Consider the following 72,089-nt stretch of genomic DNA (forward strand, 5'->3'; position numbering starts at 1 on the left):
TGTACACGCGACTTGGGCTTAACGAAACGGCGTGTATGAGCTTCCTTGGTATGCTGTACTGAGATCTGTCTTCTGATTAAGTTGCCATCACCTGTACCAACTTCTGAGCACCTGTACCATCCTCTGAGTGAGTTGCCATCAAGGACAACACTTGAATCATAATGCCAACACATAGGATCCTGAATCACATGATTATTGAATGTTGTATTATCCCAAAATTTGATATATCTAACGAAGAACTTGTTTCAGATTGTACACAAGGAAGACACCCCTTCCTAGAATGCCATTAGTTCACAATGGCGATCTCATGTAAAAAGGCTGCAATGTTCATAACATTAAGCTGTGTATCATAGCCTTGACACTCGATTCTAATGGAAATAAGCATATTTCCATGTTGTTCCATGATAGGGGGATTTTAGAAAATGGGTGTTTTGATTTGTAGCTTTGATATAATTCAATTTTTAATTCGATGAACTGCATGCTTATTTTGTTAAAATAGAAATGATGTGTTTCAAAGTTTCGTGTATGCCACACTAGAGAAGTTGAAACAACAACTCTCTCCCTTTTTTCATTCAAATAAATTATATATAAAGAAAGCTTTATTTTTTTATGGTTTATGGTGAAGGGCAGATGATATTTAACGCTCAGCATATCAAACAGTATTGAATGTTAAAGACCCTGTAGTGAAAGGCAAAGCACAAAGAAGGGCAGATGATATTTAATGCTTAGCGTATCAAACAGTAATGAATGTTAAAGACCCTGTAGTGAAAGGCAAAGCACAAAAAATAATTGAGGACTCAATTGTCCATAATACCCGAGTGCAATTTACCCATGTAGCAGGCCCCACATAGTTGGACATCATATAATAACTAAAAAAAAATAATAACCTGAATGACTTGAATACAAACATCCCATGTAAGACTAGTGATAGAACAACCCAAAGTGCACCATGACATTTTCAATTTATTTGGAGACTGATTTCTGCAGTCTCATGAAAGAAAAAAAGTTTTGCAGTTGGCCCCCATTTCTAACATTCAATATAACTGGAGATGAATAGCCAAAAGAGAGCAGCTCAATGCACCCTTTAAAAATTTCACTTTGTTTTCCATTTTTATCCATTATATCATATAGACATGTTATGCTCAATTGAAAAAATGATTCATCACCATTTCCACAACAAAATCTCACTGTTTCAATCCACTCCAAATGTATTTCATCAACTACATAGGTTTACACACACATGCATCTTATGATAGAAGAGAAAAATGCTCTGCTAGGTACTGGAAACTTTAGATTCAATATCAGAGAGAAAAAGAAGAAGGAAAAAATAAAATCCAGAGTTGCAACATCGCTATATAAGTGGGGAAAGGGAAAATAAAAGTGATACAATGAATATGGTTCTTCCTCAATTGAATGAAACTATGAAATTACAAATATGTAATGTAGGAATACTCTGATTGTCATACAGAATCCAACTTAAACTCTATCCACTAATTCCTCCAAGAAAGCTTTCCAACAACTAAGAAAAATACGAATGTAAGAATAAGCCAATTGTCAACAACCATATAGGTAAGGCATGTCTACCCTTCCCCGAGGGTAGGTGGCGAATAGAATTGCAAGCTTTTTCCATTAAGTCCAACAACCTTTTTAGATCCTTTGGGGGCAGTGACTAGGTCGAGAGTACCCCAGGTGACCAGGCCACTATCGCCTTATCATAAACTTGCAGACTGTAATTAAGACCAAAAGGGATTTAGGAGTGCGGCATACTACATTGAGAGAGCCTTAGGTCACCAGGTCATTATGAACCTAATCGTAAATAGGCAGGCTGTAACTGATCAAGAATTGTCACATAAAAAATTACATTTGTTGAACCCCGAGCTTTACCAACTCATGCCCAAACAATAAATGGATATGGCAAAAGAACTCAAATAACTAATTTGAGGATGTTCTAGTTTCAATTTTTCCTTGAAATAATTTGCCCGACACTATTGGAAAAACAATATATGTAAACTAATCAAAATGTCCATATCCAAAAGACTGAAAGAATATGAAGATGAAGAGTGGGTTTACTAAAAAAACCGCTCTTTTCCTCAAACCCACTCTCAAGGGTTGTAACAAATCATTCTCAAGCAGCCCACAGACAAGCAAAAGTTCAATCAATCCACAGATGCACCAATAAATCAAAAACATAATACATAGAAAAAGGAATGGGCAAAATGTCTTAAAAAAAGATAAGAAAATAATCAATTTAAAAATAAATAAATAAAATAAAATAACCCCAAAAAGGAGTTTTCAGAGTGCATGAGAACTTACCCTCTCAAGCTCATCCTGGATTTCCTGCAGCTTTTCAATGGAGTGAACAAGCTCACCATCTATGTGCTCTTCCTCTTCTCCTTTTGATCTCTTCAACTTGTCCATCTTGGCTAGTCCTTTTGACCCAAAAGTCCTAAAAATCTAATAGAGTCGAAGGTGTAGGCAGAGTGGTGAAGAGGGAATGGTCCTAGAATTCATTATGACCTCCAGAAACATTGCACGCTCCATCTTGCCATCCTCAATGAAAAAAACTTCCAAAGCTTAAAACTTAGATCCTATCATTCATTATTACGTCCAAAAATGTTGCACGCTCCATCCTGCCATCCTCAGTGAAGAAAACTTCAAATGAAATATTATCATTAAAATACCAAACAAGTTGTTGATTATTTTTTACTTCCACCTACAATAGAGCATTTGCCAGTCTAGGAGATATGTTTCGAAATAGTACCATTGGTAGCAGTGTGTGTGCTAAGCTACCAGGTTGCAATGGTGGCACCTAATTTACCAGGAACGAAACTTAGGAAAATGACTCAAAATATATGTGCATCTACATCCGATTAAACTAGCAATATTTACAGTAAATAGAACTAATATATCAACTATTTTCACATTTTATGAACTGTACCTATAGAGGTCCAGCAGTTGCAAGACCAAAAGAGTTATTCTAAAGCTTCAAGCTGTAAAAAATTTGACCATGGCGCCATATAAGTTTCCCATTGATATGAAGGCCTTGACATACTGATGATGCAAGTAAAACAGACAATGGATCCCTGCACAAAGCATTAACCAAATATCACAAGTTGCTTTAATCTGGTTGACGCTTATCATAGTAAATACAATTCACATATCTAACAACAATAAAGCCAATTTTTTCCATTTTTTATTTACAAAATGAAATGGAATTGACTATCTAATACCCACCTAGAGCCTACTGCTTACTAATCTCTAGGGACAAGTGCATTGCCTAAACCTATCAAATAACCAAGAAGATCTAGGACACGAGGTGGAGTTGCTGCTGTGGGTACTAATTTTGATTGAACATTGGGACCTTTGGCAGGTGAAACATTTATTTCTATCTCAGTGGTTGATAATTCTTCATATGGAAGGTAACAATTTACTTGCAAGTTTGGAGATAACAAGGCACATTGGGAGGTAACAAGGTACAAGGTACATATGGAAAGACATATGGGAGGTAACATGTACAAGCATAAAAAGTGCTTAGAAGAATATATGTGTGCTCTGACTTCTCAGCAACATCAAGGAAAGACTTAATTTCAAAAATACATTCTTTAATGATCTATGTACCTATTACTTACCACTTCAGATAGAAGTGTTGAGCATGGAAACTTCCAAAAGCACATATTATTATTAGACATATTGGAAGAAAACTCCTTGAACTAAGCATAAAATATAATACTTATACTAGAAAAACCTATACAAATGCAAACATCTCAAATAATGCCAGATGAACTTAAGCCTTTTCATTGAAATAACTTACCACTTCTCTAGTATCCATTTTAGAATCAAAACTAAATCCCAAAACTTAGAAGACTAGCCATTCTTGAACTTCTTTCCTTCTCATTCTCCAAGTCAAAATGGTGAGCCCCATGCTTGTGATCATAGGGCATAATAGAAATTGCATCCAACAATGTAGATGATGCCATCAACTCCAAATCCTTCTATGCTAAGTATTTATTGTAGCTTTTCTGGAGGATATAGAGTTTGTACCATGCATAAGCATGATACAAATGACTTTCCAATATCTAAAATATATTTTTTAGCTTTGAATAGTAGATTTTCGTCATTTGAGGTTTAGGAATATTCTTGACCATACACAAGGCCATGAATATCTTCTATAGAGTGAAAAGCTTCCTACATATCATATGCCATCTGTCATAAGAAATAGTATAAGGCAAAAATATATTAAAAATAAAAATAAGTTAGCTCACAGATTCTATAATAGGTTCATGAAATTTCATTCAACCCAAAGCTTCCTCTACAATAGGGTATTTGCCAATAGTTAATTCCTACAAGCTTAGACTATATCAACCTTCCCATCTAGACAAATATAATCCTATATCTAGTTCAATGGATAACATTTTAGATTTATAGCCCCCATTTGATAATGATACCTTCTTAAAGGTGTGCCAAAAATCTACTCAACATGACATTATAACTATTTACATCATGGGCAATATGGATAAACTCCCAACCAGAGATAAATGTGTTGTGCCTTTTTCCCATAAGCATTTATTAGCATACCCTTTTTAGTTGAGACAAGATCTTTTGGATGGGATAAAATCTTTAGTTCTTGTGAGGGCATCCAAAAATCACCCTTGGACAATTGACTGCTAGCATCTTTACAACAGTTTTTGTTCACTGACTTGACACTTGTCTCAGGGGAGTTTTCCTTAAGGGTCTTTTGCCCAACACTTTGGCTTAAGGTAAAAGTGTGTATACATTGTTGTATGTAATCTTGATCTTCCATATTATCAATACAAGAAGATACAGATCCACCATTTGAATATGCAATAAGTGTGAAATCAGACAACACAAATTGTTCACACTTCGTGTTTTCATCGAAGTTGGCTGATGTTGCATGTTCTTCATCAGAATTTGTCCATATTTGTCCATACTATTGTATTTTATTTTTCTACAGTACAACTTTCATCCACGCTGCCCCTTGAATGCAATTTCTCCTCATTCATTTCTTCAACCTTATCCTCATTATACATCATACTAGGCAATCATCATTCTAGTACAGAACAACCTCTCGATATTATTGGTGAATAATTATAGTTAATGGGTTCTCATGTAACGATTCCCAATACCAATGGAACAACATATAATTTGAATCACTCAGTCATGAATCTCAATTTAACAACATTATAATATAATTACATTCTACCATAAATACACATCAAGAATTCTTTGCCTTGTAGATTTCAGCACCAATGTATTCGATGGATTTATGGGAATGAAGGGATATTGGAAAGCCAATGATCTCCTACAGTTATGTATGGACTTGTCTAGTAACTATGGCCTCTTAGAGAACCACGATTGAGCTCAAACTCACCCCAACAAATGAAAATAATGCTCATGGGAGAGGGAAACGACTCTAATAAGTAGAAATCCACCCAAGAACGCTTAAGAACACTCCAAGTAAGGACAAAGAAATTCTTAACAGTCGTACAGAAACCAAATTAGCAACTCCTTGAGGAAATGCAACAGCTCCAGAACCGTGGCAGTTGATTTCTAACTCAACAAGAAAGTGGATTATGAGTAACTCAGAGCTGATGCATTTCATAGAGCATCAATCAATCAAGAGTTTTTGAATGATGCTAATAGAAATTCGATGGAGAGTTATTTATTTCAGCCATGAGCACAAAGAGAGGGAGCACACATAATATAACTAATTAGTAGCAATGATGATAACTAATACACCATAAGTTTATTATATCTTAGCAACATATATTAGATGAGAGCCTAGTACATTCCCTTCATTGTCAAAAGAGAGATGTCCATGAGCAAATTAACCCTCGCTCGATGTGAGACTATTGCAGCATAGCTACTATGCGAAAATGAAGGAATTGGTCATGGTCGTTAAACACTAAATTGAGCTAGTTTCATTGTTGTCCAATTAGGGCTATTGCATCTTGTCACAAGCAAAGATTGCAGGACATTTCAACATTATAAAGGCAACAATCCAGGCATAGTCACTCTTTGTTTAGTTAAGTAAAAGCTCATGGAGAATGATATCCAGGCATTTTAACCTGTATTCGACTTCTTTTGGGTCGCAACCAAGAAAGTGAAAAAGCTCCAAGTCTGTAATCCAATGGGAGAAAAAAAACTGAGGATAAAAAGAAGTCTAAAACACTTGAAGAAACGGAAGTCTGTGACTAAGCCGAATCTCAATCTAAAGCTATCTATTTGTAGCAGGATCTGAATATCTGTGGGAAAGAGTCAATGGTTTGTTGTAGTAGTCAAAGATCAGTAATAGAAGGAAAAGAGTTTGTAATTGGAAGTCAGCGTATTATGATAAGAGACTAAACCTGCAATAAGGACAGAAATTCAGAAGTTGCTTCTAACTTTGACTAGGCAGAGACTCAACTATTGACCTTGACTTAAAGAGGAGGGCTGACTTGGAGGGACTCTTTGGTCTTCTGTTGGATATCTCATTTTGAATAAATTCAATAAGAGGAGGATTATTGGATTTTCCCCTATTGAGAGGTTTTGCCTTGGCTTGAAAGCCTAAATCTCTGTGTCTCGTACTTCTTTGTGCTCTTGGAAGAACAATTTGTTTAATTACTTGATGAAAGAGAAATATTAATTAACAAAGAAAATAATACTTATATAGGAGTTTACTTCCAACTATGAAGGAATACAATGAGGACATAAAATTTGTAAATCTTAAACTTGGCTAGGCCACTGCACCTCCAAAAACTTGACTCATTAAGCCATAAACTAGAAACCTATTGTGGAAATCCAAAAACAAATGAATTAGAATGAATTATCAACCAGAATCAAGGGCCTTCAGACTTTACATTTGAAAATCTATTGTAGTATGAACATTGAGGTCACAACTATTCATTTATATTGCACTATTGTAAGAAAGGATGATCATATTTTATATATTTTGTCTAGTAAGGCCCGGACTTCATCATTGCCAACTCTAACCAAGGTTTCATGTTCCCATTGTAATAAACAATAGCTGCATTATCAATCTCTGAACAATCCATGCTAGGATTATATCTTAAACCAAAAACATGCTAAGACTTGTCCAAAGGATGGGTCAAGCCATAAAACATTCAATCCAGGGGGTAGTGTTCCAAGCTTCCACAACACTCTATCTTAATTCTGACATACAATAAAAGAAAAACATAGAAATCAAACATAGAAAACCCATTAAGTTTTCTAGCTAATTACTTCAAATTTACTTCAAATACTTTAAAGTAAGCATCACAGGAATTAGCATAAATAAACCACACTACACACTTACTGTGTTCTGCGACTTGTGATATATTCCAGTTATATCTTGTTTCTCCCATTATTTGAGATTAAATACATTCATCCCATATGCCCAACCATAAGCATTAGGATCAAAGTGCGCCTGGCTATGTGCGGATTAGAAAAATTAATGTATTTGTCAAACTCGCGAAAGCTTTTTCCACAAGTTTCCACTGAACCATTAACCTTTCCATGAAGATCTACTAACCACAAGGGCATCAAATCTTTCTACACCACAATATCATCATCCAAGAAAAGGATCTTGTCCATTTTGGGATAAACTTGTGGAAGATAGAAACGAAGATGATTTAGCATCGATAAATATTTTGGATTTATATATTTCAAATTGGAGGAACGTGCTGAGAGTGTAGTCAAATGATATGCCTTTAAATAATACTCTTTCATAGCTGCGGATTCAAGTTGGTGAAGCACAAGGAAATAGGAGGAATTGAGCCATTTAAAATCATCAACATTTTCTACATGTATCACAGCTTTCCCGGGGTATTAAGTAAAAACCACATTTTCATGGCCCCAAAATTTAACTTGTGTGTGATGAGATGAAATACATGTTTCTCAGATTCCTGCAAACACATGTAAATCACCTACAATGAGATCCAAATATTAAATGTAAAATGCAGCAAGACTGTTGGACTTCCAAAATTTAGAGTAATTTAAATTAATAACACTTCACCTTAGCATTCATGACAGTTGAATTCACAACCACAGATGCAACCAATACATTTTCAGAAAATAATTCATAGTGATAAAGAGTCGGATCCTCCAACTTGTAATTTTTAGGAAATTATCACTTTTAAAGAGGAAGAAAGTAATAATCTATGGTCAATCGCATGGACAGGCAGTGCAGGCCCTTGGGAATAGACTTTGTTTCCAGCTGACTTAAAGATTTACTCTTCTTTTCCAAGGTCCTTACTTTCTCGTCTACAGACTGAAGCATGGCTTGCAACTTCTTTTCTACTGTCGCATAGCCATAAAATTGTTCTCTAGCCTTGGATAGGACATGACCCATAGCCTTGATCTTCTCAGGTGCACTAAAACATTCATATCAATTATCGGTCATGAAAAAGAGAATGAAAAGCAGAAAGAATGACACACAGACTGCAACTTTAAAAGAAACAAAGGATATGAACACCAAATGCAAATGGAAGCACTTACTGCTTTTGATTTAGAAGCAGCCAATGCGAAAATCCAGGGGTAGTGTTCCAAGCTTCCACAACACTTTATCCTCATTCTGACATACAATAAAAGAAAAACTTAGAAATCGAACAAAGAAAAACCCATTAAGTTTTCTAGCTAATTACTTCAAATTTACTTCAAATACTTTAAAGTAATCATCACAGGTATTAACATAAATAAACCACAATACACACTTAGCATGTTCTGCCACTTGTGATATATTCCAGTTATATCTTGTTTCTTCCATTCTTTGAGATCAAATACATTCATCCCATATGTCCAACCACAAACATTAGGATCAAAGTGCCTGGTTATGTGCGGATTGGAAAAATTAAGGTATTTGTCAAACTGGGGAAAGCTTTCTCCACAAGTTTCCACTAAACCATTAACCTTTCCATGAATATCTACTGACCACAAGGCTGTCAAATCTTTCTGCACCATAATATCACCATCCCAGAAAAGGATCTTGTCTAGTTTGGGATAAACTTGTGGAAGATAGAAACGAAGATGATTTAGCATGGATAAATATTTTGGATTTATAAATTTCAAATTGGAGGAATGTGCTGAGAGTGTAGTCAAGTGATCTGCCTTGAAATAATACTCTTTCATAGTTGCAAATTCAAGTTGGTGAAGCACAAGGCAATAGGAGGAATTGAGCCATTTAAAATCATCAACATTTTCTACATGTATTACAACTTTCCTTGGGGGATTAAGTAAAAACCACATTTTTGTGGCCCCAAAATTTAACTCGTCTATGACGAGATGAAATACATGTTTATGAGATTCCTGCAAACACAAGTAAATCACCTACAATGAGATCCAAATATTAAATGTAAAATGCAACAAAATTGTTGGACTTCCAAACTTTAGAGTATTTTAAATTAATAACACTTCACCTTAGCATTCATGACAGTTGAATTCATAACCATAGATGCAGCCAATACATTGTCAGAAAATAATGCATAGTGATAAAGAGTTGGATCCTCCAACTTATCCTTTTTATGAAATTTCACTTTTCAAGGGAAAGTAAGTAATAATCCATGGTCAATCGTATGGATAGATAGTGCAGGCCCTTGGGAACAGCCTTTGCTGCCAGCTGACTTAAAAATGTACTTTGATTTTTCAAGGTCCTTACTTACTCGTTTGCAGACTAAAGCATGGCTCGCAACTTCTTTGTTACTGTCCCACAGTCATAAAATTGTTCTCTAGCCTTGGATAGGACATGACCCATAGCCTTGACCTTCTTAGGTGCACTAAAACATTCATATCAATTATCTACCATGAAAAAGAGAATGAAAAGAAGAAAGATTGACACATAGATTGCAACTTTAAAAGAAATGAAGGATATGAACACCAAATGCAAATGGAAGCACTTACTACTCTTGATTTAGAAGCAGCCAATGCGAAAACTATTACCTTTGAGGTAGATCAGAATCTGCATTAGCCTCACCCAATGTACGCTGACATTCTTTAATACGAAGCATCAATTCATGGTATAAATCAAGATTATTGCTAGCCTCGGAAATCCTTGAATACACCCTAGCCATGATCAGTTGGTCTCGCATCAATCTAATAGTGGAGTCAGAATTCTTGTTCTCATTCTCTCGTGTCCAAATGCTGTATTTTCCCAAGACAGCAGAATCTACCTCCTTGGAATGTTTAATTGCTGCATTTTCAAGCTCAACTTGTTTTTCTTCATCATGTTGAATCATATCTGTTGACCTTTTCTCCCTCCTCTTTTGTCTCAATTGTTGTAAGCATTAAACTACTATAGATTAAAGCATACTATGCTAAAATCTAAGAAATATAAAATTTTTCTATTGGAGAAGTAACATTCAAAAAGGATTTTGGAAAATAATATAACAATTCCCTTTTCCATGAGAACAAAAAGTAGCGATCTAGTGCAGCAAAGAATTTTACCCTCAGCAAAAGTTTTGTTGGACTTTCTTCAAGCTGCAAATGGTCTACATTACAACAACCATTGTCTTGAGAGTTTGAGTAGACATTACCTTACAGTAGGCTACCAACATCATAGATCAATTAACCAGGGAAAATAAAAACTTACCATCAAGAGAATTCTCTTTGACGTCTCGATGTTCACTTCCTGTGTCATCCTCTTGAAACCCCGTAAGAAGTTCTTCGTCATTGGAAGTTTTTTTCTGCACCTCGTCATTCATTTTACCCCCCTCAGGATTTTCCTTTCCTTTTTCACTGAAGATCACACCATATTGTTGCGAATGTAACTTTTCTGAGCTGTCTCCAGAAGTCGTTTACCTCTACTTGATGAACACAATTAGAAATAGAGAAGTACCCCTGCCAATGTCAGTTTTCACTTCCTGCTTAATACAACCCTACTCAACTACATAGATCATCATCACATAGGTTTCCTTACATGTTCAATAGAGAAAATAACCAAAATACTCACCAATCGTACCTTAGATTTAGTAATATCACTTTGGTTTACTTCGGAGGGCTCTTCTAATACCCATGAGGAAGATAAATCATTTTGTCCAACAATATTTAGGTTTAAAGTTCTCGAGTCCTCCGTGTTAGCTATTATGACATCAATCACATGCCCAGTAAATAAAATTCATTTTCAATTCTTTGCTCAATAGGGGAGAAATCAAATTTAAGATATCCAAATGCAACAGGCTTCTTATACTTGCCTCCTTTGGGAGGAGAGAGTCAATGCTCTCTGTTAAACTCTACTTTCTCCAGTGATCTGCCTATTCCTGTGAACCCCACAGATAAATAGATAAGAGTGATTTTAAACATATGACAGAGCTCTAGTATCCTCAATAATTCCTCTCTATTTCGATCCACTCAGGTTGATTAAATTTCAGTTTAGGGACACTATTTATTTTCTGGGATTAGACTAACGTAAGTGAAAGTGCATTGTCCAGATCCTGAAAAAGAACAAACTGGCCATAGAAAAATAGAATTGGTTTTCAAGATGTGGAAAGAGAATACCATTGTAATAGATCCATCTCCTGAGAAGTTGTGCCCTGCTGTTTTAAATGGCAAAAAATGCATAAAAGGTCAGGTGGAAAGACTTGAAGGAGAAGAATATCTATAAAAATATTGAAACGCTAAAAAGGGGGTTTCTTTGCTGTCATGCATATGGTAAGATCGATATTTCATTACAAATCAATAATAAAATGGTGTGTATAATATCTATCTATTTTTTTGGCCAATGTGCTCTAAACACTATGGGAATAGTGTGAAAATGATATGTATAGCAGAAAGTAGCTAGTGAACAAGATTGTCATAGTGAATTGGGTCTAGGCTGGGTGGATCAGAACTAGTTTTAGCTTGACTGATGAGAAGTGGATTTAGCTTTATGGATGGAAAGCGGGTCTGGCTTGGATAATGAGTGGACGAGAAGAATGATTGTTACCCTTCCCACCCAGATTCAATTCCCATGAGTAAGATTTTGAACTGAACTCTTAACAAATATATTTTTATAATACCCATCCAGCTTATGCAGAATCCAACGCACACTTAGTACCATCCTCCCCAGAATGAGGAGTGCCCAGAGAATTCACCGAGCAGTTGCCCAGCAAATTTACCAGTCATATGCATTTCCCTTTGTTAAAAAATGGAAATAGCATTGTTATTTCTTGCTATCAAGATGAATGGTTTCATTATCTTTGGCAAGGGAAATTACCCTAGGAGCAGTTGGTAAAACCTTTTCTCTTGCATGAGAGAGGTACAAACTTCGAATATTTCTCCTAGCAGGTATTGTACCGTGTTAATGCAGAGATAGAGTACACAGCTTCACACAGATCAAATGAAAGGAAACCTATAAAGAAAACTGACAAAATGTCTGGAAAAATGCTAGAGGTGCTAAACTTTTGACAATAAGCGAGGAAAGTAAGTTTGATAACATCTACACCTTCAGATCCTGCGAAAAAGCCAAAAGGAAAATCAAATTCCAAAGTAGGTCCATGGGGTTTTGGTTTAATGGTTAACCGGGGGTGTTGAAGGCAAATCAAATTTCGAAGCAGGTCCAGGGGTCTTGGTTCACTATAAAGAAAAACCTCATATGGGTTCTTGAAAGAAATACTATAGGATATCTTTCAAGAACAACTTTCAAAAAAACATTAGAGGACGTCTAAAAGGTTAAGTACTTATGTGAACAATTTTAGTACAACTCCGAGTTCCGACATGATTGGAAAGCAAGATATAGGACAATTTAAGGGAAAAAGGCAAAAGTATTGAGGAAATCAGTGAGGGAGAAGGAATGTGGAGCTATTATTACTACTATAGATCAACCCTTTAAATTTACAAGAAAGGAAAATGAGGGGTTTAATAGAGGATCCATATAATGTTGGACATGTTGAGAAAACCATCCGTGAAAAGATTGTCCTAAATAACAATAGAATGACTAAAAGTTGTATAATGTGCAAGAAGTTGAGGCAGGAGCATCTAGACGTAGCCAACAATCTGATTGTCTATTCACATGTTGTGGCTAACATGAGATGAACTTCATTGACCTGAGTGGTCGAAATTAGTTTTAGTAGAGAGGGTTGGATCTCTCGAAATTATCTTTGCTTTAATTATTGTAATAATTAGATCACTGTATTATTTTTAGATTAAGAGATAAGTTGTTAGTATCGGTGTGTATCAGAGCTTGGCAATAGTGATTTAATTGTTACACTGATAAAAATAGAGATTGAGTTGTCAATGCAGTTAGGATAGGATTTGATTCATAAAAGGAAAAAGAATGTAATGACACAGAGATGAGATGATCAAGAATAGAGTGAGTAAGCTAGAGGTGTGACAAAGATAGGGGTTGAGATTGAAACAGAGGCGAGACAAACTATTTTAATTGAGCCAAGAGGGCCAAGACTCTGTAATTTCCATTTTTTTGAATAATTGATTGAATTATGGTGTGACGCACTGTTCTGGTGTAGAAATTCTCTTATGGCTGTGTATCAACATTTTGGAACCTAACCGTGTATTTTTCTATGTTCATACATTTTATTGAATATCATGCCGATTAATATTAATGATTAATATTTAGCTTAAGCGTTAAACTTTCCTTAAGTGTCTTTATTAAAATTATGAACTAAGCAGGTGGTAGTATTCGATAAGTGGTAAGTAGTATCTCGTGTGCCCTAAAGGCTGGAAATGGTATTTAAAAAAATCACGCGATTAGCCTCAGTAGGCGACACGTAGCACAAGAAAACCACTTTTCTTGCACGCTCTTGACCTAATATCAGTCATGCAATATTTCACGCAAGATTGCACGACAGTTGTTCAATTGGACGGGTCACATCGATGGAGGAGATTGTCCAGATTAGTTGGTGAGCGGATGACGCGATATCCACTGGATCTGGAGAAGTGAGATCAATGGCACAGATTGAAGCACCTGATAAAAGGAGAAGTCAATGAGGGACCAACAGTGATTGGTCAGTTAAGTGGGACTCTCATGGGGAAAATCCACGTACAGAATCTATTTGTGAGCAGTTGATTGATTACAAAGTTAACCAGTAGTCTAATCCCATACTACCACCCCATTTTCGTCAACCTCCTGTATCATTTTTTGTATCAGAGAATAGAGATTAAGTTTTTCTACAATAAAGATGCCATCGAGGAGAGAAGCAGGCATAGGTCGGGAGAGACCTATAGCAAATGCAGTTCTGCTAAATGAGATCCGAAATCTTTGTACAAGGATGGAGACAATGGAGACTGCTCAAAGGAGAGCACCTGATGAACGAGATGCCAATGCTGCAGAAGAATATTTTGAGGAAGAAGAAGAGGATGAAAGTGAAGCTACCAAATTTATCGAGATATTGGCCAAAGCAAGTGGAAGACCAAAGGTGGAAATACCTTTGTATGATGGGAATCTCAATATAGAAGAGTTGATGGACTGGATCAGTTCATTGGATAAGTATTTTGACTATGAGGAGGTTGATGATAAAAAGAAGGTGAAATTTGCAGTTATTAGATTGAAGGGTCATGTAACTTTTTGGTAGGATGAACTACAAACATCCAGAGAAAGAAAAGGAAAGCCCAAGATGAAACAATGGGATAAAATGGTGAGTAGATTGAAAGCCAAATTTATGCCAAAATACTGTTAGTTAAATCTTTTCAGACAGTTACAGAATTTGAGGCAAAAATGAATTCCTGTAAAAGAATGTACATACGAGTTTTATAAGATGAGTATTAGAGTAGGACATGCAGAGGATGACATAGATAAGGTAGCCAGATATATCAATGGGTTGAGGTATGACATATAGGATGAAATCGGCTTGCTGAGTCTGAAGACAATTGAAGATGCATATCAAGCAACTTTGAAGGAAGAAGAGAAGATGTTGAGGAAGAAAAATCAAAGGAATAGATGGAAATGTTTAGCAAGAGGTAGAGGAACTACTAGATCAAGATTTTAGCACCATCACAGTGAAGCAGGAAGTTCTAGTATACCACCACAGAGATGAGACTTCAGTAGAGGAAGGTTCGCAACTAGATGAAGAGGTCGAGGAAGAGAAATTCGGTGTTATACATGTGGAGAATGGGGACATGGATCATGGGACTATCCTCATAATAAAGAAACAAATCAGAGAAATGTGAATGTGGTTGAGGAAAAGGAAGGAAAACCTCAAATTTCAAACAAGGAAGAATCACAGGAGGCAGGAGAATCCTTGTTGTTCAAAAAGGTATTGTTTAAGGCAGAGAAAGAGACAGGAGAACCAGCTCAGAGAAATAATTTTTTTAGAACTACATGTAAATCCAAAGGAAAATCTTGTAAAATGATAATTGATAGTGGAAGCACTGATAACCTTGTTTCTACAGAAATGGTGGACAAGCTAGGATTAGTGAAAACAATACATCCTACTCCTTACAAAGTGTCATGGCTGCAAAAAGGGCATCAACTTATTGTGACACAACATTGCAAGGTAGAGATACATATTGGTACTTATAAGGATGTGATATTGTGTGATGTAATGCCAATGGATGTATGCCATGTATTTTTGGGAAGACCTTGGGAGTTTGATCAGAAAGCTATTCATGATGGGAGGAGGAATACTTACATTTTAGAGAGGGATGGAAATAAACATATACAGCTACCATTGAAGGATGACGCAGGCAAAGAAGCATCTAGAAATAGTGTTATGCTGATGAGTGGAAAAGAATTGCTACAAGATGTCAAGAAGGATGAACATATACATTTTGCTGTCATAAGGAGACCTAAGGTAATTTTGACTTCTATAAACATAGATGATTTACCTGAAGTAATCAAAACTCTGTTAAATGATTTTGCTGATATTATTGTGGATGAGTTTCCAAATGCATTGCCACCAATTAGGAGTATTAGTCATCATATTGATCTGATACCTGTAACAAGTTTGCCAAACAAAGCAACATAAAAATTAACTCCTCAAGGGAATGCAGAATTTGGAAGACAAGTGCAAGAACTGATGGATAAGGGATTAATCAGAGAGAGTCTTAGCCCATGTGTTATGCCAACAGTACTCAGTCCAAAGAAATGGGGTGAATGACATATTTGTACTGATTCTAGGGCCATAAACAATATTACTATCAGGTATAGATTTCCTTTACCACACATGGATGATTTGATGGATTGTTTAAGTGGGTCAAAGTATTTTTCTAAAATATATTTGAAGATTGGATATCATCAAATAAGTATTAGAAAAGGAGATGAATGTAAGACTTCATTTAAAACAAATAGTGGGTTGTATGAGTGGTTAGTGATGCCTTTTTTACTCACTAATTCACCCAACACATTCATGAGATTGATGAATGAAGTCTTGAAGGAATATGCAGGCAAGTTTGTCATTTTTTATCTTGATGATATTCTAGTTTTTAGTAGAAGCAAAGAAGAACATTTGGAGCATGTTAAGCTGGTTTTAAGAATTCTACAGAAAGAAAAACTACTAATAAATATGAAGAAATGTAGTTTCACGAAGGAAGAATTATTCTATTTGGGATATGTATTTTCGAAAGAAGGTTTGAAAATGGATCCAGAGAAAGTCCAAGCAATTTGGAATTGGCCTATTCCAAGAAACATATTTGAGGTAAGAAGCTTTCATGGTCTTGCAAGTTTTTATAGAAAATTTATCAGGAATTTTAGTCAGATTTGTGCACCAATTATTGAAACAACCAAAGAGACTAATTAGCCATTTCAATGTACAAAAGTAGCAGACTGAAATTTTAAGTTGCTGAAGAAGAAAATTATAGAGAAACCAGTTTTAGCTTTACCTAATTTTGGAAAAGTATTTCAAATTGAAATTGAAGCTAGTGGAGCTGCAATTAGAGCAATTTTGAGTCAGGAACAAAGACCAATAACATACTTCAGTGAGAAAATAAATGAAACTAAGAAGAAATATACTTCTTATGATAAAGAATTTTATGCTATTGTGCAAGATTTAAAAAAATGGAGACAATACTTGCTACCAAAAGGGTTTGTATTGTATTCTCACAATCATGCATTACAATTCATAAACAACCAACCAAAATTGAACCAGAAACATGCCAAGTGGGTAGATTTTTTTACTGAGTTTCAATTTTGTGATAAACCATACAAGTGGTAGGTTGAACAAAGTTGTTGATGCTTTAAGTAGAGTAAATTTTGTTGTGCAAGAAATAAGAGTTGGTGTTGCAGGATTTGAAGAAATGGTTGATATGTATAAAGATGATGTAGAATTTAAAGATATTTATGTAGTTGTACAAAATCGAGTAGTTCATAACAGAAGCCAATGGTTGGATTATCTTATCCAGGGGGTTTACTGTTTAAAGGTAACAAATTGTGGATTCCCAAATGTTCTATGAGGGAAAACATAATCAAGGAGAAACATAATGGAGGATTATCTGGTCACATTGGACAAGACAAAACCTTTGCTCAGCTAAATGCCTTTACTATTGGCCAAAGATGCAAAATGATGTTAAGAAATTAGTTGAGAAGTGGAGGATATGTCAACATGCCAAAGGGAGAAGCCAAAATATAAGATTGTACTAGCAATTGCCAATACCAAACCAACCATGGGATGAAATTAGTATTGATGGGATTACCTAAAAATCAAAGAGGGAATGATTCCATTTATGTTGTGATAGATAGATTTTCTAAAATGGAAAATTTCATTGCACGTAAAACGACTAGTGATTCAACACATATTGCTAATCTGTTTTTTTCAAAACTTGTAAGGTTACATGGATTGCCTGTAAGTATTGTGTCTGATAGGGATATAAAGTTAGTTGGGCATTCCTGGAGAACTCTTTGGAAGAAACTAGGTGCTAACCTTAGTTTCAGTTCAACATACCATCCTCAAACAGATGGACAGACCGAAGTGGTAAAGAAAAAATTGGGGAACATATTAAGATTTTTAGTGTATAATAATCCTAAGCAATGGGATTTAGCACTTGATCAAGCTGAGTTTGCTTATAATGACACTCCAAACTGAAGTACTGGAATGAGTCCATTTTAGATTCTTTTTAGAATGAATCCAAGAGGTGTGTATGAGCTCATAAATTTGGGTAAACAGGAGACAAGAAGTGCAAAAGCTAAAGAGTTTGCAGAGCAGATGTAGAGATTACAGGAAGATGTCAAAGGCAGATTGTAGGAAAGTAGTGGTAAATACAAACAGAGAGCCGATATGAAAAGAAGGGAAAAACAATTCCAAGTGGAGAATCTAGTGATGGTACACTTGAGGAAAGAAAGATTTCCCGTTAGCACTTACAATAAACTAAAGATGAAAAAGATAGGGCCATGCAAAATTGTGAGGAAGTTTTCAACTAATGCTTATGAAATTGAATTTCCATAAGGAATTGGAATATCACCTATCTTCAATGTTGAAGATTTGTATCCATAAAAAGAGACAGAGATAGGGCTACAGAAGGAACCTAGAGCAGATGAAGTTCAAACTTTGAACTAGGAAGAACAAATGCCAAAGACAGTTAAGAAATAGGTGGAAGCTATTTTTGAGAAAAGAGTATCCAAAAGAACCAGAGGACATGTTTATTTTTAGTATCTAGTCAAATTGAAAGCACAGCTAGTGGAGGATGCTAGTTGGATAACAACAACATAATTACAGAAGTATGCAGTAAATCGTGAAAGTTTGATGAAGAATTCTTTTCTTCCCTAGGAGTCTGATGCAGGAGAATCCGTACATAGCCAGCAATGTGATTTTCTGTTCACATGTTGTGGCTAATATGAGATGAATTTCATTGACCCGAGTGGTCAAAATCAGTTTTAGTAGAGAGGGTTGGATCTTTCGAATTTATCTTTGCTTTAAATATTGTAATAATTAGATCACTGTATTATTTTTAGACTAAGAGATAAGTTGTTAGTATGGGTGTGTATCATAGATTGAGGATAGGGATTTAATTGTTAGACTGATAAAAATAGAGATTGAGTTCTCAATGCTGTTAGGATAAGATTTGATTCATAAAAGAAAAAATAATGTAATGACATAGAGATGAGATGATAGGGAATAGAGTGAGTAAGAGAGAGGTGTGATAGAGATAGCTTTTGAGATTGAAATAGAGGTCAGACAAACTATTGTAATCGAGCCGAGAGGGCCAAGACTCTGTAATTTCCATTTTGTTGAATAATTGATTGAAGTGTAGTGTGACACATTGTTCTAGTGCAAAAATTCTCTTGTGACTGTGTATCGTTCTTCTGGACCCTAATCGGGTATTTTTCTCTATTCATAGATTTTATTGAATGTCACAGTCGATTAATATTAATGATTAATATTGAGCTTAAGCATTAAACTTTCCTTAAGCGTCTTTATTAGAATTGTGAATTAAGCACGTGGTAGTATTTGATAAGTGGTAAGAGGTATCTCGGATGCCCTAAAGGCTGGAAATGGTATTTCAAAAATTCACACGATTAACCTTAGTGGGTGACACGTAGCACAAGAAAACAACTTTTCTTGTGTGCTCTCCACCCGATATTGGTCGTGAAAGATTTTGCGTGAGATTGCGCAACAGCCATTCGATTGGATGGGTCACATCGATCATGGAGATCATCCGGGTTAGTTGGTGAGCAGATGACGCGATATCCGTTGGATCCGTGCAAGTGAGATCAATGGCGTGGATTGAAGTGCTTAATAAAAGGAGAAGCCAACGAGGCATTGACAGTGATTGGTCAGTTAAGTGGGACACTCAGGGGGAAATCCATGTGCAGAATCTATTTGTGTGCAACTAATTGGTTAAGAAGTTAAGCAGCAGTCTAATCCCAGACTACCACCCCATTTTCGTGAACCACTTGCGTCAGAACTAGTAATAGTGAATCATGTGGCTCATACACAAATTCATGCCACATTGGACAACAAGTAGGGAAACCATCAAGCTCCAGTGATTGAGATGGAAGTGATGGTTGTCAACCGAATTGTTCCAGTTTCGATTGACACAGTTTCTAATTTTAGTTATGGCATCCTGAAGAGTGTAGAGAACTATACTCTATAGTAGACAACCTTTGAGAAGTCATTATTGGTTTAGTTAGCCATGGCAACCAAAATATGAGTGTGAGACATGGTGAAGTCATTCTCGGTGATGGTAAGAAACATGTCCACATTAGTGGATTGCAACCTATTACTATTGGGCTCATATAATATATTTTTCATCATGGAATAACTAGTGGCCCATATAACAATTTGTTGGAATGACTCACTGACAAAGGAGAGATGTTTCATGGAATAAAGAATCATATCTTCATTAGGAAAATATTATCATTGCAAGTGAAAATCTATAGCAATAATGGATGCGCCTTGTATGTAGTTGAGATGAATAGAAAATAGGAAATTAGTAGGGACAAAATGGAAGAGCATCTAGTGTTAAGAAATATCAGTAATGTGTTCCCAAAGGGAATACGAGGATTACTTCCCACGAGAGAGATTGATTTTTCTATAAAAATAGTACCAGGATTAGTACTAGTTTCAAAATCCCCATATCACATGATTACACTAGAGCTAGTGAAGCTAAAGCTAAAACTGGAAGAAATGCTAGAAAGAGGGTATATCATACCAAGTGTGTTTCCTTGGGTAGCCCTAGCATTATCTGTGGAGAAGAAGGATGACATGCTGCAACTGTGATTCAGTTATAAGAAACTAAATAAAGCTAAAATAAAGAATTAGTATCCTCTTCATAGAGTTGATGACTTGTTTGATGAGCTAAGAAAGCTTGCATTATTCTCAATGATGCATTTGAGGTTTGTTTACGATCAATTTTTTATTAAAGATGAAGACATCCACAAGACAACATTTAAAACTAGTTATGGACACTATGAGTTTGTGGTGGTGCCATTTGGGCTCTGAAATTCTCAATCCACATTTATTTGTCTAATGAAAGGTGTCCTTAGCTCATGTTTGAATGAGTTTGTATTGGCCTTCATAGACAAGATTTTGGTTTACTGTAGAACCAAAGAAGAGCATGAATAACATTTTAATGTAGTATTACAAATGTTGAATTAGCACAAGCTCCATGCCAAGCTTAGAAAATGTAATTTATTCCAATCATGAGTTCATTACTTGGGGGAACCAGAACAAATAAATTATGCTTCTAGCGGCAGTTCAGATCCTCTGAATGCGTTTTCTTTTGTGTTTGTTATGTGGAGGTCGACAATGGGTCCCTCTTCTCTCTGCTCCCAGTTCTTGAATTGGGAATAGTCCTATCAGTTTGGATACCGCTTCCTGGTGGTTCGATGATGATTAACTGAAAAATGTAACTTTTTATACTCTTAATAAAAAGTTTTGTTTTTTTTCTCCGGAAAAAAAAAGTTCATTACTTGGGGCATATTGTTTCCACTAAAGGAGTGGAAGTGCATCTTGACAAGATAATTGGCATCATGGAGTGGCCTTCTCCCTTAAATGTTGTAGAAGTTAGATCTTTCATGGGATTGGTAGGTTATTACTAGAGGCTCATCTGATATTTTTCAAAGAATGGGCACCTAATGACAACACTTCTTATGAATGGAGTTAAATTCGAATAGACATTAAAGTGCACAACTAATTTTGATTAAATCAAACATATGATCACACATGCACCTATATTGAAAATAATTGATTCAGAAAAATATTGCATGTTCTATGCAAATGCTTGTAAGGGAGGACTTTGTGGAGTCCTAATGCAATATGAACTTGTGGTTTGTTATGAATAAATAAAATTAAGTGATCATGAAAGGAATTTTGTCACTCATGAATTGGATCTTAGAGAAATTGGACATGCATTGAAAATGTGGAGAGATTACTTTCTTGGATTTTTTTAAATTATTTTTTAATGTTAGATCGTGGAAGGCTGAGATACCTATTCAAGCAACACAAGTTAAATGAAACATAAGCTAGATCTCTATCCTTTATCAGTGGATTTGAATTTTAAATAAATTACATTAAGGGAGAAAATAACAAAGTAGTAGATATACTTAGTAGAGGTCTTCAAGTGCCACATATGGAAGCCATAAACACTTGCATAGTTGATATCAAAGGAAGGATCAAAGAGGAATTAAATTAGGATGAGAATTACCAGCATGTGAAGGAATACTTGCAGTGGGATCTAGACGGATCATTAAGAAAGAACTACTCACTCACTAATGATGGTATGTTTATGTATAGGATAGATTGTATGTACAAGTTTCACAAAACACATTATTCAAGTCACCCAAGTTATCAAAAAATGATAACAATTACGAATAAAATGTACTATTTCCCAGACATGAAAAAGAATTAAATTATTTATTATGTTTTTAAGTGTCTGGAATTCCAACATGTTAAAGTGGAATCTACACAAACAACTAGATTATGATTCCAATTCCTAAGAGGAATTGGGAATACATATTTATAGACTTCATCACATGATTCCCAAACAAATACAGCATACAGGGTGTTATAATTGTGGTATTGGAAAAATTGAGCAAGCTATCTCGCATTATAACTGTCAAGTCCAAACACTAGGAAATTGTTATCTCTCATATTTTCATGAATGGGATACTCAAATTGCATGAAATACTCAAGAAGATAATTTTGGATTGACATTTAAAGTTCAATTCAAAAAAATTGAAAGTATTTTTTGTTGATTTTGGAAACCAAAAAGCATTTAGCAAAACTTATCATCCTTAAACTAATAGAAAATCTAAGAGAGTGAATAGAGTTTTACAAGACTTGTTGAGGATGTATCTCATGCATCATCCAAGAGGTGGGAAGAATTCCTACACTTAATTGAATTTTCCTACCACAATGGGTATCAAGAGTCACTCAACATGACCCCCTTCAAGGCTTTATATAGCATAAAATGTAACACTTTTCGATAATCTAGTGAATAGGGTGGTTCTTGGACCTCATATGCTAAAGGAAATGGAGAAGGATATTTAATGTAAAGAAAAAAAATGAAGGAAACCAAAGATGGACAAAAGGGTTATGTTGATCAATAGAGAGTGCACAAGGAAATATAAGTGGGAGATCGTATATATCTCCTCATCATACCAAGAAAGAGTTCACTAAGAATAAGTTCTTGTGCTAAGTTGGCACCAAGCCTTTGTGGACCATTTCATATTTTGGAATGAGTGGGGACAATGGCTTATAGATTGGTGAAATCATGTGATTTTTTTAACGTCTCTTTGCTTAAGAAGTATGTGAATAATTCTAATGATATTTGTTATTGGTTTGTGTTATAGATGTAATCCACGGTAGAATTCTAACCAGAAACATAGTGCATTCTAGACTTGAGGTAGATCACACTCCAAAATTTTGTATTAGAGAAGGTCAATATGCAAACTTTTAGACCATATGAAGCACTTGGGAAAGTGAAAATAAAGTATTTGTGATTGACTTGCTCCATCAAGTATTTGTGATTGACTTGCTGACTCAAGTATTTGTGATTGACTTGCTCCATCAAGTATTTGTGATTGACTTGCTGACTCAAGTATTTGTGATTGACATGCTGACTCAAGTATTTGTGATTGACTTGCTCCATCAAGTATTTGTGATTGACATGCTGACTCAAGTATTTGTGATTGACTTGCTCCATCAAGTATTTGTGATTGACTTGCTCCATCAAGTATTTGTGATTGACTTGCTCCATCAAGTATTTGTGATTGACATGCTGACTCAAGGTCAATATTCAATCCTGTGAACTCTTGTTGCAAGGTTAAAAAATTGTTTATTTGCATGTCATCCTCAAACACTTGCCATTCTTTGACATTGTTTGGAATAGAGGGTCTGTACTTGACCTCGGCTGTGAAGCAGTTATTGGGTTGTAATGGGAATTTGAAGGTGCTGGCAAATGTTGCCAAGCTGTGTGCATGGAGATTGTGGCCCCTTGAATTTTTCGTGATACAGAACTCAGAGAAGGTCTCCAATATTTCAATTACAGCAGACCTGTAGGACCTCAATCTTTTGTCATTGGTGACAAAAATTCCTTTCACTTGTTGAATTACTAGATCAGAGTCTCCCATGATGGAGAGCCTAGGTGCTTGTAAAGACTTTGCTAGCTTTAGGCCTAGCAACAGAGCTTCATATTCTACCATGTTGTTAGTGCATCTAAAATTTAATCTATAAGCCCTGCCTTCTGCATGGTCTTTCTCTTTGTTATGTATCCAAACTCCAGCTCCTGCCCCTAACTTGTTAACGGAGCCATCAAATTCTAGAACCCATAGGATATCTTGCTGAAAAGGAGGTTTGAAAATCTTTTCATGGGATGGCAATGTGAGCAGGAGTTGGGGTTTATTCCCTAGCTTGTTTTCTAGGACAGTTTTATCACTTGTTTGGCAATCTTTGACAACTAGAGAAGGGATAATGTGTATTGTTGGGCTGATTGATGTTTTGCAAGTGCTACTTGCTTGATCAATGTTTTGTTCCTGCATGAGTGTTTCGGTCCTAATGTCATTGTTTGAGAGGCTTGCGCTATGATTGAAGAGAATGAAGGAATCTATGTCCGAATGGACAGCATATATTGGAAAATTTTGAGGCTTTTCTTCACTGCTGACCATATACTTCATGAGTGTTTCCCTGTAAAGTCTCTTTGGTTGCCCAAAGACAGAGATAGTGGCATATGACATATCTAATTGCAGGGAGCCTTGGAGCTTGGCTCCCCATGATCTTGATAACAGCATCCCATATTTAGGTGGGATATCAGCGACTACAACATCCATTAGAATGGTTTTGTTGGGGTATTGAACCAGAGACACACATAAATCTTTTATTAGGCCCAAACATTTGACTTGGCTAGAATCAAAGGAAAACAGGTCTTTGTATGGTCTTGTTATCTCCAAGTTCAATCTTTCCATGACTGCTTTTGGCATAAGGTTGTGAGAGGCGCCTGAGTCGAACATTACATTATGCAGTATTTTATCATGAATATGCAAGCTGACATAAAAGGGTAAAATCCCTGTGACTATTTTTTTTCCATCTACCTCTGGGCCAAACAGTAATTCTGGAGTGTCATCTAGCACATTTACATCATCTTTGCTATTAGTGAGTTGAAGGGATTTCTTGATCTGTTGCTTATAGATGTCATGCTTGGCTAGCTCTGAGAGGGGAATTGCTATCTTTAGCTTGCCGATATCTGTGCCTAGGTCAAAAGGTTTATCAACTTGGGTTTTGGAGTCACGGATAGCAGTCCTTTCTTTGTTCATTAAATCTTCTTGTTGGATTTCATCTTGACTTTGAGACCTGCCCCTTTTACTCATGTCTTGAGGGGTAATATTTAAATCAGGGTGAGAGGACGAAGTTGTCATGTGCTGTTGTAGTGGGGACAGTAGTTCAGTAACCTCTTCAACCACAATTTCTTCTGCAGGCAAGTTTATTTTGTCATTAGGTTCTGTGACCATGGTTTCTTTAGACCTCTGTTTATCCTTTATCTTATCTGGCTGATTTGCATTCACAGTCCTACTCCTTAGTTTGTACTGTTTATGGACTTCATAGACAGCAGTATCATATCCTTGTTTAAAATCAAAGGATTCTCCTGATTTGGTTTGGAATGTTTTGATTTCATCCTCCTCATGGTCTTCTTGTGTTAAGAAAACATGGCTTTTACCATCCAGACCCATTAAGTTAATCTCAGGATCTTCATTGAGTTGATTGGATGTGGAAGTTTCTGCATAGTTTTCTTGAAAAGGGGGTCTAATGTCTTGGTCAGCACTTGTCTTTCCTATGTTTGGGTTCTGAGTTCTCCTAAAATTCGGATTTCTAGGAGGGTTGCTTTGTGATGCTTCCCATGATGATTTTATTTCAACTGATTCCACTCTTTCACCCAATCTCTTCATGCTATTTAGTATTGCATCCAGCTTTTGATCAAAACCCGAGGGTTCTTCTTTGAAGACAGTCCTCTTTTCCAACTTTGCCCTGTTTCTTTTGGCAATTAGGTTAGCCTCTACAGTGACAGCAACCCTTTGAGCTTCTGCAAGGGTTGGAGGGTCTCTTTCTTTCAACTGATAGGCCATATCAGGGTCAAAACCGTCAGGGAATTTATATAGGGCCAAATCAGGAGGGGGCCTTAAGTTCTGTGGGATAGCATTATATACGTTGTTAAACCTAGCACAATATTCCAAAACTGTTTCTTGGGTACCTCTCTTAATGGTGTCATATTCACCAAGTATGTGGAGTGGATCTTTCTTTTTCTCCCATCTATTGGTAAAAGCTTGGTAAAGCTCCTCAGGAGTTGTAATGGAGTTTGCATTCAGGGATCTAAACCAGGTTCTAACATCCCCAGTTAAGCTTTGAACAAAAATTCTCATCCTAACACTGTCATCATCTATTTCATAAGTCTCAAAGTGGTCTTGCATTTTCTTGGCATGCTGGACAGCTGTCAAAGGGCCATTGGAGTCAAAAAATGAGATTCTGGTTTGGTAGTCTTGGGGTAGGGCTGCAGCATTAGCTAGTATTTGCAGAGGTGCATACCTATTAGCCATGTTTATGAGGTTTAGAGGGTTGATAGGAACAAACGGAACAGCAGGGATTACTGGTACAACAGGGTTAATGGGATGGGTAACAAACGGGGGACCGGTTGAAAAAGTATGTGCAGTGGGTGAAGATGTGAGAGGAGGGCTTTGAGGTGTTGATGATGAACTAGGGGAACTAGGGGTGGACCGGAAAAGAACTTTGCAAGGAGTGGGAATGAGGATAGGTTGATCTGAACTTATATCTGAATCAGCAGGCTTCTCCTGCTTTTGCTGTCTCCTAATGTTCTTTGGAATGGTATTTGGATTATCAACAATGATCGGTTGATTAGGGTCAGGGTTTGCCCTAGTGTGCCTTGGGTTCCTTTTGGGAGCCAGCTTCTAATTATTCTTTTAGAACTTATATAGGAGGTTTATATATGTGCAAGGACTGGATGAGAATTTTGGAATGACTATATATGTTTCAAAGCTAGGATGAAGATTCCCTAATCAGCTCTTCCCTAAAGCTATCCCTGTGTTGCAGAAACAATTCTAAGGCCTCTTGGTTGGTTCCAGGCTTGATGGCAGCTTTGGAAGATAGATAGTAATTGGAAATTTTTTAAGAAATCCCCGGTGGAGTCGCCAATTATGTTAACACCCAGGTTGTTCCCTATGACTCCCAAGGGAATACGGCCGGGGTAACCACTAACCAATCTTTGGGTTACAATTCCTAGCTCAACTGCAACCAGAGAGGGCTCTCTCTTTATGAATTATCTCTGTTATAATTGTGTTTTAGGCTAGCTATGATGCTCAGGTTTTGTTTTTGTTTTGGTTGAAGGATCTCTTTCAGGTCTTATGATGTAATACTTTGATGATGAGTTTCCATTGGGCAATGGAGTCTAGATGCTGTGAGGTGGTCTTATATGTTGAGTAGTGTCCTAACTGCAAGGCCTATTGTGTATTTAACAGACAATCTTAAACTTGAGTGATGATATGTGCCAACCAGCAGAAATCTATTAGGAATTTTCTGTTAGGTTGTTGAAATGAAAGTAAACGCAGAGCACAGGAGCAAAGTATGAATTCCTGTGACAGTGGTCAATATGAAAGATATATTCTGAAAGTGCAGCAGCTTAAGAATCACACTTTATATAGATTACACCTGAAGAAAACACTTAATAAACAGCATAGACTGAACTCAGGGTGCTGAATGAGCAAATCCTGGGAGTTATTCTTTTTCTCTGTTGCTTAATATAGGAAATAAGATAATGTATATGGATCTATAACAAAACAAACTAAACATGGAGAAAGCTACAGAGACTTATTGCATGGTAAGATACGCAGGGATCCAGCAGTCATGAACAGGCACAGAACATCTTCAACACATCAAACATCCATGAAATTCCATTGCTTTCCTTTATTAACTTTCAGAAAACAATTACAGCATCAGAGACTCTTCAGGAGAAATTCACAACAACCCTTGCTATATCATGCGAAGGGGTTTATATAGAAATATGTATACAAAATATCTCAGGTATTGAGTCATCTGAGAGAGAGAAAATATCTTCAGTAGTGTTCAGAAAGTAGGCAAGAAGTTATTACAATGTTAAATGCAGCGTAAATGCCCTTTATATCTGTCAGAGGATTGTTTTGACTTTTTAGGAGTCACTGAGTCGGTTGCATTACTCTGTATTAATCCTGTAGGTACGCATTTATTTTTGCCTGCGCAATGAGTTCTCGGATTTGCCAGCTGTGGTTCTCTTTTTCTGCTTTGTTAGCCGCTTCATCTGCTGAGTTGGCTCAGTTTTGATTTTATGATGCCTGCTGACTTTGTTGACTTTTCTTTTTATCAAAATTTGTAGAAGAAACAGAAGTTGGTGCATGAGTCACTGTTTACAAAATTCTCTGGATTGCATCTGTCCACCATTCCTGTGTAGGGAGCTGATGCCTGAGGATGGCCTCCATTGTCTCTTCAGCTTCAGTATATTTGAAAAAATTCGGGGCTACATCAAACAAGTGATTAATTTCATTCATTACAAAAAGTAGATTTTCTATCTTACTATAGAAAATTTGTCCTGTAATAGGCCCTGTGTCTTCTGAAGTGCTGGCCTTCTCATTGACTTGTGCTGAGGCAAAAACATTTACTCTTTTGGCATACTGTTCATGGGTGAATAATTTCCCTCCGCTGTTCAGCAAGCTAGGGAGTCCTTTATTCTGCAATACCTGGAATCTCTCCATGAACCTGTTTACCTCTGTTTGCATATCTTGGGTTCTTCTGTCCAATGTCTGTACCAGATTTCTAAGAGTAAGAACCCTCTTGATCATTTGAATAGTCTCAGTCCTATTTGCAATTCCCATGGTGGCCAACTGAGAACTTGTTTTGTGATTGAGCACATTGATCATTCTTGTAGCAATTTCAGGCATATTTCCCAATAAGGCCCTTGATGTTCGGATTTCCCTATGTGCCTTTGGAATGAGCTCTAATTGCTCATGGATTGTCTCAATGTATGGCCATTGGTTGTTGATTGATTGACCAATATTGGACCATATCATTGCTCTGATCTCAGCTATGATTTTATCCAGTTTGAGCTCATTCTCAAGCTCCTTGATCTTGTCTTTAAGGGCTTTGATTTCCCTGGCCTTCTCTCCCACTTCTCTTTTTGTCTTATCGTGCCTTTCATTTACCTTGGCCAGCTGTTCCTTAGTTGCATTCAGCTCTGTCATCTGGGCTTCCAAAACTTGTATTTCATTCTTTAGCTTTTGCATATCTAGGCTCTAATCTGTGCTGATGGGTGCTGCTGAAGTAGATGTGGCTGGTTGTTCAGCCTGTTGAAGTGGAGGTACAGTAGTAGGAATAGTCTCCTCAAGATTGATGACTTGTGGAGAGGGCTGAGATGTCTGCCCTTCTTGTGCTTGTTTTGATGATGCTTGTATAGGTGCTTGTATAGCTTCATATTGCCCCAATTTTTCTTGTGCCTTCACAAGTTCTTTGTAAATAGAAACTAGCAGGGCAGTAGAATCCTGCTCATATCTTTGTTTTGCTACCTCATCAGTCTGTGGATGGATAGTGGCTGGAATTTTGATCTTCTTCCTCAGTGCAGCCATGTCAGCATCTCTAAGTTTCAGGATCTCTTGTATCCCTTTGATATCATTGGGATTGTGCCCAATTTCTATAATAATTTCCTCCAGGGATCTTATCCTGTTGTCTTTGGCCTGAGAATAGGCCCTCTCTAGTTCTAGCTGGGAAGATGTGGCATTCAGACTGCTTGTTAATTTGTAATTGTCCAAAGTCTTGTCGGCCAATGCAGCATACACCATTTATCCAGTTTGCTTATGCAGCTCAATTTTGTCCATAGGGTGTATGTCTTTGGCAAGGACCTCTAGGTTGGTCCTAAGATAGTCGGCAGTGGATTGTGGCTTGAGTGCCGTAGGCATAAAGTGACTCATTGTCAATTTGCCTTCACTTACATCAAAAGCAGACATGAGTCTCTGCTGATTGGAAGGAGCCATGTTTAGCAAGTGATTATACAGTTGTACTTTGATAGGGTCACTCCTCCTCTTAATGTCTATAAACTGCTGCTTGATACTTACTTGTCCTTCTTTCTGCTGGCTGGAGGAGCTGACCTCCCCTCCCATGGTCCTGTCTTGTTCCTGTTGGGAGGAACTTGCTGAAGCTTCTCGACTGGGTGGGCCCATGCCCAATGCCTCTCTTATTGCTATATCATCCTCTGGAAAATCATTGAGTCTCTGCCTTTTCTCTCCCTGGTCTATAGAGGATGTGAGGGGAGTTTCTCTTTCCCTTTTTCTAAAGACAAATGTATCCTCCTTTTGAGGGGTTTGGAGACCGAGGCATCAAAGGTAGTGTCTTGTCTTGTAGGTACTGTTCTTTCAGTGGTCTGAGGAGTCTCCACTATTTTCTTTTGCTGGGCAGACTGCTCCTGCCCTTGTTCTTCTTGACGTTGTTGCTCTTGCTGTTCTAATTCTTCTTGCTGCCCTTGTTGCAGCCCTTCTGCTTGTTGCTGTTGTTTTTGTTGCTGTTCCTGCTGTTGCTCATGCTCCATCTCTTTCTCTGCCTCCATCTCCTTCTCTGCCTCCATCTCCTTCTCTTTTCCCTTCTCTGATATCTTTCCAGCAACTCTTGTAGTTTGCTGTGGGGTGGTTGAAGAGGAGGCTGCTGCTCCAATTTGTGTGCTTGGCAGTGAGGGGACCTGTGCATAAAACTCAAGGTCAGCCATCTTCTTTTGGTTGTTTAGAGCTCTTTGATTAAGCTCTTCTTGAGTCACATTTTCTTCTAAAGTTCCTCTTTTCCACTTGCTTTGGTTGGCATATTTTTCTAAGTGAGGGAGGCTATAATGACCATAAGCAGACAGTTTGTATTTGAGTCTCCTCATTGTAATGAAGTTGTTGGGGTCATAGGGTTTCCATATGAAACTGTACTTGAGACCAAATCCCCCCAGTATTGTATCTGCTTCCTTCCACCCTTCATCCCTTTCATTGTAGAGGAAATGGCCAAGTTGACTTTTGACCTTTAGCTGTGCCTTTTTACCTCTGCCTGAGAAGTGGAACATATCCACAAAGCCAAACTGCCTGAAGTATTCTAAGGCAAATAGCCTCATTGGCACAAATCTGGGTAATCTGAATGGGGGCAACTCACACCCATATATTCTAATGACAGTGTGGTGTTGGTAAAAATACCAATCTCCAATACTGTATGCTTTAGATAAATGCAGGAGTCTTTGCATTTCATCTATCAGTCTGGGAGGAGGTGAACCCAACAGTAGAGTCAAGGCTGGATGGATGAAAAGATCAATAAATTCGCAGTAGGTGTATGGAGAGCAGCTTACTATGTGAAAAACGGATGTCCAATACACTACTGATCTCAGATTGCCCTGTGCATCTTCTCTCTTCTTTGGGAAGGAGAACTTATCATGCTGGAAGTATAGGAGCAGATGATATAGGTAAGAGGTGTATCTAAATACCCTTTCTCTTGACAAATTCATCAACTGATCATGCATCTTGTCTGATATGTATGTGGCATAATCATAGTGGATTGGCTTCTTTCCTGGGGAAAACATAAGCATCATTTGTATAACTGTTTCATCCACATGTTCTATTGAATCATATCCCAGGATGGGACTGATCATGTCAACCAGGTCTAGGCCCAATTGGTTGAGGTAAACACAGTTGATAGGAGGAATTTGTAGAGTATCAGCTTTGATGAACAGCTGGTTGATCTTTGTAATTTGGGCCTCTATGGTTCTGGCTCCCTGTACTATTAAATCAGCTAATGACAGAGGGACCAACTTTTGATCTGTCTAGAACTGCAACATCTCCCTGATGGCTTCAGGGGTAATGAGGAACAGAATTGAGCCTGAAGGGTCCAGCACTGCCCTCTGGGATGCATCATAGTGATCAGCAACTAAGTAGACAAACTCAGGGAATTGATTAACCTGAGGAAGCTTGAATATTGGGAGGAATGAATCCCAAATCCCCAGGATGTCTGTCCCCCTCTCATGTTTGATCTTTATTTCATTTAGGATTTGCAAATGAAACCTGCTTCTGCTCAACATCTCCTCTGATATCTTGTAGTCCAAGTCTGCTAATGCTCTGGTGTCCAATGTTCTATTAGGGACATTCAGGGGAGCCACATTGAGGGCTATAGGAGCTACAGGGGGGTCCATGACTCTTCTTGGGATGTAATTCTGTTTTGAGGACTGCTGTTACTATGCAGAGTAACACCGACAAGGCTTCTTTGCCGATAATGATGGTTTTGTAAGTGAAAGGTGGAAGTAAGGCTGCAGCAGTTGAAATACTGCCTCTGTGTGATTAGGTGGGTGGCGGAAATGTTCAGAGGATACTCTTTTGTGGTGTATTTATCTCCTGCAGGTGACGGGTTCACGATTGCGTGAACCAGTGACAGTTTCTCTTTCGAATTACCTATAATTGGTTCGACAGAAGCTTAGTGATGGCTCTGGTTCAGTTTAAATGTCAATTTGGTGGCATTAAACGATGAATTTGGAGTCTTAAGGTCTGTTACTCATTGACATGCGAAATGCAGCGAAAATGGAGTTTCAGAGCTCAAATGGGGAATACCTGTAGATTTGGATCGGTCAGAGCTTGCTGGCGCTGAAGAAATGGACGCTCTGGTGGTCAGGAAACACTTTTGCGCGGCCGGTGCAGGTTTAGACGTAGTTTTGCATGCAGAATAAAACAACGATGAATGCGCAAAAATGGTAAAAAACACGAATTTTTGGCTAAAATAGACCTTTTGGTGCATTTGGCGCGAATCCGTGCTGACGTCAGCATGACGTCATTGGTGGGGTCAAGGTCGGATGACGTCATGCTGACGTCATCGGGTGACGTGGCGGGGTCTGGTTGGTCCACAGGGGCAGTGAGATGGCAGGACAGGTGGACCAATGGCAGGGCAAGGGAATGACGAGACAGCGTACCTGGGTGACGGAGCGCTGACATGTTGCTGACGCGGCGAGGACGTAAGCGAGCGGGATGGGAAACCGGAAACCGACAGTGGTTTCGTATCGCACCACTTCCTGTACGGGGGCGGTATCTGTCAGTTGTACCTCCGACGCATTGTGATGAGGGCGCGTGGCAGCGGAGTGACGTACTCAAAATACGGACGTCGGGAGATAAGTTTCGGGCAGCGGATGAGCTCCGACGTCATGGTGACCGTTAGATCTGCGGAGGTTAATCGGACGGTGGTCGGATGACTGACGTGACAGGGGGATAGTACACATAACTGTCGGACGTCGGAAGGACTCCGACGCGATCAGGGCCGTCGGATCTGGAGGGCCTGATCCAACGGTCATCGGGGAGGTGACATGGCCAGCGTATACGGAAGCGGGCGGAGGCATAAAATAGGTGTTTTGCATGCATTTCCAATGTATTTCCAAAAAAAACAATTATGTGCGCCAACCTTGGTTATAGAGCGGAAAGTGGGTTTTTTATGTGTTTTGCTCTTTAAAGCGGGTGAAGGTGGGAATTTAGGCCTTTTAGGGTTTTTTTTTTTTTTTATGTGCAAAAAGGGGTAAAAATAGAGGAATTAGCTCATGAAGGGAAAGGGGTAATTGGCATAGGTTTATCAACATGACCTGGTGTCATTTGACCCCTGACTCGAGACTTTATTGGCTATAATGCCAAGGGGGGGGGGGGGGGGGGTATTTATAAGATTTTGGGGTTTATACACCTTGGTGTTAGTAATATTAGGGAAAAAGGTGATATAAGGGATTTATATAATAGGGTTAGTGTTAATATGGAGGAGAGGGTAAGTGGATGTGGAAACCATTGAGTTTATATGAAACAAACTTGGTTTTAAATGCAGATCAAAATGAAAAGATCTTTAGACAAGAAATGTGGCTTCTTAAAGATTAAGAAACACCATGAAACCTTAGTCTTTTCCATGAATTTAAGCTAATGGGGGAATGTTAGAAATGAAATTGGAGGGGAATGAGGGAAATTAGTCATGCTTCCTGCTGAAATTTGATGAAGAAGGACACCTTTGTCACTTAATTAACTTTGCTTTGATGCCCACCATCACCATTCTTGCAATGGTAGGGATAACCTTTCTGCAACCCCAACTACTTACCCAGCTACTTACCTAGCATTTTTATTTCTTCTTGGAGGGTGCACTTGGACTTGCAGACCCTTACTTGCCTTTTCTTTTCTTTGGCTTTTTCTTTTGCTTTCTCTATCTACTTCTACCCTTATCTCTTCCAAGGTCCCAGATTAGGCTGTTGGGATCCTTTTCTTCTCTACCTAAACTAGTTGTCTGCCAAGATTAAGCAGTTTGGACAGACTTCTTTCTCTAGTCTATAGCAGAAAATTGAAAACATGGCATGATCCAGATTAAACTGTTGGATCATCCATCAAAATTTGAAAATGAGGCCATCAATCATTGAAACACTTTACACCCCTCTTGTTTCCTAGGAAATATGGGATCTTTGTAAACTCAAAGCAGAGCATATTTGGACTTTCTCTTGCCAATCATGAAATATGAAACCTATTGGTATAGGTATCCAACAACCTCAGATGATAGGAAAACAATATGTCTATTGTATGTTGAATAAAGATTCACTTCAACGCTAATAGTTATTGATTTTCAAATAATTTTTGAATGTTATGGTTATTCACACTTGTAGGTCATGGTAAAGTCTTTACCTCACACGATAATCATGGTTTGTGGTTTTCCTATTAAATCTATCATTTAGAGACATTGTCTCCTTTTCTTGGGATCTTATATAGGTTAGTTTTATTAGCACCAGTAAGTCTTTTATGGTCATAGAAAAATCCTTTGAAGGTGGAATTTTATAACTTTGATCTTATCCATATAATTTCCCATTCTCAACAAATGTTTTGCCTTAAGGAATTCTAATAAAATTCAATAAATTTATTAACATAAAGGTTCTACAAAAAATTTGGTCTTTGTATTCAACACTCGATGGTCACTTGGTATATTTTTATTTGAGTAGAATACCTTTTTCATCTCCCAAAGTAGTCTCCATTTGGATACGTGAAGGGGACAGATTCCAATTTAACCTCTTGGATGAATTCACTAGTTTGGGGCATCCGACCAGATTGGCCATGCACCCCTTTGAAATGAACTATATCATAATCAAACTATATATCCACAGAAAGTGTAGTTTATATGGGGTGGTCTCCACATGGGTGAACATTTGCACAAGGCCATATTTCCCTATAAGTGGGTGTCATAACTGAAATTTGGTATGTGTGATAGTATTTGAGATATGCACATATGCAAAATAATGGATGGGATCGGGACCAAATTTTCTATGGAGGTTGTGTGTGATTCCGAGGATTGAGGGTTTTGGTCCATTGTGTTAGTAATTGATAAGGTGTGCACTCGATATTTCCCTTGGAATTCGATATGACAAGAATTAGTTTCATAATATTAAGGGGAAAATGGTAGTGGGACCTACAAGCTTTCCATGTTCTAAGTGACATGGAGGCTTGTTAATGCCATCTGCATTCCACGTTTGGATCATGAGTGATGTGGGATTTCTCAGGGTGATGTGGCAGGGCCACAAGGGTCACATAAGCATGCTACATGGCGATCCCTTTCTAATATGGTTAAGTTTCCAAGTTTCAAATGGAAATAATGTTCAATATGGGAGTCAAATTGAGATGGAATTCATATTGTTAGAAATATATCAACGAGTTGAACAGGATGGTGGTACTATTTTTGAGATTTGATGAATTTACAAAAGAGGATTTTTATAACCTCACCTTCACAATGGACCTTGTAATTTAGTTTAAAGTGTTAAATAACACATCCAATAACCTAGAGGAATTAAACGAGTTGGGAGGGAGCACGGCCCTCATGAGATGGCCAAGGTTGAAGGAGAGGAGAGAAATTTGTTGTTTGGGAGTGTTATTATTTTATGTCACTATGAATCTTTTGTATCAATGTTTACTTGTCTATCATTCAAGCAATGGTTTCATTTTCTATTTGACTAAAAGAGACGTTGTAATTACAAGTGTACCTAGTGAGGGGATCATTAAGACCATATGAGATTTCGATATTCACCCGCATTGCAATGTATGATTGTGCATTTTAAGGTCTCTAAGAATTTGAGATTAATGTATTCTCATCTAGATTTGAATTAGTACCACATGAAAGAGTCTCTCTTCCCAAGTTGCAACTACAAACATTGGCTCATAGTCATGGACTCTTCAAAGCTGCAACCATCAAGATGAGGAAAATATTAAAACATTTATCAAGACAATTGATAGCATTGTCAGAGGTAAAATTGACCTTGATGAGGAAAATAAGTTCAAATTTAGTCTTCGAATGATGTTATGGAGGATTGGATGTTAGTTTACATAATCTATCCAAGAATGATATACCCAAGAAAATGAGTGGAACTAAGATTGAGTGAGAGGGCACATGACATAAGTTTTCTTCCCAAGGTTCATAGAAACCATGTGAAGGGTGCTATGTTTGAGCCATGTAATTTTTCACAATAGTTAAGTGTAGAGGTGAAAGAATTTGCATCTAGTCAAACAAATAAGACCTCAATTTACTTCCTCAAATTATAGATTTGTATTGATGCACTCATTGAAGAAATCAAAGATTGTGTATGTTGTTGGCTCCAGTGCCTCGACTTGTCCCATTCATAGTGTTGTTTTCCATGTGGAAATTGTAACCCCATTCCATATTGTTACCCCTACAGGAGATGACCCTTGCAATGTTTCCCATGCAATTAATGTTTCTCATTGAAAGCCGCTAGAAAAAACAAATTTGAGTCGCATTTCATTGTGTGAGTTTCCTTTCATTTTTGTGAGAAAAGGAATGACATGTGACGAGAAGAATGTATCAGTGACCTAGGAGGGATTGTTGAGTGGGATTAAGGTGCTTGGATTAGGAGATAAAGTGTGAGGCAAGATACAATGATCATGACATGGAACTCCTTACCAAAATGTAACTTTTGTTGCAACAAGTGAATATTGAGAGTTAAAATATTCAACCAACAAGATAAGGGAGTAGCTATGAAAAGACTTATTATCGACAACAATAATGATGAGTGAATGTACCGTTGAATAGTGGATAAATTTATGGTTTCAAACTGCTGTAAAAACATTGATAGCTACCATTATGGACATCAAAATGTGTTATATTATTGTTAACTAGGTGTGACAATTGTGATTGGTCTTCAATCACCTACCTCATGATGTAAATGATGAATCATCACGTGGGAACAAATGGAAAATTTATGCTCTAGTAATGTGAAAGTAAATTTTTATGTATTGAAATCATGAGTAAAATCATTAAGCCTTATTAACCCATGTAACTCTATAGAGGTATATCCTTTTTTTCTTAGATTTCACACATCTACAAAATGACAAGCAAAACTTGAAGAGCCAAGACATTCATTGAATGAATATTCCAAAGTTGATGAAAAAAATAGCTCTGTTGTAAGCTACTACAAGAGAAATATTATATTCCTATGATTATGTTAGTATTTCTTGTTGATGTATGTAGTAGCGCTATAATATTTTCTTATGTAATATCATTCCTAAGTCTGTAAAGTAATATTTGTTGTAGCTAGAAGGGCTTTTTAGCTATGAGTTTTTGTTCCATGAACTATTTTTTCAATGGTACATTGGCGGGCATGATTGGCAGGTGCAAATAATGTAAGGCTGAGATGGATATATACTGTATCTATAATACTTACCTTGATAATTAGAAAGTATAGTGGATCTCACCCATGTATCTCAATAGATGGAAATATGTGGTAAGGTGACCACATGATAAGTTTTCATGATCATATTGATGTTAGACCCTAGAATGAAATAGGTTCTCATTGATCTTGAGGTGTCATTGGTATTTTGGTTTTCTCTTGGTATATCATAGTTTTTTAAATGACGACATGAGCATGGACACTTTTTGATGGAAACAAGTTCCATTTTCTCACTTAAAGAAACCAACTGTTGGCTTTAGGTTGAATGAGTGAAATAATAAGTTTATAGTAGGGAGGATAGAAAGGTCCTCAATGCACTAAAGATTTCTTTCGTGATTGGTACAAGGAATGTAGTTCGTAGTTCCTATGGAAGCATTATTCCAGCAAATTATATTGGTTGTGATAGTGGCCAAGGTTGAGTGATGATGGATAACAATAAAGGTAAACATTTTATTTGTGTGTTAATTAAAATAAACTCATGACCATGTTTTCATCTGAGTTGCACACGTTGTAGAAAGTGCATACCATGTGTGGTTTGATGTAGTGCTCCTTGGGAATGTATGTACCCTATATCTCCATAAATGGATATTTCCATTGAATGCACATGAATCAGTCATGATATCATTCTGATGAGCCATGCATACCCCTGTGTAGTACGTGGTAATCTAAAAACCACTATGTAAGTGTAGGTTTGTGTTAATCCAAAGCCACTTATTGTTATGTGATGAAGTTTTTGAGAGATAGGTAACATTTAGAGAAGGATTCTCTTAGAATGTTGTATTTTCTTGGAAGTGCAATGAAAGAGAATTGAGAACCTAGCTGAGCGTAAACCTATAAAAGTGAAAGCTTAGTTTAGGGTAAGCTCACAAAACCCAAAACATTGTTGAATGTAAGCTAACAAAATCCAAAGCATGGTTAAGATTGAGCTGAGAAAGCCTAAGGTGATGATGATGAGATGTAGGGGGAATTAATGGTACAAGTATAAGTACAAGTATGACGTTATGATGGTTGAATGAACCATGTACCTGAAGATCATCATAGTAAACCAAAGGTTGTAGTAGTTAGTTACCCATGTATTCTGATAGATGGTTGTGTCTTTATCTGAAATGCCATCATTTTTGGTAATGATTGTTGTTGTTATCTTCGACCACAAATAGAGTTTGTTGATCAAGATTAAGACAAAGTAGTCTTTAAGGAAGAATGTTAGAGTTATATCTCCTACTTTCCTTGGGTGTGATGCATTATAAGTAATGGAGTTTGTTTGGAGTCTTTAGTGGGTTTTTAGATCTAGTTAGGTTGAGAGATAAACATTGTTTCTCTATATTGAGAAAGCATTCATATATTTATATTGTATCATTATTTGATTAATACAAGTGTGCTTATGAAAAATTAATTCAAATGGCATTATTACTTTTAAGGTGAATCTCAACCTTTCATCGGTGATTACTACTAAGAATAATATAACATATTTCGTGGAGGTTAAATCCCTACCATCCACCAATGAAATTTATTAGGTGGATGGAACAGATTTAACCTCCATGAAATATGATAGAACTTTCTTAGTAATGGTCATAAATAAGAGGTTTATTGATTAGTCACTAATTCCCTTTCTCCTCTTCTAATTAAATTGATTATTTAGAAAAAGAAAAAGAAAATTTGGCATACTAACATGTCTCATATGGACATGAGTTATTGTTTGATGGGCATGCATATGAGTAAGTTGTATTGATCCATAGTAATATAACTAAGCCTATTTCTAGGTTAGCCATCACCATGGTAGAGTAAGGCTGAATGTTCATGGTTAAAAAACTTCTTGTATATATATACAACTATTATAATAATTTTTTATTGCATTTTTTAAACAAAAATGAGCATATTATTGATAAAATCTGCACCTAGCAGTAGCAAACACCCGAGATTTATATCATCAGATCCACTTCTCACCAAAGAGAAAGAGCATTACCAACCTTTGACAATTTAAGACTTAAGAGACTAACAATAGGTTCTATTATTGTGTACATCAAAACGGACACCAAGAAACTTTGAGGACTCCATTACAGTCCATTACAAAAAGCGAGACTCCAGAACACAAAAATAGAAAAGGAAGCAAGGGAACCCTATGGACATAGATGAATCATTCTCAGTTGTTCGGAAATTTAGATCAATATCCATTTTGCCAATATCATCCTAAATCTCGCCAACGACTGTAGTAGGCACGCTGCTCATTTTCAAATCCATGATTATGTTTTTAACTGTGCCAACCTCATCGATAATGCGACTAATCTGGTTCTGAAGGACTTATAATTTTTCTATTTAATCTACCTGGTGATGGTACATACGAAAAAAATTCACTTGCAAACCATAATCATCCATGTGCATGGCTTTATGAGTTGACAAACAATGAGATCAAGCGATACTTGCAAACCAAAATCATCCATGTGCATGGCTTTATGAGTTGACAAACAATTAGATCAAGCGATATTTGCAGAGGATTCATCTGAGGAAGAAACAGATTTCATGGGGAAATGCCAACCAAAAGTCTAATGTAATTCGAAAGCTAAGGGAGACCACCGGATGATCCCTACAAGAGTATTAATACCAATCCCAGAAATATTATAACTTAACAGGGCCATTTCCACTTTACCACGAAGATAATTAGCCAGCTTCTCCAGTTAGGCGACTAGTCTCAACTGAGAGGCATCATACATGAATAGGAAACATATAATTTGAGATGAACATATGAATGAACAACTGAGGAACCACTGAAATACCACGAAATTATCCAATGAAACCTTAATATTTCTTAATTAGAGAGAACTGTTATTCAGAGCTATGAGGGACTAACGTAGGCTTTTGGGATTCGCAGCTAAATCAAGAAGGTTTCCAAAATTTGAAATGAAGACAGTAAACAATGCGGTACCTCTGTGAGTAAAAAGTTGAGCCCAAACAGTTTTCACTTACGAAGAAGTTTCCTGGCGCTGCTGAAATGGCTTCCAAACCAGAAACGTCCGTTCTCTATAATTTCCAAAAGAAAGAGTGGCCAGTCCACCGGAATAACCCACTGAGAGGCCGAATCGAAAACTTGAGATTGCGCTCATCATAGAGCTACTAGGGAGATGACCCACTTAACGCCACCCTTGAAACCCAAAACTGCTCCAGAGCTGAATTTACAGTTTGTGCATTAACGAACTTCGCATGTTCACACACAAGCATAAGTGAAATCTGATTAGTGCTCATCTCGAATTCAGGTTTAAGTCTAATTCCCGCATATTAGATTTCAAAACTGTAATTACTCTCACATGTGGAGTTAGCTAAAATTAGAGAATCACCCAACTGAGTGTTGAGTATTGAGTCAAGTCGAATGATTGATGAAGAGTTAAGTGTCATCCATATTTAGAGTGTGCATTAGTGCATGTCAAAATATTTTAACCAAGTAGCTAGTTGGAAAAGGTTAAATATCCTTAACCAGGTTCATTGTAAAATCAAATTTTGTGTGATCAATAAAAGATCTGCAGCTCGTGTGGATTTGTGTGTGAATTATTTGTTTTGTCTTCTCTATATTTGCAAAAAATTAGTATCAAAGCCAAGTTATAAAAAGACCAGGAGAATAGATCAACAGTAATCTATGAGAGAGAGGGGAGAAATATTTTTTCCTCTTGTTTAAGCTATAACGCAGCTTACAGTGGTATTCAAGTGATATAACACTCGTGGGCTTAGCATAGAGCCACGTTAACGGTGAAAAAATTACCATGTTTTGCAAGCACGCTTCTTTCCTCTAAATATAGAGCATTAGAGGACTAACATGGTCCTTCTATATCGTGGATAGAGGACTAACATGGTCCTTCTATATCATGGATATCGTTCACATGCAACGCATCATTAGGCAAGGTTGTGTTAATAGAGCGAAGAGGATTTTTCGATAAAAGATTTGTGGTCAAGATTCGTTGGTTTATATACATGATATCGTTTTTTTTTGTGAAGATCGTGCTTGACGAGGGTGCATATTAAAAATCATATTTTCTTTCGGGCATAATATGGAATATAGCCTCGCGCAATCAGGAAATAAACTATAAAACAGAGAAATTACCTTAGTCATTAGTGGGCTACAAAAGTATATGAAGAAAATAAATTAAAAAGAAGAGAGAAAGATCATTGTCATTTTTGGAAAGGCTTAGGCCACCACCAAGGAATTGAAAAGTCTAGCAACAGAAAAAGAAGTTTTTTGGGGTAGGGGGAGTGACATGAAGTAGAAGGTTATGTCACAAGTAAAGAAGTCAGCCACGAGAGTAGATGAGCAAGACTCTAACAGGAAAATAGAACTTGGAGAATCCCACTCAAAAATGGATGATGGTTGTCAAGACCGTAAAATTGAAACCAATTATTCAAGCATGAATATGGATGAAGAAGATGCAACAAATATTGCAAAGAGAGAAGCAGGAGCCTTTGTATGTGAAACAGAACAAGAGCAAATAAATTCTCAAGGAATCCATTGTAATGTGGATGATGCAGATGATTGTGAATCCCATTGTGATGAGACACGTGTGGATGATGACTACAAAGTTATATGTGAATTGGTGAATCCAGTCACACCTCATGATTTGGTGAAGTTGAAATTTTCAATGAAATTGATAATGACCACATGCATACTCGGATATCCCACCATAGTGTGGATAAACATTATGTTGATGATATGTGTGGTTTCTTTTTCGAAACAGGGATTGATTAAAGCAATATGATAAGCACCATATTTGATGAAGAATTGAATGTTGAAGTTGCCACTATAGCAGCAAGATATGAAGCACTTGGAACTACTCATGGAACAATATGTGATCTAGTAGTAGTTGATGATCAAAAACAAGATAAAGTGATTGAAGAGTTTTTGGTGATAATATCCATTGACCACATAATAGTGGAAGATAGTTTCAGTGAAGTTGAAATGATGAAAGAGAAGGAAGAGGTAGAGTAAGAAGCTCTCACTGAAGAGCATAATAAAGATGTTTTTAACACTATCTTTTAATATGGAGATGCTCAGAATAGCATGGGTGAAAATTTTGAAAACAAGGCTATTAATAAGTTTGATGCAGATTTGAAGCTCATTGAAGAATTGATTTAGAAACCAATTGAAAAAATTGATGAGAGTCTTAAAGCAATAGCCAAAATAAAAGAATTGAATGAAATGATGAAAAATTATCTTGAGTGAGCATATTAGATGAAAAAAATAGTAGTAAGTGATGATGAAAGTGAAAATATTAATATGGATTTTTTTGAAGACAAAGATGAATACATTGAAATGATTTTTCAGTAACGGAGTCAAGAAGAGATCAGATTTTTCTATCAAGAAATATGGCAGAAATATTGTCGGGAATATGAAAGGCAAGAAGTAGAGAAAAGAAGATGATTTGAAGATGCAATGTTATGGAAGCAGTCCATGGTTGAACGAACATTTGAAGAGGAAGATAAATTGTGTTTCAACATAAATTCAAAAAAAGTGAAAGAAAAATTGCAACAACCCAAGTAAAGAAATATGGAGCCCACAACAAGAAAGTGCAACAGAGAATGAAGCAATTTAGAGGATATAAAATTTGGAAGAAGAGAAAAAGAAAATGAAAAATTGCTAAAGTATTGAGTCATTGTAAGGCTAGCTAAGACATAGACCAACATGCATGTTTGAGTGGTAATTGAGACAATTTCTATTGTAACCCTAGTAGGCATAGTTGAGTCACGTTGATTCATGTTGAATCATATGGTCATAATTAAGGTGGAGTGTTAGAAATTGTAATTACTCCCATGTGGAGTTAGCTAAAATTAGAGAGTCAATTAACTGAGTGTTGACTGTTGAGCATTGAGTTAAGTCGAGTGATGGATGAAGAGTTAAGTTCCACCCATATTTAGAGTGTGCGTTAACTGAGTTAAGTATGTGTGCATGTCAGGATATTTTAGGCAGGTCGCTAGTTGGAAAAGGTTAAATACTCTTCACTGGGTTCATTATAAGAATCAAGTTTCGTGTGATCAATAGAAGAGCCACACCTCATGTGTTTTATGTATGAATTTTTGTTTTGTCTACTCTGACTTTACAACAATTGGGCTAATCATAGAGCTACTAGAGAGATGAACCCCTTAACGCCACCCTTGAAACCCAAAACTGCTCTAGAGCCAAATTTACAGCTTCTGCGTTAACGAACTTTTCATAGACACACACACAAGCATAAGTGAAATCTAATTAGTGCTCATCTTGAATTTAGCTTTAATTCCCTTATCTAGTCACATGAATCATACCAATTTGGAAATAAATTCCTCAATACTTCTTTTGGTAAAATCCATCACAATTGTTGTTGACACCTAATCCTCTGCGATTGGGTGAATTTATGTAAATAGTTAAATTAGAAATGTGAATAGTCATCAGGAGATGAACTGAGTAGTCACACCCTTTGTATATAACAATAGCATAACTAATGAAATGAATTGAATGAGTTTTACTGCCAATTGGAGTCACTGCCTGGCCTGACATGGTATCAGAGCCAGTTCTAAAAATAAGTTGTAACTCCCTTCATTTTTGCTACTGTGGACTGTACGTTGGTCTGAGGACTGTCCACTAAGCGCTGTCCTCTATCGTTCTGACCTGAGCACTGTCCTCAACGCCTCTGTCCTTTGTGTTGTGATTCATTTCCTCAACGCCTGACCGCTCCTCCTTGTTGCCTGGTTAACGCTTGAATTGAATGTTGTTTCATATACGTTTGTTGCTGCCTGGTTCAAATGCTGCTTGGTTCGAATGCTGCCTGAATGATATACGTTTGTTGATTTTCGGTGAACTGTTATACTACCCTCCACCTGTTGTGAGCGTGATTTTAAATGCTGCCTGAAAGCGTGATGAGCCCAAGCGTGATGAGCCCAGCAGTGGAAGCGTGGTTGTGAGTGTGATTTTAAATGCTGCCTGAAAGTGTGATGAGCCCAGCAGCGGAAGCGTGGTTGTGAGCATGATTTTAAATGTTGCTGTTTATTTCAAATACGTTTTGAATGATGCCATTTCAAATAAGTTTGAATGTGGATGTTTCAAATAAGTTCGAATGCTGACTGTTCATGTATTTAAATGCTGACTGTACATGTATTTAAATGCTGGCCTGTTCATATATTTAAATGCTGGCCTGTTCATATAGTTAGAGCATGCAATAGCGGTGGATACCTCTGGAGACTACGAAGAATTGCTGCTTACTTTGATAGGAAAACAACAATCCTAAGCTCGTTTTTCTCTGTCAGACAAGGAACCTCTGTTAGATTAGTTATATATAGTTGATCATACCGGTGACAGAACTCTATCTGCTGTCTATAAACTAGAGTTTTATACATGTCCGTGGAATAAGGATCATTTGTCCGTTGTATTTAAAGGCTGACTGTTATATGGTATTAAGGCGATGCGCTGAACGGTGGATGTTCAATTAATGGTGTCAACGGTGCCTGGTGTATTTTCATGTCTGTCTCTATTAGTATTTTCGGTGCGCAGCAGAATTGGTATTTTCGGTGCACTGGAGGACTAAGTTGCGATACTCCCTTTTTAAAAATTGGTCGAAATATTCTCTTTGGATTGAATAATATGTTGCCATACTTCTTTCTTTTAAAGTCTGGTCAATATATTGAATGACAGAGGTGTGAAATTGTTGTATGGTGAATGGTGTCAAATACATTTTCAAATGTTGTTGTTTCATGTAAAAACATTGGTGCGGTGAGCGTGGAATGAAATTTTATTAATTTTTTTATGGCAATATGTTATATGCTTGAGAAGTGGAAGGTATAACATATATATTGTTTTCTATCAGTAGAAGTAATTTCTTTTCTTACAAAATGCATTCAATCATCTCCATGGTAGGAATAGTTCTCACTGGCAAGGAGAACTATCCTGAATGGTCCCGAATGATAAAACACACCCTCATCTTCAATGAGTTGTGGAAAGGAGTATGTGTCGGAGAAGGAGACAATGACCCAATACAACCTACCTCAGACAAAGAGCTCGTCATTTGGGAAAACAAGAACAACAAATCTTATGCATTAATCGCAACATATGTAAATGAAGAGGTGAGTCGCCATATTTCGTCATATTCAAGTGCCTTTGAAGCCCTAAAAAAATGAAAGAACTCTATGACTCACATTTTGCACTTGAAGTTGTCCAACTCATGATTAAACTCTTCACTCTTGAACTACAAAATACTGATCCTCTTGCTCTTGCATCTGAAGTAAAGTCTATAATGCATGATATCAAATCTACTAAGGTTGAGATGGATATCCCTCTTATTGCTTTTCTCAAGGCACTTTATCTTAATTACTCCAATTATCTTGGGTCTTTGCAAGCAAATGGAAATCTCTTGTGAAAAAGTTTGACCTTTGACTCTCTTGTGAAAAAGTTTGCTGAAAGAGAGAAAGCTTTTGGAAAGAAGACAACCCCTGAATCTTCTGAAGAGACTGTGTGCCTTGCTCATAAAGAAAAGCATCCTGCTCAAGATTCTACAAGAGGAAGAGGTGGACGAAGAGGAAGAGGAAGATATTTCAGAGGCAGGGGGGGCATACATTCTCAAGGAGAAAAGGCAGATCTGCACTGCATTCGCTGCAAAAGAAATGGATCACATGATGCCTCTACATGCAAGCTACCATGGGACAAAATTGAGTAGAAAAGAAACCAACAGAAAGGTAAAACTGATGATGCAGACAAAGGTAAAGCACCTGAATCCGCTCACTATGTTGAGGCACAATGTAACATTGGAGTAAATGAAGATTTGTTTAATGCTTCACTTGCTTCTTGGAAAAATGATTGGTCGCTTGATTCAGGAGCAACCTGTCACATGACTCATAGAAAAGATTTTTTTGAAGATTTTACTGACAATGTTGATGGAGCAATATACTTTGCAGATCAATCAAAAATCAAGCCATCAGGGCTTGGCACAATCAGGCTTAAACTGCCTGGTCTTCCAGACTTTCTTCTCGATCATGTTCTATATCTCCCACAGCTCAAGAGAAACTTGTTGTCCTTGGTCCACATCCGCCAGCAAGGTCACTCCATTCATATGTTTGATGGAAAGCTTGAGGTAAGAAAAGCATCTAACCACTCACTTGTCATGAGGGGAATAGAAGAATAAAGGCTTCTCAAACTGCAAGGAACCTCTGCTCATGCACAACATTTCTCATATATTTCTCATCGTGAAGAAGGTACACTTCCATCAATTTTATTATGGCATGCTAGATTTGGACAGTTAAACTATGACAGTCTCCGCTTATTGAAGAAAAATGGTGTTGCTGGTTTGCCTAAAATTCCTAGAAAACTTAAGCAATGTGATGCTTGCATTCTAGGAAAGCATAGCAAACAGTCTTTTCATGATTCACATTCAAGAGCACGTAGGAAGCTTGAACTTATTCATTCAGATTTATGTGGTCCAATGCCTGTTCCTTCTGCAAATGGAAATAAATATATCATGACATTTATTGATGACTACACCAGAATGTGTTGGGTTTATTTATTGAAGAACAAATCTGATGCTTTCCAAACATTCAAGAATTTTCATAAATGGATTGAAAATGATGCACAATCTCATATTGGGTCTATTCGCACTGATAATGGAAAAGAATATACATCAAATGAATTTTAAAACTATCTTCGCCAACATGGGATCAAACATCAAACAATTGTGCCTTCTAATCGCCAACAGAATGGTGTAGCTGAAAGAATGAATAGAACAATCTTGAATATGGTACGATCCATGCTTTTCTTCAAAAATGTAAAGATAATGTTTTGGGCTGATGATTTTCTATGTGTTGCATATATAAAGAATAGATGTCCATCTAATGCTATAAGAAACAAGACTCCTTATGAATTGTGGTATGGACATGTTCCTTCGGTAAAACATCTCAGGGTCTTTGGTTCCACCTGTTATGCTTTGATACCAAAGGTACATAGAAACAAACTTGGTGCTAGAAGTCGTAAGTGTATCTTCCTGGGGTATTCAAACACCTCCAAAGCATACCGCCTCTATGATGAAGTAAATAAAAAGTTTGTTGTATCTAGAGATGTAATTTTTCTTGAATCATCCAAATCTGACAATGTTGTTGAGCGGCAACTTGATCGCTTGGATAGATTCGCAAAAACAAAATCATTTCAAGAATTTGATAATCAGATTCCACATCTTGAAGGGGGGATTCCTATACTAGATCAACATGTGGAATCTTCTTTTGAAGAACACTCTCCCCCACATGAAACTCCAACAACGGATGATGCTTTAAGTGATTTAATTGATAGAATTGGGAGACTCAATCTTGATTCAGTCCCAACTCAATCAACAGAGCAGCCTGGACCATCTCAAAAAGGTCCCCCAAAGTGGCTGATGAAAACACTTGAAAGTGTTCATCCTGATGAAATTGGAAAAACAAGAACCAGAAATTCAAACCGACAAAATGGAGGTGATGTAGATGACTCTAATTCACCTGTTGATATGGATGTTTCTTATGATTGTGAATTAAACTTGTCTACAGATTTTGAACCAACTTCCTTTAAAGAAGCTGCTTCTCATGATGAATGGAAAGAAGCGATGCAAAAGGAGTATGACGCCCTCATAAAGAACAACACTTGGAAGCTGGTTGATCCTCCATTTGGAAGCAAACCAATTGGCTGCAAGTGGGTCTACAAGAACAAGTACAAAGCTGATGGCTCATTTGACAAGCACAAAGCTAGGCTTGTGGCAAAAGGTTTTGCACAGAAATAAGGGGTCGATTATGAGGAGACTTTTTCCCCCACAACAAAATGGGCCACCATCCGGACACTCTTTGCACTAGCAGCCCAGAATGGTTGGAAAGTCCATCAAATGGATGTAAAAACTGCTTTCTTGAATGGAGATCTAAAAGAGAATGTTTTTATGTCCGAGCCTGAAGGATTTGCTGTGAAAGGTCATGAACATAAAGTATGCAAACTTGTGAAGTCCTTGTATGACCTTAAACAAGCACCGCGAGCCTGGTATGAAAAACTAACTGAACATCTTCTGAAGCTCAAATTCAATAATTTTGATCTTGATGATGCAACTTTATTTGTCAAGAAAGTTGGCAAACCAGTTGTATACCTTGTGGTATATGTAGATGATCTTTTAATGACAGGGAACAATGAAAGCTACATTGCATCCATAAAGAAGGAATTGGGGAAAAGTTTTGAAATGACTGATTTGGGCTATGTTCATTACTATCTTGGCATTGAAGTAACCCAAAATCCAAAATCCATATTTCTTTCTCAAAAGAAATACATTGGAGATTTGTTAAACAGATTTGGCATGACAGAGTGCAATCCTCTTACTACTCCAATGGAACAAAACTTAAAGCTCACATCTATTGAAGGAAAGGAATTTGAGGATGCAACAAAGTATAGACAGCTTGTAGGAAGTCTCAACTACCTCACTACTACCAGACCAGACATTTCATTTGTTGTTGGAATCCTCTCCAGGTTTATGAAAAAGCCTTGTGAGGGACATTGGTCTGCGGCAAAAAGAGTTCTAAAGTACTTGAAGGGAACTCAAGACTTTGGAATCAAGTACACACAGGTGGATGACTTCAGTTTGATTGGTTTTTCTTATTCAGACTTCAATGGAGACAAAGAAACTGGGGTATCTACTTCAGGATATGCTATGAGTCTTGGATCAGGAGCTGTCTCCTGGAGATCACGCAAACAATCAGTTTTAGCAGATTCCACAACAGAAGCAGAATACGTGGCATGAGCTGAAGCAACAAAAGAAATTGTGTGGCTCAGGAAAATTCTTGAAGATTTGCAGGTAAAACAAGTACAATCAGCTCCACTCATGATTGACAACACCTCTGCAATAAAGTTGGCCAAGAGCCCAAAGTTCCATGATCGAACAAAGTACATCAATACTAAATATCATCTAATCTCACATCATGTTGAGGTCAAAACAATCCATCTCCGTCATTGTTCCACAAATGAGAAAATTGCAGATATCTTCATCAAACCGCTTGGAAGAGAAAAGATTGAAAGATTCAGAACGATGCTTGGACTCACCAACATCCCTTCAGATTAAGGGGGGGAATGTTGACACCTAATCCTCTGCGATTGGGTGAATTTATGTAAATAGTTAAATTAGGAATGTGAACAGTCATGAGGAGATGAACTGAGCAGTCACACCCTTTGTATATAACAATAGCATACCTAATGAAATGAATTGAATCAGTTTTACTGCCAATTGGAGTTACTCCCTGGCTTGACAATTGTGAGTGGTAAATGGTTCGAGGCCTCAGAAAAATGGATGACATTATCCCAAGCATGTGAAATAAAATACAATGACACTGCGTGGAGGTGATTATTAGTGAGTGCCATGTTCACGATGGATGGACATCTTTCATCAAACTTATCCATGCTTGTTTAATTCTAAGGGGATCCATAATCCAACGGTGTGTGGGCTAAAGAGACAAATTTTCAAATGGAACCATAAAGAACTTGGGGGATAAGATAAATACTCTTAGAGCCATTTGTTTCTAGGATGGTTTCTTCCAAGAAGCGGGCTAAATTGGTTGGCATATCAAATCCCTCGTTATTAGATTTGAGAATATGGTATGACTTCATGAAGTGAAAAAAAATCACCTAATCTTTTGATCCTTTATAACACCAATCCAAGGAAGTTGTCTTTTGAGATGTTCTCATTATGAAGGAACTAAATAGTAAGGAGTGAGTCCCCTAAAATAGTGATATTTTTAACAACTTTTTCTTTGGCTATGCTTACTCCTTAAAAGAGACCATACATTTCAACCAGGTTGTTGGATTTTCTCCTTAAACCCCAAGAAAAATTTACTTTCATTTCCTTCGGGATTTATTAAAATATCCCCATCATACCACCCTTTAATATTTTTATAATTAATAATTAATAATAATAAAATTTAAAATAAAATTATAATTTTGTTATTTTTATTATTAGTGTTTTAAATTTTGTTAATTTAAAATATATCATAATGTAAATATTTTGATATATATAAATATGTAAAAACCTATAATTAAATTAAAATTCTAAAGATTATATTTCAATCTAAATATACTTATAAAACTAATTAACATCATTGTATATTAAATTAATTAATATGTTCTAAATATCTCATAACGGTTGCAATGATACACATTGACAACTTGAGTGGACCTAATTGTTAAGAGAACCTGTATTCTTGTAAGATGTCACAGCTTCAAAACTGGAGAGGTAATGTATGTACATCTTTGTAATCTTAGCCTTCAAATTTGTTAAAATTTGTTCATAATTTTTTTATTATAAAATGTTTAAAATACATTATTTGAGTTGTAAGCTCGCTGGACAGTATAGCAGCAGATGTAATTTACTGCGAGGATACCTGGAATGTTTAATTCCCAACATGTAAACCAATCTGTTAAATATAGCATATCGTATGAAAAACACTTTTCAAAAAAATTGTTCATTTCTGACCGGTTTATTTTCGAGATTGGAAAAAAACCAATCTCTTAAGTCATACCATGTCCTATGAGAACAACTTTCGAAAAATCTGTTCATTTGTGAGTCTGTGACAGGTTCATTTGCGTGATTGGAAAAATGTATATAATTTTATTTTTTATTTTAATAAAGAAATTTTCCGGAGAGGTTTTTTATATATCAAAGAATTTAGCTATGAGTATATAATTTTCCAGTCATATTCGGAGTCATATAGCATATCGTATGAAGAACAATTTTCAAAAAAATTGTTCATTTCTGACTGGTTTATTTTCGAGATTGGAAAAAAAACTAATTTCTTTAAGTCATAGCATGTCCTATGAGAATAACTTTCGAAAAATCTGTTCATTTGTGACAGGTTCATCTGCGAGATTGGAAAAATGCATATAATTTTATCTATTTATTTAATAAAGAAATTTTCCGGAGAGGTTTCTTATATATTATTGAATTTGGCTATGAGTATATAATTTTCCAGTCATATTCGGAGTCATGCACTTTTTAATAAGTTATACAATTTTTAATATTATAATTTCTAGTTGTTTTAAATGTATTTTTAAATATAAATATTAATATATTTCATGATTCTAAAAATACTCACATTTTTATATTGTGAGAACTGTTTTCGACTACAAAAAATTCCGCATCATGTAACTGCACAAATCATTTTCTGCATCTGGTAATTGCAACAATAGGAAGAGATATCGTTCCATGCTCCTAACCTTTTTGCTTGATCTTTTCGTTTAAAGAACAATTTCCAGCTTGAATATATTCAGAGAGATATCATCTGCCAGATGATTATCAACTGTTAGAGATATCATCTGCCAGATGATCTCAAAACCCTTCGTTTCAGGTTTTTATCAACTAGCCATACAACTAATGTATATTCAATGTGATGTATATTTTTTCATATGATTTCTCACGCTGATCCATATGAGAAGATCCGCTTATGAGCATATAAAGAAGGTCGCTGCACTGTTTGACTCGGGAAGTTAGAAGAATCTGGTCTGCGGAGGCAACAGAAATTGGGATTGAAGACCACATCGTGCACCATTTCCATTGGGATGACTTCACAAGGACACCAGACTGCAAGCCACAAAACAATGTAAGTTCAAATTTGGCATCTCAGTGCATATCATTGATGAAGAGGAATGTGATATCACCCCATTTAGATATCTGTGAGTTGTTCGTTGGCAACCCTTCTTTGTGGAATCACAATGCCATATACCTCAGAGAATGCATAAATCTAGTTTGATTAAAGATGGAAAGTCATTCCTGGGTAAGTAGGAAATCTCTTTGGTTTCCGCCAATTAAGCCAAGTGATTAGTCAATGCAAGTAAGCAACTTCTAATGACAGTTATTAAGCCGATTGATTATCGTACAGTTCTGGCTCTACCGGTTAGTTCGCAGTCTAAAACTGCACTTCGTTCCCAATCGGTCGAGACTCGACTCTATTATGAACGCTCTCTTATTAACGTAATATTGATGCATCCATCCATGTTATGGTCATCGTGGCCATCTTGGACATCGGCAGCTTATGTACTATTTGATAGAAAATTCAAACTTGAAGATGGATCAATGAGTAATGGAGCTCACTCATATGAAAACCATGAAAATTTGGGGTTCAGAAAAGAAGTACAAAACACGATTGAAACCATATTTTGAAATGTTGGGATATTGTCACCATTGTCTGCTCTACGATGGTACGATGGCGGAAGTGTGAGAATAATTCAGAAATAGATTTAGTTATGAAGCAGTTGAACAGAATTAGTTATGAGCAGTTGAACAAGAATTAGTTGTGAGTGGTTAGGAATTGGTTGCATAAGTTTTCCTATATAAGTGTGATGTAATTAAGCAATTGAATTAATGAAGTTGTGTGAGTTCTCTGTTTTAATTTGGTATCAGAGCACATAGCTCTTTTGTTTGCGCCTCCCTTCTCTTCGTGGGCAGGGAGTGACTCTGCCATTAGAGTGTGCGCAGTGACAGTTGTGTGGATCGGCTCTCTAAAGAGAGAATCACAATTGTGAATGTTGAATCCCCAATTTCGCTGAGAATCGTTACCTGCGGGAGCAAGAAGGAAAAGTGTGCCCAACACAAGAAAGCGAATGCCTTGAGGTAGTAGTGGCTTCACCACCAGGAACCGTCCTGCAGAGAACTTGAAGGTCGTCTGTGTTTTGTGTCGCGTGTTCGCCGAAACCCTCCCTATCCGAAAAAGTTTTTTGCTGTGTGTTTTTTTTAGAGGGGAATATCATATATATGAAAACATTCAGTGAGACCTGTGATATAGTAAACAGTTTTCTGTTTTAAGTAGCGGATTATCGTTTTTTTTTTTTTTAAAACAGTTGCAGCATATTATTAAAGGATTCAGCGAGACCTGTGATATAGTAAACAGTTTTCTGTTTGTGGCAGCGAATTATTAAAGGTGTTTTTGTGGTGCATTTCTAAGATCGTGTGCAGAGTGTTGCAAGTTTTGTTCGAAGTTTTGTTTGAAATAGCGTGTGTAAGAAGCTTGCAATTTTTTGAATTTGGTCATTGGTGGAGAAATGGCTAATCCTCTTGCAGATTCATATTTAAATGAGTCTTCAAAACTTGATGGAGAAAACTATGTAAATTGGAAATTTAAGATCATCACAGTACTGGAGGCATACAATCTCTGGCCGATTGTAAAAGATGACGAGACCAAGCCTCAACCTCCTACTAACACTCAAGATTGGAAGAAGCGTGAAATAAAAGCAAGGGTGTTGCTACGCATGTCAGTGAAGGACAATATTATTCCACACATTCGGGACTGTGAAACTTCAAAGGCAACATGGGACACTCTCAAAGGTTTGTATGAAACTTCTAATGCAAACCGTATTTTATTTTTAAAAACAAAGCTGCTATCTATCAAAATGGATGCCAATGAAAGCATTAGTAACTTTCTTTCCCGAATTAAAGATTTCAGTGATAAGCTTTGTGATATTGGTGAAAAGGTTTCTAGTACAGACTTGGTCACTGTTACTTTAAAGGGGTTAGTCCCAAACTATAAAGTCTTTATTTCAGCTCTCTCCGCTAGACCGACACCTCCTACATTTGAAGAATTGGCTGGAATTCTTCTTCAAGAAGAAGAGCGCATGAAAACTTTTGAACTGGAGTCAAATGGTTCTGATTTGGCTTTGACTGCAAGAGGCCAAAAACCATTCCGAGGGAGACCATGGGACAGAAACAGAGGCCGTTTTCAAGCAAAGCAGAAAGGTATGGCACCTCCTGATTCTTATGTTAAAAGGAACATTGTATGTCATTATTGTGGAAAACCTGGACATCTGGCAAAAGATTGCTATAGGAGAAAGAATAATGAATCAAATCAAAGACATAGCAGGCATAATGGAAATTACATAAAGAGAGACACCTCAGTGAATGATGGATTTAAAAATATTAAGTTATTTCTTTCTGATGCTGCATTGTCTGCTGAAACTGATGATGAGAATGCTTGGTTTATAGATTATGGTGCATCGGCACACATGACTTGTAATAAAGATTGGTATGATAAATATTATGAGAAATCTGATGGTACACACATTTACCTAGGAGATGATAGGTCACTTAAAGTTCAAGGCTATGGCATAATAAATGTGTACTTACCTAATGGACAAATGCGACAGATTCATAATGTGATGTATGTACCTGCTCTCAAAAAGAATTTGCTATATGTTTCCACTATCACTGATAATAATTTAAAAGTAGAATTTGGTAAATTGGGGTGTATAGTGAAAGATGTTCAAGACCACTACAAGGTTGTTTCTACAGGTACCAGGGTTGGAGGATTGTACAGATTGGATGTGACAGTCAAGCGCCATGTTGCATTGACATCTCAAGAGATATCGACAGCAGAATTATGGCATCACAGGTATGGGCACCTCAATTACAATGATTTATCGTTGTTACAAAGGAAATCAATGGTTGAAGGTCTTCCTGTTATGAAGTGTGAACATTTACCATGTGAAGCTTGTGCACTTGGTAAGCAGCATAGAGAAGAGTTTCCTGTTCATACTGAGAAACGGAAGTATGATATTCTTGAATTAATTCACACTGATGTATGCAGACCTATGCACACTAGGTCTCTTGGTGGTGCTTCATACTTTGTTATTTTTATTGATGATAGATCTAGATATACCTGGGTCTATTTCGTTAGAAGGAAAAGTGACATATTTGAGTATTTTAAAGAGTTTCGAAATATGGTTGAAAAACAAACAGGAAAGTGCATCAAAATACTCAGATCTGATCAAGGGGGCGAATATAAATCAAAAGCATTTAACACCTATTGTAAATCTAATGGAATTCAACAACAGTTCACAGTGCCACATACCCCTCAGCAAAATGGTGTTGCAGAGCGATGGAATAGAACCTTGGTGGAATCTGCTCGTAGTATGCTGCAAGGTAAGAACATCTCTAATGGTTTCTGGGCAGAAGCCATTAACATTGTTGTTTATCTGAAGAATCGATGTCCCACTAAGAAATTAGTTTTTCAAACTCCTTTTGAGGTTCTTTATGGTTATAAACCTGATGTGACTCATTTCAAAGTCTTTGGATGTACTGCTTTTGCTCATATTCCTGAAGCTAACAGAAGAAAACTTGATGCCAAGTCCATCAAATGTATTTTCATTGGATATTGTATGGATCAGAAAGCCTATAAATTGTTTGATCCAAGTTCCCATAAACTATTTGCAAGTCGTGATGTATTGTTTCATGAGCAGACTGATAAAAGTAATACAAAGAATGATACATGGCATATTTCTAATGATGCACATATCAAGATTGATACTTTGATTAAGCAGGAACAGGAACAGGTCCAGGTACAGGTACAGGATCAGGACGATAGCAGCAGTATGAGCACATCTAGTAGAAGTGAGTCATCACAAGGAGGTGATACACCTCACAGCCAACGAATCATGGATGGAACACCCACACCAAGAAGGTCGTCCCGACAGACTCGGCTTCCTGAAAGGTATATAGACTATGCCTTAATGTCTAATATAATGAATGTTGAAGAACCAATTGATTATGAACAGGCTAAACTACATGAACCATGGATTAATGCTATGAATGATGAGTATACTTCTATTATGAAAAATCAAACATGGGAATTAGTGGAACTTCCTGAAAATAAAGTTCCAATTGGAAGCAAATGGTTGTACAAAACAAAATTTAAAGCAGATGGTACAATTGATAAATTTAAGGCAAGATTAGTAGCAAAAGGATATGCTCAACAGGAGGGAATTGATTATGAAGACACTTTTGCACCTGTAGCTAAGTTGAATACAATTAGATTACTGATTGCCTTAGCCACAAAACATAATTGGAATATACATCAAATGGATGTCAAATCTGCTTTTCTAAATGGTGATTTACAGGAAGAAGTTTATTTGGTTCAACCTGAAGGGTTTGTCAAACAGGGACAGGAGCATCTGGTTTGCAGGTTAAGAAAGGCATTGTATGGTTTGAAACAGGCACCAAGATCATGGTATGTAAAGATTGATACTTTCTTTCTTCAGAATGGGTTTGTGAAAAGCAAAAATGATCCTAACTTGTATGTTAAGAAAGATGAAAAAGGAAATGTTTCTTTAATATCTTTATATGTGGATGATCTCATTATAGCAGGCAGTGCTCACATGTTAATTGAAGAAATTAAAGTTCAGTTGTCACAGGTTTTTGAAATGAAAGATTTGGGTGAAATGCATTACTGTTTAGGCATTGAGGTATGGAGAGAAACTGGTAAAACATTGATCACTCAAAGCAAATATACAAAGGAGATTCTTAAAAAGTTCAATATGACAGATTGTAAAGCTATGTCAACTCCCTTAGAACAGAATGCAAAGTTGTACAAAGAAGATGGTTCGAAAGAGGCAGATGGAACATTATATCGTCAGTTAGTGGGAATTTTGAACTATCTCACCACTACCAGGCCAGACATTGCATACTCAGTTAGTATTCTTAGTCAATTCATGGCTAAGCCTTCAGGAAATCACTGGAATGCTGCAAAGAAAGTTCTCCGATACTTAAAGGGAACAGTGAATCTTGGTATTATGTATACTGATGTATCTGATGTTGCACTGACAGGTTTTTCTGATTCAGATTGGGCAGGAAATCCAGATGACAGACGATCTACCTCTGGCTATGCATTTCATATTGGATCAGGGGTCGTATCTTGGAGTAGTAAGAAACAACCAACTGTTTCTTTATCATCAACAGAATCAGAGTACAAAGCTTTGACCAATGCCACCTGTGAAGCCATTTGGTTGCGAAGAATTCTTGCAGATCTTGAAGAAGCGCAAAGTGGTGCAACATGTATCAATTGTGATAATAAGAGTGCTATCAAATTAGCACATAATCCAGTTTACCATGCTAGAACAAAACACGTTGAGTTACAGTACCACTTTGTACGTGAGAAAATTGAGTCAAAAGAAATTGGATTGATATTTTGTAACACCAAGGATAATGTGGCTGATATATTTACTAAGCCCCTTGGTAAAATCAAATTTCAAGTTTTTAGAAGTCAGTTAGGTATTGTAGAAAATCCATTTCTCCATTAAGGGAGGATGTGAGAATAATGCAGAAATAGATTTAGTTATGAAGTAGTTGAACAAAATTAGTTATGAGCAGTTGAACAAGAATTAGTTGTGAGTGGTTAGGAATTGGTTGCATAAGTTTTCCTATATAAGTGTGATGTAATTAAGCAATTGAATTAATGAAGTTGTGTGAGTTTTTTGTTTTAATTGGAAGTGCCTAGTGATCAATATGGTCATTTATGTCTTGGTTCATGTTTCTCCATTATGTAATGTGATGCAACGATCACTATGGTCATTTATGTCTTGGTTCATGTTTCTCCATTATGTAATGTGATGCAACCAAGGAAGGTTCAGTTGATATATTGAACTAAAAGAACGAAAAGAGGTGTAACGTCCATTCCTTGAAAGTAGGTCTTCAAATTCCAATTTCAAGATCTCAGAGATTCTTTTACGTTGTTGCCTGATTTTATTAAGGAGAAAGACGAAATTGACCAGCATTATTTCTATTGATAAGTGAAGGTGGATTCAGTGTTGTGGTAGACTGAGAGAGTGTACTCGTTAAAGGTATATAGTATTATTGGGCTATCATATTACCTAAACATACACAGTAAATTTATCATAACTTATTGTGATTATAAAGGGACATAGTATTATTGGGCTATCATATTACCTACACATACACAATAAATTCATCATAACTTATTGTGATTATAAATGTTTCATGATTTGGTTTAACACTCAATTACAAAATATTAAATATTTTTGAATTTTTATGTTCTATTGGTTCTTTGTAATAATTCTCTCTTAATTTCATAAAAAATAATATATATCTCTTTGAATTTTATTTTGTGCTTCTATGTTTTGGTGTATGAGCATTGTACATTCCTAATTGTTTTATAAGAAAACTTGTTGGGCTAGACTAGAAGCTATAGGTAGCTTGGTGTAACAAACACTACTACATATAGGAGGGTTTTAAGACAATATTTGAGACAATTTTTGGGTAAATTGTCTTAACTTAAGACAAAAAAAAATTGTGTATTGTCTTAAATATTCTCTTTAAGCCGGTGTCTCAAAAATTATTTTGTTAAAAAATAGTGTCTTAAATATTATTGTCTTAAAAAATATTGTCTCTATAAAGAGAGTATATAACACAACCATTATTGTTTCTTAGGAGACAATTTCGTTTTTGTCTCACTAGAGACAATTTCATTTTTGTCTCTCTAAAGAACACCACTCGGATTAGAGACAATATGTGTTTAATACTAGCTATTGTCTCTCTAGAGACGATAAAATTTTTATTTAAAGATCACCTTTGTCTCTTTAGAGACAATATAAAACAATGAATCCAAAAATATCTCACCATTGAAATAAATGGATATAAAAAATATTTAATTAAAAATTACCTACAAAATCATTGATTAATTCATGTTAGCACACAGTGGAATCAAACCACCAACCTCCTGCTTGTGAAGCATACACTCTTCCATTGAGCTAGCACACTTTAAAAAATTCTGTGAAGATTTATGTCAATCCTTAAAATTACATTTATAGTCATTGATTTTAAATTAAAGAAAAAAGTTAAAAGATAAAAATTAAAAACTACGAACAAACCCAAACACCAAACCAAGTGGAGTTATGGCAATCCTTAAAATTGCATTTATAGTCATTGATTTTAAATTAAAGAAAAAGGATAAAATTTAAAAACTAGGAACAAACCCAAACAGCTTGTGGAAGCTCTGAAATTTGTGACCAAGGCACTTGTGTCTTTGCACACCCTTTCGTTTATGCACAGGGATCTCAGGTGGGATAACGTGATGAAGAACATTGAATCATATGAGTGGTTTATAATAGATTTTGAGGATGCCATTGGTGCACCTCAGATTTACCCTCATAATCTTAGTCACTTGAACCATGCTCCTGAGATTTCTAATGGTGTTCATGGAGTTAAAGTTGATGTGTGGAGTATTGGACGCCTTATCAGGACAAGTGGGCTGAATGTGTCTAAGCTGTTGAGGAATTTATAGAATAGATTCTTGGAACAAGACCCAGATCAGAGGCCTTCTGCTACAAATTGCTATCATCACCTTCTTCAGTTGCAGTCTTCCGTGCCTAATTATTGAGACTAGACATTGCCAACCATGGTCAATTCTCAGTCCTATGCATCCCGTTATTACTATTCATAGGATCCAGAATCACATGATTATTGAATGTTGTATTATCAGAAAAATTGATATATCTAACGAAGAACTTGTTTCAGATTATACACAAGGAAGACACCCCTTCCTAGAATGCCATTAGTCCACAATGGCGATCTCATGTAAACACGCTGCACTGTTCATAACATTAAGCTACGTATCATAGGCTTGACACTCGATTCTAATGGAAATAAGCATATTTCCATGTTATTCCCTGATAGGGGGATTTTTAAAAATGGGTGTTCTGATTTGTAGCTTTGATATAATTCGATTTTTAATTTGATGAACTGCATGCTTATTCTGTTAAAATAGAAACGACGTGTTTCACAGTTTGGTGTATGCCACGCTAGAGAAATTGAAACAACAACTCTCTCCCTTTTTTTCATTCAAATAAATTATATATAAAGAAATCTTTATCTTTTATGGTTTATGGTGAAGGGTAGATGATATTTAATGATCAGCGTATCAAACAATATTGAATGTTAAATACCCTGTAGTGAAAGGCAGAGCACAAAAAATAATTGAGGACTCAATTGTCCATAATACCCAAGTGCAATTTACCCATGTAGAAGGCCCCACATAGTTGAGCATCATATAATAACTAAAAGAAATAATAACCTGAATGACCTGAATATAAACATCCCATGTAAGACTAGTGATAGAACAACCCAGAGTGCACTAGGACATTTTCAATTCATTTGGAGACCAATTTCTGCAGTCTCATGAAAGAAAACAAATTTGTAGTTGGCCCCCATTTCTAACATTCAACACAACTGGAGATGAACAGCCAAAAGAGAGCAGCTCAATACACCCTTTAAAAATTTCACTTTGTTTTCCATTTTTCTGCATTATATCATATAGACATGTTATGCTCAATTGAAAAAATGATTCATCACCACCACCACAACAAAATATCACTGTTTCAATCCACTCCAAACTTATTTCATCAACTACATAGGTTTACACACACACTCATCTTATGATAGAAGAGAAAAAGGCTTTGCTAGGTACTGGAAAATTTAGATTCAATCTCAAAGAGAAAAAGTAGAAGGAAAAACTAAAATCCAGAGCTGCAACATTGCTATATAAGTGGGGTAAGGGAAAACAAAAGTGATACAATGAATCTAGTTCTCCCTCAATGTGAATGAAACTATGAAATTACAAATATGTAATGTAGGAATACTCTGATTGTCATCCGGAATCCAACTTAAACTCTATCCACTAATTCCTCCAGGAAAGCTTTCCAGCGACTAATAAAAAAATGAATGTAAGAATAAGCCAACTGTCAACAACCATATAGGTAAGGCAGGTCTACCCTTCCCTAAGGGTAGGTGCTGAATAGAATTGCGAGTTATTGCAGTTAAGTCCAGCAACCTTGTTAGATCCTTTGGGGGCAGTGACTAGGCTGAGAGTACCCCAGCTGACCAGGCCACTATGACATTATAATAAATGTGCAAACTGTAATTGAGACCAAAAGGGATTTAGGAATGCGGCATACTACATTGAGAGAGCCTCGGGTCACCAGGTCATTATGAACCTAATCCTAAATAGGAAGAATGTAACTGGTCAAGAATTCTCGCACAAAATATTACATTTGTTGAACCCCGAGCTTTACCAACTCACGCCCAAACAATAAATGGATATGGCAAAAAAACTAAAATAACTAATTTGAGGATGTTCTAGTTTCAATTTTTCCTTGAAACAATTTCCCCGGCACTATTGGAAAAACAACATATGTAAACCAATCAAAATGTCCATATCCAAAAGACTGAAAGAATATGAAGATGAAGTGTGGGTTTACTGAAAAACTGCTCTTTTCCTCAAACCCACTCTTAAGGGCTGTAACAAATCATTCTCAAGCAGCCCACAGACAAGCAAAAATTCAATCAATCCAAAGATGCACCAATAAATCAAAAAAATAATACATAGAGAAAGGAATGGGAAAAATATTTTCAAAGAAGATAAGAAAAAAACCAATTTAAAAATAAATAAATAAATAAAAGAAAATAACCCCAAAAAGCAATTTTCAGAGTGCTTGAGAACTTACCCTCTCAAGCTCATCCTAGATTTCCTGTAGCTTTTCAATGGAGAGAACAAGCTCACCGTCTATGTGCTCTTCCTCTTCCCCTTTTGATCTCTTGGACTTGTCCATCCTGCCCAGTCCTTCTAACCCAAAAGTCCTAAAAATCCAACAGAGTTGAAGGCACAGGCAGAGTGGCAGAGAGGGAATGGTCCTAGCATTCATTATTACCTCCAGAAACGTTGCACGCTCCATCATGCCATCCTTAATGAAGAAAATTTCCAAAGCTTAAAATTTAGATCCTAGCATTCGTTATTACCTCCAGAAATGTTGCACGCTCCATCCTCAGTGAACAAAACTTCAAATGGAATATTATCATTAAAATACCAAACAAGTTGTTGATTATTTTTTACTTCCACCTACAAAAGAGTGTTTGCCAGTCCAGGAGATATGTTTTGAAACAATACCATTGGTAGTAGTGTGTGTGCTGAGCTCCCAGGCTGCAATGGTGGCACCTAATTTACCAGGAACGAAACTTAGAAAAAGGACTCAAAATAGATGTGCATCTACATCCTATTAAACTAGCAATATTTACAGTAAATAGAACTAATATCTCAACTATTTTCACATTTTATGAACTGCACCTGTAGAGGTCCAGCAGCTGCAAGACCAAAAGAGTTATTCTAAAGCTTCAAGCTATAAAAAATTTGACCATCGCACCATATAAGTTTCCCATTGATCTGAAGGCCTTGACATACTGATGATGCAAGTAAAACAGGCAATGGAGGCCTGCACAAAGCATTAACCAAATATCACAAGTTGCTTTAATCAGGTTGATGCTTATCATAGTAAATACAATTCACATCTAACAGTAATAAAGCCAATTTTTTCCATTTGTTATTTACAAAATGAAATTGAATTTACTATCTAATACCCACCCAGAGCCTACTGCTCACTAATCTCTAGGGACAAGTTCATTGCCTAAACCTATCAAATAACCAAGAAGATCTAGGACACGAGGTGGAGTTGCTGTTATGGGTACTACTTTTGATTGAACACTGGGACCTTTGGCAGGTGAAACATTGATTTCTATCTCAGTGGCTGATAATTCTTCATATGGAAGGTAACAGTTTACTTGCAAGTTTGGAGGTAACAAGGTACATTGGGAGGTAACAAGGTACAAGGTACATATGGAAAGACATATGGGAGGTAACCTGTACAAGCATAAAAAGTGCTGAGAAGAATATGTGTGTGTTCTGACTTCTCAGCGACATTAAGGAAAGACTTATTTTCGAAAATAAATTATTTAATGATCTATATACCTATTAATTAACACTTCAGATAGAAGTTTTGAGTGGGACAACTACCAAAAAAATATATTATTATTAGACATATTGGAAGAAAGCTCCTTGAACTAAGCATAAAATACAATACTTATACTAGAATAACCTATACAAATGCAAACATCTGAAACAATGATAGATGAACTTAAGCCTTTTCATTGAAATAACTTACCACTTCTCTCGTATCCATTTTAGAATCCAAACTAAATCCCAAAACTTAGAAGTCTGGCCATTCTTGAACTTCTTTCCTTCTCATTCTCCATCTCAAAATGGTAAGCCCCATGCTTGTGATAATAGGGCATAACAGAAATGGCAGCCGACAATCTAGATGATGCCATTAGCTAGAAATCCTTCTATTTTAAGTATTTATTGTAGCTTTTCAGGAGGATATAGAGCTTGTACCATGCATAAGCATGATACAAATGACTTTCTAATATCTAAAATATCTTTGTTAACTTTTAATAGTAGATTGTCATCATTTGAGGTTTAGGAATCTTCTTGTCCATACACAAGACCATGAATATCTTCTATAGAGTGAAAAGCTTCCTACATATAATATGCCATCCACCATAAGAAATAGTATAAGGCAAAAATATATTAAAAATAAAAATAATTTAGTTCACAAATTCTACAATAGGTTCATGAAATTTCATTCAACCCAAAGCTTCCTCTACAATAGGGTATTCTCCAATAATTAATTCCTACAAGATCAAACTATATCAACCTTCCCATCTAGACAAATATAATCCTATATCTAATTCAATAGATAACATTTTAGATTTCTGGCCCCCATTCGATAATGATACCTTCTTAAAGGTGTGCCAAAAATCTACTCAACATGACATTATAACTATTTACATCATGGACAATATGGATAAACTCCCAACCAAAGATAAATAGTTTCTAGAGTAGGATTTTTCTACATATTTCCCTCATCCCATTTCACAATGGCAACCAACAATCCAGATGATGCCATCAGCTGCAAATCCTTCTATGCTAAGTATTTATTGTAGCTTTTCTGGACGATATAGAGTTTGTACCATGCATAAGCATGATACAAATGACTTTCTAATATCCAAAATATATTTATTAACTTTGAATAGCAGATTGTCGTCATTTAAGGTTTAGGAATCTTCTTGACCACACACAAGGCCATGAATATCTTCTATAGAGTGAAAAGCTTCCTACATATCATATGCCATCCATCATAAGAAATAGTATAAGGCAAAAATATATTAAAAATAAAAAACTCAGCTCATAGATTCTATAGTAGGTTCATGAAATTTCATTCAACCCAAAGCTTCCTCTGCAATATGGTAGTCTCCAATAATTAATTCCTACAAGCTCAAACTATATCAACCTTCCCATCTAGACAAATATAATCCTTTATCTAATTCAATGGATAACATTTTAGATTTCTAGCCCCCATTCGATAATGATATCTTCTTAAAGGTGTGCCAAAAATCTACTTAACATGACATTATAACTATTTACATCATGGGCAATATGGATAAACTCGCAACCAAAGATAAATGTGTTGTGCCTTTTTCCCAGAATAATTTATTAGCATATCCTTTTTAGTTAAGAGAAGATCCTTTGGATAGTGGGATACAATCTTTAGTTCTTGTTAGGGCATCCAAAAATCACCCTTGGACAATTGACTGCTAGCATCTTTACAATAGTTTTTGCTCACTGACTTGATATTTGTCTCAGGGGAGTTTTCCTTGAGGGTCTTTTGCGCAACACTTTGCCTTAAGGTAAAAGTGTGTATACATTGTTGTATGTAATCTTGATCTTCCATATTATCAATACAAGAAGATACAAATCCACCAGTTGAATATGCAATAACTGTGAAATCAGACAACTCAAACTGTTCACATTTTGTGTTTTCATCGAAGTTGGTTGATGTTGCATGTTCTTCATCAGAATTTGTCCATATTTGTCCATATTGCTGTATTTTATTTTTCTACAGTACAACCTTCATCCACACTGCCCCCTGAATGAGATTTCTCCTCATTCATTTCTTCAACCTTATCCTCATTATACATCATACTGGACAATCATCATTCTAGTACAGAACAACCTCTAGATATTATTGGTGAATAATTATAGTTAATGGGTTCTCATGTAACGATTCCCAATACCAATGGAACAACATATAATTTGAATCACTTAAGTAATGAATCTCAATTTAACAACATTATAATATAATTAAATTCTACCATAAATACACATCAAGAATGCTTTGCCTTGTAGATTTCAACACCCATGTATTCGATGGATTTATGGGAATGAAGGGAAATTGGAAAGCCAATGATCTCCTATAGTTATGTATGGCCTTGTCTAGTACCTATGGCCTCTTAGACAACCAAGATTGAGCTCAAACTCGCCCCAGCAAATGAAAATAATGCTTAGGGATGAGGGAAATGACTCTAGTAAGTAGAAATCCACCTAAGAACGCTTGAGAACACTCCAGGTAAGGAGAGAGAAATTCTTAACAGTCGTATAGAAACCAAATTAGCAACTCGAGGAAATGCAAAAACTCCGAGACCGTACACGTCCATATATTAAATAGTTAAAGCATTGAATGGAGGGCATCCCTTGTCTCACAAACAAGGGGGTCTAATATGTCAACTTGGTAGCTACCTGCATTATAACTTAATATTAAATAATATTCTTATTTTTTCAATTAATATGAATGATTCTAATATTTAATATATTGTTAAGGATATTTCCCCTTGACTAATTAGTGAAGTATTTAATATTGGATGAGAGAGTTGTAAGGCTGAAATTTTGGCTACCATGGGTTAAGTTTGGTGTTTGTATTATGTCAATGCAAAATTAGATTTCACACCTCTCTAGGAATCAATCAAAATCATTTACACATACCAATCAAAGGCATTCAATAGATGGTTAAAGAAGTGGTTGGGAGGAGTTCACTGTCATATCCATCCAAGGGTTTCCAAACTAGAGAAACAAGGGCATGTGGTTGATTTATGGGCTAATGTTTGAAGGATTGCTATGAGGAGAGGAGTTGGTGGGATTCCTTCTTATGAAAAGTCCCTGCACCTCTTCCTCTATTTCTTAAGGTAGGCTTGAAATAAGTGATTATAGATATATGATACATATAATATGCAAACCACTCACAACACAACAATATTGAACATTTGCATGAGACATAACTTAATTTATTTTCAATAAATTTTTGCTTTAAAAAGGCAAGATATGCTACCATGATGTAATACAATGATTCACCAACATTGGGCACCAAACAAATGACTTGGACCACAGATGTTATGTATGACGACAATCATCCACTATAAGCTATGATTATTATCCACTCTGACACCCCTCATTTATGGTCACTCATTGAACATTCTCATGAAATTTGAGATCATTGGACATGGTTAACATGCTTTGGTTAACACAATCTAGTATTGTGTGAGGGTCTTGCCTACAATGCAAGCTTTCTAACACCCTTTACAACAACATTGCTTCACAAAAGGCATTTGACATTGATTCATAATTTTTCCTTTGTATATGAGAAAGAAACTAAATGTTACTTCTTCCTTATTGAAGATAATGTTCTTGATTACAAATTGAACAATGTATCATGACATAGCCTTTCTCTCTGTGTGAACTTTCTCAATTAGCATCTAGATACCTTGTGAGACAAACCTCAATGTCTGTATTGTATTTGGTATTGTGTCAATTATTCAATTTTTATGTCCTAATATTGTGTTAATGGCCTTCCAATGCATGGTCAGTCTTGAATTAAAATTCTGACATGGAAAATCCCAATTTTACAATTTTGGCAGTCAAAGGCACAATGTTGGGACAATGTGTATCCATCTTGGTGGACAATGGGGCAAACAAATTTTTTATTGATGCACAGTTGGTGGAGTGTAGAGGCATTCATAGATTGATATATATCTTGAACAACGTGGACGAGACAAGATTCCCATGCTTCACCTCAATTGTCTTCTTGATTGTTGGTACGATTTGTTGAGGATATGGTTGATGGTTTGATATTGAATTCAAAATCCTTCCTTGACCCTTTAGCTAAAGAGGTGTCTCCTAAAGTATCACCATAATATCCTATGAAGAGTCATAACATTTAACCTGGAATTATGGCCCACCGTGATCATCTAATAATTAATTGAAATAGCACTAAACCCCAATTTAGGGATTGGGTGAATCATATGGTGGGACTATGCTAGTGGGAACCCTAAATAAATTACTTGAAAACCCCTTGATTTTCTACCTTGATGTCATTCATCTCCCAAATTTCTTGTTGGCTACACAATTCCTAGAAAACAAAACAAGGAAGACTAGTGGGAGTTGACAAGGACATTTGTTTGTCCTAGAACATCATAAAGTGCATCCACATGGATGAACATGGAATGGGAATTAAGGTCATAAAATAGACTAGAGTGTTAGACAAATAGGGTGCATCAAAATATTTTTGGAGTGTCCCAAAGGGCAATATACAATTCTTATCTCCTCTAAAATACAATATACATTTATTGTGGTGATAGTAACCACAAGATTCTTAGAACTAGTGGTATAGTGTTTGGTCATGAATGGATATGTGGAAAAGAAATCTAAAGCTTTCGACTCACTTGCATAAAATAGTTCATGGGGCTGAATCAAAATTTCAAGGGACATGTCAAGGATCTCTGGTAAAATGGGGTTAGTAGGCAAGGATACCTTTCAAAAAAATTAAGGAGAGTAGGGAATATTTAGAGGAGGCCAACTCAAGAAACCATAAGCAAGAAAAGGGGGAAAGTATCTAACAAATATGATTAGAGTAGGAATCAAAATCCCCATCCTTGAATGAAATGGTGGTTTACACAGGGCTCATGAGAGAATATGGGATGGAGGGTAGATTGGCATGGTCAGAAAATGAGAGAAGGGTTTTATCTACTAAAGGAATATGGGATGGAGGTTATGTCTATTTCAGGGAGGCTTTTAGCTTTTTTGACAAGGATGGAGGTGGATGTATCACAACAAAGGAGCTTGGGATAGTAATGCATTCTTTGGGTCGAACCCCCAATCTATACTGGAAGTGGTCCAAATGTTTTATATTCAGTAATCCAATGCCAAATACAATAAACCACAAAAGAGTAGTTATAATCTGCCTGTAAATGTAACATATTAAATACACCATTCCAAATTGATTTTACCAAGGAGAATCAAAGAAATAGATGATTTTGGTCATCCATCACCTCCATACAAAGTAAAAAACAACCAGGCCCACTCTATCCTTTACGACACAAATTGTCCCATGCCAAGATGAAGCTGGAAAGACACATTTACTGATATTCTTAAGCAGAGTGAAAATATGAAGCCAATATACAGAGTTGCTCTGAAGGACTACTCGAACTAGAGTCAACTTGCCTCCTAGGAAGAACCTCCTATGTGCCCATGATAAAAGTATACAGTGGATTTTCTCTATAATTCAACTCCAATCCTTAATTCCATAACAATTAGGTTGGAGCATAAATCTAAGATATTTAAAATCTGCATCCAATGCAATGGAGATAACACCAAAAATATGATAAATCTCCAGTACCAATGCCTCATCTGGGTAAGAAGAAATCATATGAGATTTAATATTATTCATAAGTAGTCCAAAGACCGATCAAAAGAGGTCAATCTACCAAATAGTAACACATCATCGACAAAAATCAAAGGAGTAACTGTGATTTGTCTACCAACACACATGCAACCAAAATTACCGCCCTTGTGAATTTTGTGACTAATTCTTCCAAAATCCAATCTTTTATCCTCAACGTCTTCTTCTTGCAAAAGTTGTCATAGATATTTTGAAGTAGGCATATTGTCTACTAACGAATATTCTGTAATTTGCCTCCACCATCCTTGTAGAAATTATGGTGTAGAGTTGCAACTACTCATGAATTTTTAATCAAAATCATAAGACACAAGCCTACTCTACTACTCTATGAAAGCTAACTCACAATTTATAACCAAAATTTCATACATGCAATAAGAAATAACACAAATGCACACAAAAATTTTCCTAAGGAAAACAGTATGCTAAAAAACCCAATGTCTGTTTGCGTTAATATGATCAATAGAAATGTATTGCAATTTATTTTCTCAACTGAGTACAACCTACAAGTGAATAACCTGTCTCTCTGCTCACTGAGAAGCTCTAACCCAGACTTAGTAAATTTATACCTCTGCTTGAGCCCATATTTCCTTGCACAATTCCTTGAGAAATTAGGCCCCTATTATTTAGGAATTTTTACAAAATGGATTGTGAAATTCCCAAGGTTGATCATCTGACTGTATGCAACACCTGTACACTCAAGGCTAGTCTACAGTTGATGTTACACTGCCTTGGAATCTCCACCATAGCCGGGGAACTCGAATTCCCCATGCATTATCTATTTTGGGTTGATTGATTAGTTAACTGGATGATCACTGAGTTTGACTGAAGTCCCACTGCACAATTGGCCTTCCACTAGTTCCTCAAGCAGTTGGAACTAGTTTAACTGAAAATAACTTGATATGATTAACATTGATTACTAAAAATTAGCAACCATACATGCTTAACTGAACCCTAACTCCTCCCACTCTAATTTACTATGTAAACTAGGTGACATAAGCCATGTCACACAAGTTAACTGCATCCAAGCTGTCCGTTGATGTGGAAATTCAATTTTTCTCAATTTGCTCAAGGAAAAATCAAATTGATATTTTCTTGCTACATTTTTTAAGACTTCTTCTCTACAAGAAAGGGATTATCAACCACCCCTATCCTGCACCTAAGGAATTCGAACTTCCATCTTGACAAATATTTTTTCAAAATGTCAACATCTTACTTCTCTATTAGAATGTTGTGTAGCAACATCATCTGCCTCTAGACACAATGTTGTAAATGGTGATATTGGATATCTGTATGCTTGGATTGATCATGAAATATAGGATTCTCAGAGAGATTGATGCAACTTTGATTATCACAATTGGATCCATCATCTGACCAAATAGTCCAACAAGTATCTTTCTCATCCATGTCACCTCACATGTTTCTTGACTTGCAGCCATGTATTATGATTCTGTCTAGCTAAACACCACAGATCTTTGCTTCCTATCGTACCAAGAAACAATGACAAACCCAACACTAAAAATTACACTTGATGTACTCTTTCATTCTAATGGACTTTGTGCCCAACCTGCATCTGTGAATCCGCACAACTTCACTCCCTCTGCTCGTCTATACCATAGTCCAAACTGGGTAGTGCCTGTGAGGTACCATAAAACATGCTTAGTTGCCTTCCAAAATAGTTTGGTTGACCTAACCATAACGTGTCTTAGCTCATTGACTGCACATCACATATTTGGTCATGTGTTCACAAGATACATGAGTGGACCCACTAGCTGTCGATAAATGGTAGCATCCACTTCACCTAAAGTGGCATCCTCCTTTCTCTAGTTGTTCATTAGAGGTGCTTCCATGGGTTTACAACTCTCCATGTAGAATCTCTGCAGTATCTCATTTTCATGCTTGCCTTGAGAGACAAATAATTGTCGCAGTCTAACTAGCCGAAGGAATTTCCCTGAAATTTATGGAAAGTCCGGTCATATTTAGAGAAAATCCGGCAAGGATTTTTGTAAATCCAAGATATAGTTGTTAAACTTCAAATTTTTAAGTGTCCTAGACATTTTTTATGTTGTTGAATCCATTTCCACCATTAAAAACACGATTCAAAATCTGTGTCTACAAATATTTTTTTTAAATAATTGCCCATATTTGGGCCACTTTTGGCCGTCCGCGCAATTCCTCCGCCTCATTAGACGATTCCAAAATAATTACCCATCACCTTCTCATACTTCCAACCCAAGAAAGTAGTGCATGAGACCCATGTCCTTCATTTAAAATTCCCTTGCAAGGTCCTTCTTGCAAGATATGATCAACGCCTCATCACTAGTTAAAATAAAATTATCAACATATAATACAATAATAAGAAATTTACCTTCTATCCATACGTGATGAGGTTTACATCTGGTTCACTTATGGTGAAGCCCAAACCGGTGAGATAACTATTGATCTTGGTGTACCAAGCACGAGGTGCTTGCTTGAGATCATACGGTGCTCACTTGAGTCAGCACACATGAGACTCTTGATCAAATGTCTCAAAACCTTTTTGTTACTCTATTTACACCTCCTACTTAATAACCCCATTCAAAAATGTTGTTTTTACACCCATCTGGTGGATATTCCACCCCATCTATGTAGCGAGACCAATAATTTATCTAATGGATGAGTACCTTTCTACAAGAGAAAATGTCTCCTCATAGTCAATTCCCCCAACTTGAGAGTACACCTTGGCCACAAATCTAGCCTTATACTTCCCTATTTGTTCGTTTGTTGTATGCTTCACCTTGAAGATCCATATCAAACCCACCATTGATTTATATGTTGTTCTTGGGATCTTTTCCCAAACATGGTTCTTTGTAATGGATTCATATTCCTCCACCATTGCATCAACCCATACAGGTTTCTCTATTTCTTCCTCAAAATAGGATGGCTCAATCTCTATAATCTCATTCATAAGAGCCATGTCGCCAGTGTACCTCCCACGTGACCTCCTTTTCTTAACACAAATTTGAAGGATGTCCCACATTCTCCCTCACATCCTACACAAGTCTATCAACTTCCTTAGTTCTTTTTCTGCCTTCTCTAGAGGTTTTGCTTTAGTGAATGTCTCCACTCTCTGCTCCACAATTTGTGGTTGCTCTAGAACTTCCTGAGGTTCCTTCTTTTGAGCTAAAATCTCATCTTTTGGTCGCATTTAAAGCTCCCTCTCAAGAGAGCACCACATAGATTTTTCCTCATCAAAATTTGCATCCCTTCAGACAACTATCATTATGAGTGATGGAAAGTACACATGTTAGTTGTGGGGATTTTTTTTGTAACCCACAAA

Source organism: Pinus tabuliformis, chromosome 1_1 (genome assembly GCF_031772625.1).
Source record: "Pinus tabuliformis cultivar Carrire ecotype Pingquan chromosome 1_1, CPIR1, whole genome shotgun sequence".
NCBI classification, from domain to species: domain Eukaryota; kingdom Viridiplantae; phylum Streptophyta; class Pinopsida; order Pinales; family Pinaceae; genus Pinus; species Pinus tabuliformis.